Raw genomic sequence first — 70,314 nt, forward strand, 5'->3', positions numbered from 1 at the left:
ACACCAAATATGAGGGATTAAAATAGATTTTATAGTCCGATCTTTTCTTGTGGACGTGGTCTTAACTTGCAGCATAATTCAAGAACAGAACAATGGCGAGAGACAAATATTATTATTCATCCGTTTATCCTAATCTCTCCTTTTTCAGAGAAACAAAGCCAAAGCTTGGTTGTGGCTGTCCGGAAAATCACCTCCAAAAACGTCACCCGGCCTACAGATCTAATATCAGTGTGCTTATACGCAAGACAACACGATGGCACAGACTCCTACGAAAACACAGTTTCCAGTTAAGCTGTATTTTTCTCCTCTCGTCTTACATTCTGGATATTTATAAGGAACATTTACTATCAGTACATTTGAAAGAGCCATCTAAGCGAACTCATCGAACATAGATCCAACTGAGAATTACCAGAAAAAGGTATTTACAATCAAAATGCCAACCACGAGAAAATAAAAGGTACTTCTGCACATCGAAATCTCTACAGATACTTTTTTTCCAAGCTGAAGAACACAGTAGAAAAGCATGACCCTGACAAAATAAAAGCTCATGGTACATTTTATAGATACATCCACATTAAGGTTTAGTTTGACCCTGCCCTGTGCTTATAGTATCCACACCTGAGTCAAACCACTGAAATCCTTCCGACTCGTTGTCCGTGATTAAATTTGTGTATTTGTGCCAAAACAACCAAACCAAAGGATTTCAATTGTCGTCGGACTCAGATCTGGTAGAAACTGGTCTGAGATCAGAAACAGCTTGGCGTCTGGCCTCGATTTCTACAAAACCATGATGAGTAATGATAATTTCACAGCTCTGGACCAAGCAAGTAAAACTTTGGCTAAAAAAAAGCATATGAAGCATTACTGACGCATACGGTAGTTTGCACACACACATGCGCACACACGCACACACACACACACGCGCACACACACACACACACACACACACACACACACACACACACACACACACACACACAGCCTAACAACAGGCCTCATATGCTTTGCAGACCCTGATAGTGGAATATTTATGTGTTTATCCAAAGAACAACAAAAAAAATACTGTCTGGTTCTAATGTTCACAATCTGATGCACATTCCTCTGTCGGGAGGTTGCATCAGGGTCCATCCTGCTGATTCCCATTGTAAAGGTACATTATACTGTTTTTTTAACCTCACCAAACCAATTTAAACTCATCAACAGATAAACTCGATAGAGAAAAATGTCAAATAAGTCAATAGAAATGATACACAGATTATTAATTATTAAAAAAATGTCCAAACATGTAAACAAAAATGTTATATGACTTGTTTGCACATTCTGCTATGTTCATCCTTTTCTTTGCAAACACAGAAAAAGGCAAGAATAAATAAGTGAAGTACAAACAAGCAATACATGAGAACAGTGATGTGGTATTTTTTGTAAAGGTTATCCAAGCCCAGAACCTTTCCATGTGTGACTTTGCATAGCTGTAGATGTCTAGCCATACAATAACACTGGATTTGAATTCCCTACAGAGTGGGCCTGGCTAAGGCTCTGGGTTTTTGGGTGAAGGAAGAAACTTTTCATTTGTAGCACGCAGACTCAACTGTGCTCAATATGATTTTTTCACGGCTTTGAAGGGTCTGAATCAAAAACAAAATGGGTATGAGAGGGTATGATACCTGCAGTTTGAATATGAGGCTACAGCCGAGTCTGAGTGCCACACATGAATATTTCCGTGTGAAGAAGGTACTGTATTTTTGGTTGTGTTAAACCTGATTTGGCTGTGTTAAACCTGATCTCTGATTGGCTGGAGCTCTAGGTGCAAAGGGGTCATGGTTTGGGTCAAAAGGTCAGAGGTCAGTGCTAGGAAAAAAGCTAATAGGACAGCTGCTCTGGAGCGCAACATAAACCTCCCTTTGACAACCCAAAAGCACATACGAAGCTGTGACTCTTCAAACCTTTTAGCCTCTGCAGCAACCACTTATTTTCCTAGGAGCACGTGCGCCCCCCAAAATCTAGAACATTCATGCAAGAAATTCACGAGCACAATCTGTGAAACTAACAGAAAATGTCTAACTGTGTTCTCTAAATGCCACGTAATAGTTTTTTCAGGACAACGTGCTAACACAGTGTGCTGTTTCCCTTTGATTTCTGTGCTCTGACACACTGAACCCATGCTTAATGTACAGTGCATGTCCAGATCAGAGTGTAGCAAAAATTAGCACCACCCTCCTGAAGTTCCTCTTTTTGCACATAACCATGACTCAGGTATCTTAGAAAAAATCCACCTCCACTTCTGTCAAGCGGATAAGGCATTGTAGCTTCGACATGTCACTCAGAAGGTGTTGCTGTTTTTACGTACACTCCTTACATGAGGGAACCCAAACTGACTGAATTACACTATTCAGTCAGTCTGAACGTGAAACACTCAGGTTTTCTAAACATATTTGGCTAAATTCTTCATACCACTGTGATCACAACTATACAAAAACCATCCAGCTTTACTCAATAGCACCATATGAATATTGTTCCCAAATTAATAAGGGGTAAGGGATTATTGGACATTAGTGTGTGAGTGTATGTGTTTATGTGTGTGTTCAAGCGGTGAGGTAGGGATACATCCCATGTTGTTACACTACTTTTCACTGTGTGTACTGAGCACTTCTCCCTGCTGTGAAGGAAAACCCTGTGTGTGTGTGTGTGTGTGTGTGTATGTGTGTTGGTAGCATGTAGACTAAGCACATCTCCCTGCGTCGGAGGCTTGCATAGCTTCTGCAGGACAGGAAGAGCAATTGTCCGTTTGGACGGAGCCTTTGGCACAGCCTTGGCCGATAACTGAAGGCAGTACTCAAGTTGCACCATAGAATTCAAAGAGACAATCTGCCCTTATTGCACCATAAGTACATGTGTGTTTCATATTTGCACCATATGAAGTGGGATTAGCAGCCAATTGACTCTGTAGCTTGAGTGTGATGCACCATATGAACACCAGTGCTGCTGCGTCTATCTACTCGCCAAGTTGCAGCAAATAAACTGATTTGTCGGGTTGTTTTTTTTTAAAATCAGCTAGCACCGCGGAAAAGTAACGTAAGCTCACTCTTCATTCAAACTTAAAGGGATACGTCAACAATTTTGAAGTTAGTCTGCTTTTATCACCTACCACACTTGACTGAAAAATGATAAGGCTGCAACAAATAATTGTTTCCATGATGAACTATTCTGATGATTATTGTTTGGATGAATTGATAAATTATGTAGTGGAGAACAGTGGGTCCCAACCTGAGAGGGGGAACCCACTAAGGGTTGCAATATGAGTCTTAGGGTTTGCAAGTGTAATATTTGCTTTTTTCTCTTGTAAATGACTAAATAATTTTATCTCTTCAGGCCTCTAAACAAATACTATAAGAAGGACACAAAAAAGTCCCAGCCAGTGGACATATGAAGCCAGTGTGTTGGAAGCAGTCTTTGCTTTGTTTTAAAGGGAAACTCAACGTTTGTTTCCAGATCTTAGGGAGCACTTCTGCATATGTAAATATTTGTATTAATGTACTGGCGTTAGAGTGAAGAGAGCTAGCAGCTTGAGGCTACATTAGCTGCTATTAGCATTACACACTTAAGTCTCAGACTGAACTGTTGGCGGTCAAATTGCATTGTGGGGAATGCAGGCGCCAGGTTCTGACAAGTAATAGGATTGTTTGGAATAAAATTGACAATATCTCCGCTATGATTTTGATCAAACTTTTGGTCCAATGCGAGGCCATTATGGCTTGATTGCAGAATTAAATATCACAATTGTTGTCAATTAGCTTTCTTAGTTATTGTCCAAGTTATTATTTGAGTTCTAAAAATTATTTATTATTATCACATTTGGTGGTCAGTAAAACTCGTTGAAACAAGCTTGTTTTCAACCTTACTTTAAATAACCTTCGCTAAAAGACCCTCAAAAATGTTGGAGTACCCCTTTTAGCACAATCACTGTCTTTCTCCTGCTTGATCCTCTTGGTCAGCAGCAATAATAAATAGCATGTGAGTGTTTGTGTTCATCTTTTCTAATTGCACCATCTGAAATGGCTCATGGCTGGGTTTCACCTGCTCTACCACTGACATGGGACTGGAGGAAAGGTGTGGGGCGTTGGACGGCAAAAAAACATTCACCAGCCTCCAAACCTTTGTTTTTACTCGCCGCCACGCGGTGCTTAGTCGGCCCCCTGCTGGCGTTTGATTTCAGGGGCGACGTTCCTGTCGGCGGGATGACTGATATCTCAGCTCATTTGTTGTCGCCTGCCAATGTAACAGCTTGGATTACAGGGATAAACAAACAAAAAAATAAATAATGAGCCACACATCACAGCTCAGCCGTGGGTGGCTTTGGAGGAGTTGATATTGGATGTGTTACAGGAGAAAAGTCGAGAGGGTTGTGGCGATTTAAGTTCAAAACTGTTTTGTATCAGCTTCAGAGGCAGCACCCTGTTAGCGTGGGAGCAACATGATTAAGACATCACACACTGGTAGGTGCTGGTAGACAGAGATCAAAAATAATTAGTCTTACATTTGCTCTCTCTGAAATTTTCATTGTCTAGCAAGTTAAACCGACGCAACCGAGCATTTGCAACAATGGACAGAATGACTTAAACCTCTCACGACCCATCTAAGCGTAACAGGAAATGATGGAGAACGACTGTTAGAACAACACTGTTCCTTCAGAAATAATGGCTATATTTATGATATAACCAGGCATTAGTAATACTGAAAACATCAGCAGGCAGAGTTTAAAGTGTGACAATTTTGGGGAAGTATGTTTTTTGGCCTGATTTTATACCTGAGGATCCAAAAACACATTGTCTATACTGGTCTGGTAAGTTTATATAAATGAGTATTACAGAGTTTTAGGGAGATTGGCACACTGACTAGCAATAAGAACTGCAACATTAAAACCATCCATCTGTCCTCAGTAGATGTTTAGCTCTAGCTCCATGCTAACACCTTAGCATACACGTGTCCAGTGACAGAAAGTGACTACGGCAATGTCTTGCTGATATTCCAGTGATTTAAGCCAGTATAGTTAGTCTTGATTTTGAAAACCACCAATTTCTCCACTACAGCAGCAGCATCATGTTTTTACTATTAAATGTTGCTCGCTCTCACGTAACATAGGGTATGCTTAAGTGTTAGCATTCTTAAAGGAATAGTTTGACATTTTAGTTATTTTCTCTGGCTGAGAGTTACATAGATCAGAAGCTTGATACCATTTCTTTATCATACGCATCAAGAGAAACTGGGGAAAACAGGTAGCCTGGCCCAAAGTTAAAGAATCCACCTACCAGCACCTTTAAATTTGTAGCCATTTACTTCTCTTTTTTTTGGCTGGGGCTCCCTGAAGAAAAACATAGTATTTTTTACATTTCTGTTTATGTATAAATTAAACAAATGAGTTATAACATCTCATCTATGAGCTTTAGATGTGCTTGTAGGGAGATTTCTTTAACTATTAACACAGCCAGGCTAGCTGTTACCCCCAGCTTTCAGTTTTTCAGCTAAGCTAAGCTCATCGACCTCTGGATCTAGCTCTATATTTAGTGTATAGACATGACGGTGATATCGATCATCCTTTCTAACGCTTGGCCAGAAAATGAACAGGGGTGTTTCCCAAAATATCAAATTATTCCTTTAACAGGTGGTAGCGCTAACTTTGAGTGAATTTTTGAATTTGTTTGAGAATGTATTAAATGCCAATACCCTCTCTGTCTCCATCTTTCCCATCACGCTCCCCTTTACTCTTCCCAGTGACCTTGTCAATCGTCTCCAAAACCCGATGTGTCCAATTGCTTTGTCCCCAGTCGACAAAACGTAACGGTACATAAAAAACATCTCTTCTGTACATAGAAAATATATACACTATCTTTTGACTAGACTAACGACAACATGTTCACAAACTCCTTTATTTAAAGTGACGCTTGTTCTCTCTTTGCGTCACATCTTTTTATTCTACTGAAACCCGTGAAACTGTGAGCGACGCAACATAAACGGCATGCGGCGGTCAAAGACTCCAGTGTGAAGCTCTCGCGCTCATTTTTTCAAATTTTTCTTTGTTTTTTTTACTTCACAGCGGAGCGTGGACGTGCGAAATGAAATTAAGGAGAACAGATGAAGAGTGATCAGAGGAATTGGAGAAAGAGAGACAGAAGGATAGAGAGAGAGAAAGAGATGGACTCGCGCTGAAGCAGCTTGGTGAGTCATGGCCATGGGACCTGCAGGTCGTAGGTGCCCGCAAGGAATGTGTGTGTGAGTGAGTGAGTGAGTAAGTGTGCGTTTCTGAGTGTGTATGTGTGCTCATAAAAGTGTGACAGATTGCTTTTATGTCAGTGTGCTTACATCAAGTGCCACGTTGTGTGTGTGTGTGACAATGTTTCTAAATCTTCTCTAATTCTGGACATCCACGTATACATACACGTCTTTTTATGGTGTGCTTATGTGCATTGATGTGAGTGTGTTGGCATGTGTGTTTGTGTGTCAGAGTGAGGACTCATACTGCAACAGTTCATACAGCAGGGGTCCATCACGGTAGCGGATGCCCACAGCGGCTGGCGTTATGTACTGCAGGATGTTTATAGTCCTCCGCAGGCGCCTGTCTACGTAGTGGGCATCCCATGCTGGGTAACGCTTCCTGGGCATGTCAATCTTTATTAGCGGGCCCTCAGGTTTGGTTGTGGGGGGCGCTGACCTCACCTGGAAGACAGGAAGACACGTCTCGGCCACGTCCTCTTCCGTCTGTGACTTGGTCATGTGGGCCGGGGTGGGCGGGGCGGTGGGCGGGGCTGACGGGGGGAGGGGGAGACCCCAGAGCAGCTGGGCGCAGCAGGATGAGGCGGGGCTTGGCTGGAGGTGGGCAGTGGCCGGGTGCAAGAAGCCGTAGTACAGCAGCATGACCAGGACGCCGCCTGCGAATGTCAGGTAGACGCCGCACAATGCTGGGACGGCGTAGGAGTCGGTCAGCACTGGGTCCCTGTAGGCGTACCTGTAGAATGACACCAACACAGGGGGTTAAATGCATGTGAGTGTGTCCACATTGTGTGTGTGTGTGTGTGTGTAGACTAGAGTGCATAACTACATTGTATCATCTTGGCCAATGCCTGCATTGACTGTTTATGATTGTTTATTATCTAATAGCACTCTAGATTTAGCAAATGTTATCCAAACAGGAGTAAACAGTGTATTTGTTGCTGGACTATTTTCAGTGGCGTATTAATCCACATTTGGTGCCCTAGTGATTGTTTGTGGGGGCAGGACAGTGAATGTTTGCTTGGATGTGTTTTTAATAGTTTTTGGACAACATTGGAGCTCCATGGCACAGAGGAATAAGATGTATCATGTGCTTCGTGTGCTGGCCTTCTAGCCCCTGTATGCTGTTTATCTGAGACCTGACACCCTGTAACCTCCTTGTTTTTGAACTTGTGCCTGATTATTGGACTTTGGACTTATCGCCTGCACTCTTTCTGATATGTTTTCTTGTTTTGGAGTCCATCATAACACATACAGACATGACCTCAAACATTTTTCTGACCTTGATAACTGCCCATTGTGTTGCGTGCTTGATTACATGTCACCAACATTTTAGCCCAGTGATGCCAGAATAAACCGCAGGAGCTCCCTACCATTTTAACATTCAAGCATTTTTTTCATACTGAATGAAAAGAGGAAAAAATATGCTGAGGCACATCTTTCTGTCATTTGTGGTCGCTCTGCTTCTGTCCTCTTTTCTCCTTGCTGTGTTGGTGTTTCAGCATGGGCGGCGCTCACGCAACTCCTCCACATTTACACACACAGCGACAGCAAACCAGGTGAAGTGAAGATAACGTGTTACTGGAGACCAAGGTCAGTGGTGGCTGTGGGCAAAACGTGCGTCTTGCCCACCCAATCAAAAATTAAGAGATAAAAAGGGAGCTCTGGAGCATAGCCGTCCACTGGACAGTGTCTCTCATTCCAACATGGCGGTGATGCTGGATGTGGCTTCTACGTCTATTATACTATTAGTATTATTATATGAGCAGCATAAAATGGTCTTAAAATCACAATCTCATAGATCGCAATTATTTCAGAGGCAATATATCGTCCAGCAATAGTTTTTATTGTGACAGGCCTATTCCCAGTGTTAACCCTTGCCTGCCTCATGTACTCCAAAAGCCCAATATACAGTATGTACCTCCACTTTTTGTTATCAAACCATTGAACTGCACCAGCTCTGCCTTGCCTTGTGCATTTGGGCCCTATCCCCAGTATTCCTGTTGTCCTGCCTGCACCAGTTGTGACACTTTAAACCTTGTGTGTAGGAGGCTGTGACAGGCTGAAGGGCAGTGTTTCATTACTCTTTTAAGCAGGAAAATGAGTAACTATTTCAAAAATGAACGCTGTCAAATCAGTCCCTGGGTACTAAGTTCCAAGTCTAATTTTAACCACCGAAAACAAAGAGGCTTGATCTGTGTTGCTATTAGAGTTGTACAGACACATAAAACATTTAGGATCTCAGCATGCAGGCCATTCCAACACCTAAATCAACATCCTCAGGAAATAGAGCTCTTTGATATTGCACCTGCTTTCGTTGGAGTAAACTCTCTCAGCTACCTCAAGTTGGCTCCTTGTGATTTTCAAATCTACACTTGAAACTTCACCTCCTCAAAGAGGTATAACTCTCAGTTACCAACAATCTCTACAGAGTGGAAAAGCTATGGGTTATTGTCTGGCCTGAGACCTGCCTGAGAAGATGTGACAAATAAACCTGACGTCTCCTATGAGGCCATATTGTATGTACATATTGTATTTTTTTAATGATGTTGTATTAGTTGCATCCAGGTTCGACATGCAGAGACGTGGAATTGACAGTAACACTTGGTGTAACTCACCACAGCCCGGTGAGGATAGTGTTCTCGGCCAAAACCACGATGTAGTACGCCACCATTCTGTAGCGCGTCCGTCCCTCCTTCACATTAAACCAGCAGAAGATGTAGACTATGCCAACCACCATGTTGAAAAGCACCTCCTCCCACTTGGACATGCAGAAGTCGGTGCCTCCATGCACCACCCAGAAGGCCATGGCGCACCAGTGGATCACCACAAAGATGCCAAAGTAGATGTGGAAGAGGGAGGCGAAGAGGGCGAGCGAGAGGACGCGGGACGAGATGGTGAAGAGGCGCCAGAAGAGGTGCAGCAGTGCCCCACGGTAGCTCATGCTGCGCTGGTCGTCACGAGAATCTCGGAGCAGTTTGTGGTAGGAGGCCAGAACCCAGGCGAGAGACAGGAGGGAGCCCAGGGAGGAGATGCCTACAGAGAGACAGAGGAGGGTTACAGGTTTTTTTTTGAGGGAATCAATCAGAACAAAGTAGAATCAAGGTTTCAAGGTTCGTGAAACAGAAAGTACATCAGCACAAAATTATTATGAGTCATTGGGGGTGTTTTGTGTAATAATGTGAGCACTCTCTTAAATATGAAGTAGTGTGTGACACGACAGAAACATTTGGTAATGACGCTTAATAGTATGAGTCGGAAACATAAAGTTATTTTTAATGTCCCAGCTGCTGTGTGCATCCACCCTCTAGTACAAGTCACATATTTGCATTAAAGTAGAAGGTGTCCCAAAACTCCAGAGTGATAGGGATGATTAACACCAGTGGGTGGCCGACTAGATGATACATATCCTGGAAGAGGAGGCTGATGGAGTTTGGCTAGCACATCCTCTGAACACTTATGATTATGCTTTCTCTCTGGGACCACCTGAACATAAAACACAATGTGAAAATCCAAAAGCAGCACCATCTGCAGCCTCAAATTACTGAGCATGATGTGTGCAAATTGCTAATTACTGTTTGTGCAGCTGTTGATTTGTATGTGCTTTGTGGGCTATGTGAAAACATGGTGTTATGTTATTTAGCGTGGCAGGTTGTTGGTAGTGTCCATGTCCAGCTTTTCAGACACCCTGTGCAGCAGTCTGAAGAAGTGAAGTCAGTGCACCCGCTGTAGTCTGCGCTCCACCTACACTGCAGCGTCTCGGCTCGGTTCTCCTGGATCATGATGCAGAGCTGCAGGACCAGCTGAGGTGCAGACTCCAGGAAAGTCTCCAGCAGCCGCAGCATGTTTACGTCCGCGTACTCGAACATCATGGCCCAGTACCAGCGCCGCTGGTGCTCCTTCTGCCGACGCGACATGATGCCCAGGTACAATGTCCTGATGTACCTGCAGGGGGTCAGAGGTAGGAGTGCTAATTAATAATCAATCTCTATGCCAGTTTGCAAACTCATTAATTTTCTTTTTCACTAATTCTTTGTTTTACCTGCTTGTAACTTTTGTTTTCAGAAGTTCACTGATACTACTGTTAGCACAGCTACTACTATAAAATAATAATCTGATAATCTGACTTGTCTAACTTCATCTGATAAAAAGCAATGCAAATTAAGAGCTGAAACTATTGGTTGATTAATCAATCAACAGTTGCAGGAAACAGTGCGTTCACCCAGTACAAATATAGTAACTCTAAGTATACATACCAAGAACCACTTCATCTCCTACTGGCCTGTTCTTCTGCTTAATTTGATATATAAAACAAATGTAATTGAAAAAGCCATGCCATAGAGCGCGACTGAACTTGTACTACAAATATTCATTAGATCTATTATCACCTTATTATTTATGAAACTTCTCTGAGAACGAACAGCCATGAAGATTTTGATCCATACATACTGAGTGGATTTCTAGAAGTGGGAACTACAGTACATGTGGGTGGGATGTTGGCAGTGATTCCAATTAAAACAGCCTCAGGGCACTCACAGAGGCTCTGTGCGTGTGAGTGTGTGTGTGTGAACACGTATGTGTATATGTACATGTGTGCATATGTACTGTAATGATATCCTCCTGCTTCCGTGTGTGTGCATTACTATTGCACGTGTGTGGGTGTCATTGCGTGTGTGTGCGCAAGTGCTCCTTCATTATGCATGGATCTGTATGTACTGCTGTTACAGCCATCTGGTTTGAAACGCACAAGCTTAATTCACAAAACATAAATAATGTACCGTCCGTAGGAAAACGCCTACATGTGCACGCACGCCACTCATATATTGTTAGAAAGACTCACATCAGGTCTGGTTAATTAATGATCTAGGGGCACAATGAAGAGAGATGCCTGAAAACTCCAATGTGGACTGCTTTCTCCTTCCCACACTTGCCTTTCATATCTATATTCTGGACTGACTGGACTTCTACATAAACCATTTAAAGATGGATTCATGGATTTTGTAGCTTTAAATTAGATAAAAACACCACAATACTGTTTGTCCTTGACTCAAGAACAATGAAGGATAAATAACCAGCATCATCTGTTTGGCTTTTTTAAAATCTATAAACAGGAAGTCCTTGTGCTAATGTTCAAGTTAAGGATTGAGGCTTTACTGCGCAGCGTGGCAGGCGACCCTGACAGCCACTTAACGCCTTGACATAGAAGGATGTGGTTTCAAACCATATGTACCGAATACAGTAGATCTTCCACCCTACCCCCACCACTCTCACTCTTCCTTTTCCCTCTCGCTCTCTTCCCTCTCCCTTCCCCCCTCCTACTCCCATTGTGCATGTGCAACCTTCTCTCCCTCCTCCTTCTCCTTCCTCACCCCTCCTCTCCACAGCCTCGCCATCTCTAAGCGATCTGTCTCAATCAGGCCGTACCATTTCCTCAACCGCAAACACCCCCCGTCTCCCTCCCCTCCTGCTTCTTCTTCCTTCTTCTCCTGCTCCTCCACTTCCTCCAGGTGGGAGAGTCCATTGTGTAGGTTGAGGGGGTGATTACTGGGTGGGGTGAATGGAGTTAGAGGAGGTGTGTGTGTGTGTGTGTGTGTAAGGTGTGTGTGGGGGTTTATTTAACCCTACAACCACAGAGAGACTGAAGGAGAGGAGCTGAGTAGCACAACAGGATGTAAACACACACACACACTCATCACTCCATTCTCCCTGCTGGCCGCCCGGGGGCAAGTGGACACCATTAAGGAGTCTTCTCGAAGAGAGGGGTGGGGAGGGAATGAGAGTGAACGCTGTCCTCGTATAGAGAGCTAGGAGGCAGGAAATAAGATAGCGCACTACTGCTTCTTCTGCTGTCAAAGCTGCACACACACACACACACACACACACACACACACACATTTACACACACTTACACACACACAGTATTTGAAACAGTATTTGAAACAAGAGGCAAGGGAGCAAAGAATCTACAGTTGCAAAAGAAAGACATAAGTGTAAAAGCAAAAGGGTGCATGTGTGTTTCTGTTTTTTCCCGCCAGTGCTTTTAGCGCTACAATTAGCACCTACCCTTATCCAACTGTGTATATGTGTGTGTGTGTGTGTGTGTGTGTGTGTGTGTGTGTGTGTGTGTGTGTGTGTGTGAGAGAGAGAGAGAGAGAGAGAGAGTGAGCTAGAGAGGGAGATGTGTTGCCAGAAGCGCAGATGCTTTTCCTCTTTGTACTCTCCATGCATGCTGACACTCATGGGAAGAGCCGTGACACCGTTTTTCCACTGGTCACACAAGCTGACACGCATGAACACACACGTACACACACGTGCAAAAATACGCGCACACACACACACACACACACACACACACACAGTCCTGACTCCTCTGCTCTACATGTTCAGTGAGGAACTCTGACTGTGACGCTGTCCATGGTTCTGACTGTGAATTCAGCACCATGGACAGCACCTCAGCTACACCCTAACACACACTGTTGTACCAACTTTAGTTCACATTTAGAGTGTGTGAAGGCTTCCTGTAGTAACAGTACAGTCAGTGACCAGGAAATCTCTTTGCCAAGATTGTACAGTATAAGTTGCAGCATTAACTTCCCATAAGGTGACCCAAAAAAGAAAAGAAAGTCATAGAAGTTCTTCTAGATCACAGAGTTTGTCTCACTGTCCCTCTGAATATCTGTCTGTCATTCCCAGATAGTAAGTGAAGCGTAGGGGAGGTCACAGAGAGCGTTTCTCTGTCCCTCCCGCCTGTCAGAGTAAAGCAGGCTTTGCTTTCTTCCAGCTTCATCGAGCAGACACCCCACTCTGCCCATTAGCGGCATTAAGTGTGTGTGAGGAACAGACAGTGTGAGATGCAGACAGGGAGTGTGGTGACAGGTTAGGATCAGGTGTGTGTGTGTGTGTGTTGTTGTTTGTGCCCCTCCCTCCTACCTCCACACTTGTCCCAGCTGGAGGATGTGTATGATGGCCTGCCACAGCCAGATGGTGGCCAGCTGCAGGCGGTCCCTGCCGGGATACAAGCACCCCAGGGCCACCGCGCCCCGCTTGGTCAGCCCCTCCACCTCCCCGAGCCCCCCGCCGGTGTAGTCCTGCACGAACCAGCGGAAACTCAGAATCTGGACCAGAACCGACGGAACCAGCACGAAGAAGAGAGTGAGGCCGAACCAGAGGTAGTCCTGCCTCTGATAGTAGTCCACCGCCAGGCACAAGTCCGTGCCAACGTCCCAGAAGAAGACGAGGAGGGCGAGGATGATCCAGAGGCAGTCCAGCCACAGCTGCTCCCGGGGTGGGCAGTGAGTCTCCCTAATGCCGACCCCTCCGGCAGGCTGGCCCCCTCCGAGCAGAGAGCCGAGGCAGGCTGAGCGGCAGCCCCAGTAGCAAGCGGAGGAGCGGCAGCACTGACAGATGTGGATGGCGGCGGAGTCCAGCGGCTCCTCGGCATCAACATCGTACAGCTGGGCGAAACCGCCGCCGCCGCACCCGACCCCGGCTTTGCCGCCGTCCGACTGCGCGGCCATGTTCCCCTTCCCGCTCCTGCCCTCCTGCGAAACGCACGACAACCGCACCGTTGTGCTTCCTCGCGGGGCGCGGATACCACGTCACTTCCCAGATACCTGCTGTCCCCTTCCCTCTCGCGCCGCGGCGACTGCTGTGTCTCTTTCCCGCCCGGGGCGCGAGGAGCCATCAGAGCCGGCGGCCGCGCGACGGCGGCTCCCCTTCTTCCTCGTCCGGTCGGGACACCGCCACCGGGCGCTCTGGAGCGGCAGCAGCAGCAGCAGCAGCGGAATCAGCTCCCGTCGTGGTCCAGCAGCCCTGCATCATCCCGTCCTGCGCGCGCGGTCATCTAGGGCGACGGGAGGCTATGACGTAATGCATCTCCCGCTGCTCTTAAGACGTGTGAGTGAGCGCGTGTGTACGTGTGAGTGTGTGGATGCGTGTGTGTGTGTGGGCGCGCGCCGGTCACCGGACTCTCAAACCACGACTCGTGCCAGTGTGAACCTTCCTGCTCAGTCAACCGTAGGACCTCCGACTCCCGCCGCTCATCCCGCCCGCAATCAGGCTGCAGGTACCCGGCATCCGCTGCAGCCCATGTCCGCTCCGCTCCTTTCCGCAGCTCCAGCCCTCTGCAGCTCCGGCTTCCCCACTCCTCACTTTCTCTCTCACACTCACTCCGCCCTCTACCGGAAAGCAACTTCAACCCAGAATTCACATCTGCACACAGGCGCGCGCACGTGCACGCGCACCGGCGTTGAAGGGTCGTGCAATAGCCCCCTGCACTGTAGGGTGATTGTTTTCTGACTGAAGCAGCTTGTTTCCTCTATCAAGAAGAGAGGGGAGAATGAGACATTCATCTTTCCATCAATCATCATATTTCTTTCATCAATCTCTTCCCACCTCTCCCTTTCTCCCTCACACTCTCCATCCACCCCCCTCCCCCCCTCCCCCAGTGGGCTGACTGCCCAGTGGCTCTGCCAGCCTAATCAGCATAACATATGTTTGTGTGTGTGAGAGATCCCTGCTATAGGCAAGCATTTAGGATTTAGGAATTGGAGAAACTGGGATGGACAGTGTGTGTGTGAGAGAGGAGGGGGTGGGAGCTCAGGGAGCTGGAAAGCAGAGAGGCATATAGAGAGAGAGAGAGGGGTGGATTTAGGAATTAGAGGAGGGATGAAAGGAGTGTGTGTGAGAGAGAAAAGATGATTCAGGCTGAAGCTGTTCCAAAGGATAAAAAGATTGACGGGAGGAACCCAACAGAGGATGATTGGAAGACTTAGGAATTGTTGGAGGGAAGAAAAGGGCACGTCAAAACACAGACGAGGGAAAAAGAAGAGACATGTTTGGGGGATAGAGCCATAAAAAAGAGATTGCAGAAAAATAATTGACCTTAGGAGACAGGAAAGTAAGGACAGACAAATGAATAGCATATTGGAAGAAAACAAAAAGAAGGGATGAATTAAGGAGGTCATTAAGGAGCTACATAAGAAATTTAAGAGGAATGTAGAGGAGTGAAAGAGATTTGAAGAAATGTTTTCACATGCGTGCACAGGCTGCATCACAAACACGTGCCTGCACACACACACACAGAAATATGCAAGAATGCACTGCATCTCTTCATCTCACACACACACACACACACACATACACACATACTCCTCGTTCTCAGAAGCACGTTCCTGTACAAGCACTTTCTCTCTCTCTCTCTCTCTTTCTGTCCACTGGAGATTAGCCTCTCTGTTGTCATGGCGACCGTGGCTGTGCGGCTGAAGGACAGGGAGAGCGAGTAGATGGTTGTATTGCTGTATTTGTGTGTCTGTGTATGTGAGCAAGAGACAATGAGAGTGAGTGACAGCTACGCTCCGTGTTATTCGGCTACAGCTCAGACTGTGACCCCCCCACACACACACACACGATATCTGGACTTGATGCTAAAATCTTTCGAAAATTCAGAGAAATATGTCCTGAACACCTGCAGAGGCATGTGTCAGCAGCAACCTGGTAGTTTGCTGCTTTTCATGAATTTGAAAATTAAATCCTCAGAAAAAGTCAAGGTTGCACATTGTGTCACAACTTCCCTCCCAGGATGTTAATCCAAACAACTTTTTTTTTCCTGTTTTGTTGCCAGTATGAGGCTCAATATGCCATGAAAAGCTTTTGCTAAATTCCTGGACGGCAGTTTTGAAAGGAAAAAAACACACATGCAGGGAAAACCAAACCTCTTTGCACAAATCAAAGATAGCAGCTGTAATCCCACCCTCCTCAATACGATGTTTTTCCAAATTAATTTGCAAAAACCGCCGGAGGAGTCGAGATCAAATGCTGCTTGTGTGCTGATGATTCTGTCGTGCTATTCAAGGCAGAAGCAGGCAGCGGCAGCAGCTCCTGGTTCAGCAGTAAACCTCAAAAGGTCCAAACAATTACCTTGCTCTGAGTTGATGGGAATTGGGACGGCACAAAATCTGGCTATGAATGACAGGAAGGACGAGGCGAGATAACAATGCCTCATATTTACAGGAATTTGTTTTGAATCTGCAGCCAAAGCTCTGCGGAAAAACTCTAATTAAATAAGAATAAGAGTAATTAAATAAGAGCCTTACAGTTATGTAGACAGGAGAGTCCTGAGTTTATTAACAGACCCCGCTGCATCCAGGACGAACCTTTCATCAATCAGAGACAAAATTAGAGTGAAAAATTGTTAGGGAAATACAACTAATACACAAGGTTAACTGGAGCTTTATTTGTCTCTCAATAGAGATCGCACAGTGGAACATAATGTGAGCACAGTAGGGAGGACAGCTGAGGAGGACACTGACTACCTCCAGCCGCTAAATAGAGTCTGCCTGTTTGTCCTAAAGCTAAAAATGTAATTTGTTCCACCATAGCAGGTGCAGATTACATTTTTATCATTCTTACTGGTTCAGGAAGTTTGGCGACCTTAAAATCTTCTGTATCCAAGCTCTAACCATATTCAACCTGAGCAGAGCTCTAATTGGCCACAATAACTCCAAACATCTGTGCACTCACTGAGCCTTTAAAGGCCCTGTAATATGTGAAATGCACTTTTTAATGTCTTTCCAGCATGAATATGTGTCCCTGGTGTGCCTACAGACCACCAAACTATGAGAGAAAAATGGAGCATGCACAAAGAGGCTGAAAACAGCTGCAGCAGCCATGTATGAGAAAAATAATGTTTTTTGATGTAAACCATGTCACCATGTAAATCTTTTCGAGTAGGGCCTAAAAATACAAGAAGGAACCTGAAAATAGTGTTATTAAGTATTATACTTCTTTTAAAGTAGAAGTATAAAGTAACATAAAATGAACACACTTATATAAAGTACACGTTCCCCAAAATGCACCTAAGTACTTAAGTAAATGGATCTAGTTCTGTTCCATCCCTTGAGGCTGAAGGTACAACATGTACAGCAGAGACGGAGATACGCCATCATGACTGTTACAAGAAGAGATAGTCTTTAAAAAATGTAGATACAGTATATAACAGGAATGATAATACATGTTGTGCTGCAAAATATATGATTGTATACCAAGATGTCGAGGAAGCTAGCAGACTGATGCTATGAAAAGGTCATTATAAAGGCATGTCATGTTCACAGAGGCAGTTTTATACCTTTTTCAATGGAAATACATGTGCCACCATTTTACTGTTTTGGCAGTGTAAGAAACGTACTTTCATGTCACGTTAAGAGCTTATTTGAATCTGACACAAAAAATAAGACATTTATATAATTACACGTGTCTTGCAGAATGCAGTGAGTTTTCAAGGTCTTTGGGATGTTTGGAGTTCATTTGGAGTTTGTTTTTGGCACACAAATGCAGATTAATCAGCAAAAACCGAAGAATCTGAGCTGTCAGTGACCTTGACCATGTGGCAGTTTTGCGTCAAAGTAATTCCGGCTGTCTCTTCCTGCTGCACCCTGAACGAGCCATTTTGTTATCCAGGGTTTTAGGACTGATTATGGGAAGAACCACTTAAATGCTGATGACTTTCGTGCTCCTTTGGGGGCCGATTTGTCAGGAATTAGGAATAATGCTGAAATTGAAGCAGTACGGGAAGGAGGTCCTGCAGCTGCTTCAGAATCGAAGGGTTTTTATGGTGTGGTGCCAAGGTCAATGTGCAGTGCAGCGCTGCGGCAGGCTTGGCTTGACTCGAGACTATCAGGAACACAGGGGTCAACTCAGGTCAAGCAGAATTTATTGTATATGACGAGCAAAAGGAACAAGCTCACTTAAAATGGGGGGAAAAATCAAGTGTGTGCACTAGCTTAGGTACGAAGAGGACAAGACAGCGCTGGAGCTCCAGTGTTATGTATAAATTGAGGAGCATTGTCGTTGATTGGTCAAAGAGTCTGCTGATGCATCATTCAGTGAGGACGTCGTGTTCAATGTGTGAGAAATGCAGGAGGGCGGCTTTGCTGCTCGGAGTGGTCACAGACACAGTGGCTGAGCAGGGGGCTCATTAAAGGCAGACATTTACATTTTAAATGGCGTGTCAGATTTCTGCAAGAGCCAAAACAAGGAAAAGAAGTCAGAATGTACTAAAAGGCTGAGATGGCAAAAGCCGAAATGCTACATACAAATGCCCATATACAGTCCGCTGTTACAGCTCATTGTGCTGACCACAAGTGCCAAACAATCAGGTAGATTTGCAGATTTAGGCCCGTCCATGCCTAAAAAGAAGACTCTTAAAAAGTTGGTGATGTCGTGTCACGGCAGCCAACACACTACGGGGGCGCCTCATCCTGGCTTTGACTTATCACACGGCCCTACGCACAGCTCTGGTGTTGGATTGACTCAGAGAGGTTAACACCGAACTGTACTTCAGATGTTTGGCATCATTGATAATCAGTGTGAGCCAACAGTGAGTAGCACAAGTGCATCACTCCACAGAGAGTCACAGGAGGAAATTAATTTGTGTAAGAAAAAAAGAACAAATAAGGAAAAACAAATGGGGCGACAAGAGTTATGAAGTGTGAGGAGAAATATTTGTCTTTTCTTAGCTGATGGGACATGATGTGAAGAATGTCCTTGCCGCTGTGCCACTAACAGCAATTAGCCGGCAGTTATGAGAGACAGTAGTGGGAGTTTGGAGGAGTGAGGCACACTGCAGCAAACAGTTTGTTAGAGTCTGCTGAAAGTGATGAGATGTATTAGACTCCACAATCTGCTGGGGTGTAAATATTTTCACACGGCTGAGAATGAGTTGGATCTTTTGTACGCTGTGGGGTTGAAAAGCATGTTTGGAAATCATGGAACAAATTTCACTGTTAGAGGTTTTTATTGATTGCGAGCAGAGATCAAAAATGATTTAAAAAAAGAAAAGATAAATTCTCTCTCATGCTGAGTTTTCACTTTGATCTCCATGTTCCAACTGTGCCATGGTACATTTGGGGATTTAGGAATCAGGGATCTGCAATATTTAACTTCTCTTAAAGTGAGTGCAGTTTATTTCTCTCGCTATTAATCCAACTGTGTTGGTGTGTGACAGAGAAATCTATACTTCCTCTCAATCCTCAGTCTCAAAGGTCCTTAAGTGAACTTTGTCACTACAGATAGAGCCGAGCACTTTGTGGTTTTCATTTCAAGTCCCTGTAACTGACAAAAAGGAAACGGTCTGCACAGGGAAATTTGCTGTGACAGAGTGTTTTTGGCAGAAGAGGACATATTTGTGCACAATGGCAGGATCAGACTGGACTTGTAGTCTCTCTGCTATGCATGAATGGGAGGTAAGTGAAAGGAACAGTTGGCTTTCTTGCTGAGAATCAAATGAGAAGACTGATATAAGATGTGTGCATAACAACTGAAGGAGGTGCTGGTAGCCAGGCTAGCTGTGACTTTCCAGTCTTTGTGCTAAGCTACGCTAACTGGCTGCTGTTTCTAGCTTCATATTTAGTGTACAGACATGAGAGTCGTATCAATCGTCTTTTCTAACTGTTCACAAAAAGATAAATGAGCGTATTTCCCACAATGTCACAGTGTTTCTCTAAATTCAGCTATGTTATTGTAAACTAGCATCAAATCAATTTCTGAGGCAAAAATATAATATGTAGTTTCAAGTTACTGCTTTTAATCATTGGGTTGAAGCTGGGAAGGCAGAGGTGTTTCAATGTAGAAAATATGTGGAATTATTATATTTCATGTTTCTCAGTCCCCAGATTATGAGGCGTCACTTCCTGTTTCAGAGAAGTCCAATCCCCTCACGCGCGACATCGACTGCACTTCAGCCAGTCGTATTGTGAGGATGTTACAGGCCTGTGATACCCAGATGTTTCAAGAAGAGACAGGAGCCACCTACCAGGTACAGGTGTTTTACCTACAGTGAGTTACCCTCAAGGTTCTTTGATAAAACTTTGTTGTGAAATGATTATTTGTGTGTCCTTTTTAGAGGCTTTTGAGTGAACAAGTGATAGAAACACTGATGGAGGTTGCCAAGAGGGTGGAGCTCATTCTCAAGGTACCCTTGCTCTGTTTGTCTGTCAGTACTGCTGTTGGTCAGTCAGGCATGTTCTTAAAGCCTGTCTTGTGTTTCTTTAACAGGATCCTCAGGACAGCCTAGTTGTACTGAGTGGATGTGGGACTTCTGGTCGACTGGCTTTCCTCGTCACGGTAAAAGTTGTCCTGAAATAGTCTCCCACTGCACATTAGGAATAAGTGGTTTCACCCAATATAAAATGGTATCGTAAAGCAAGACAGACAATAATGTAATATTGGGATAGTGATACTGAAATTATCTGATCAAATCTCACTTGTTTTATTGAAAAATGACCTGTTTTTTTGCTTGTGTGTGTGCGTTGTTAGTCAGGTTTCAACAGGATGCTGAGGGAGCTGAACCACAGTTCTGTGTATTCGTATATTATTGCAGGAGGAGACAAGTATGTTGGGATTTTGAACAAGTTTACACTCGTGATTGAAAACATATAACCAGGAATTGTTTACATGTGAAACACATTCTAAAACTAGTTGTTGGCTTAGTAGTGAAACACGTCATCTTTACTCCAGTAGTTTTATAGTTCTAGTATTCTGACTTGATATTAACTTGTGTAAATACTGCTTTTCTGTTTGAGAAAAATGCTTCAAACATACTTCAAGTGAGACTATGTAAAGTTGAATTCCCAAGCAATAAAACTAACTAATGGAAGCTAATTTAAGCACGCAAATCTAAATAGATATCTCTATGTACTGAGTGTGCTTGCTGCTGTATTTTCTTGTGCTACTGCTATGCTGTTATGTTTTAGCACTGGTCACAACCTGGCCTTTCAGTATTTAATTCAAAAAAGTACAAGTAGTAAATAAGATTACCTGACATATGCTAAAATGGAGTATAACTGTAGCACATAAAGCAAAGAAGAGAGCCACTTAAGGCTGTAGCAGAAAAGTGTGTGGGGTGAGCATGGGTGTGTTTTATGGCTGAATTCAATTTTTCATCGGTCGAAGGAAAAAAAGTTTCCTGCTTTAAAAGTTAGTTGGTCGTACTTTAAATATGTTCAAATCAAATCTGTCTTTTTCTATTTTTCCATAGAGCTCTTCTAACCTCCCAGGAGGCTCCTGAAGATGACCCCAAACTGGGCATGCTCAGTCTGAAGAAGGTCGGGGACATTGTGGAGTGTGTGCATGTTTGTGTTAAGATAACAAAACTCCAGCATTTGACCACTGCATGTTTTTGTGCCCTGCAGGTCTGTGAGGGAAAGAAGAAGGTCTTGTTCATCGGTATTTCTTGTGGATTATCTGTAAGTCAGTCTAATTGGTCAGAATCCTTAAATGCTCTGTTGTAATTTATGATTCAGGACCTTGCAGGACTTTAAGATTACATAAGATTGTTTGTGGTTTCATTCCTGTAGGCTCCATTTGTGGCAGGCCAGCTGGACTTTTGCCTGCAGCACCCTGAGGTCTACACTCCTACACTGGTTGGCTTCAATCCTACACATCAGGCCAGGTGAAGGAACATGTACTTCACTGACCTTTTCAATTGATATTATGCCATGAAAAAGTTCATTTTTAATATTTTTATTATTATTATTTTAATAATATTTAATGTGTTAGGGATGAGCCCATGCCAGGCTGCACATTCACTTTTCACAGTGTGGTGCAAAGGATGCAGGAGCTTTCCAAAAGCCAAAAGGCCTTCCTCATCAACCCAGCAGTCGGGGTAAGAACCCCTACATGCACTCATCTTATTCCTGTTCCAGTGTGTCTCTACTTTTGCCAGTGACTCTGTGTGAGTATGTCTGTTTGTGTTCAGCCAGAAGCCATCAGTGGCTCCTCCAGGATGAAGGGAGGCAGTGCCACAAAGGTTCTACTGGAGGTTGTCCTGTGTGCTGCTCATGCTGCCGCCTTCACAAACACACCCATCACACACATGTAAGCATGATGAAACACTGAAAAGCATTATGGGAAATATGCTTTTTCATTTTCCCATTGAGAATTAGATGAGAAGATTGATAGCACGTGTGTATATTACACATGAAGCTACTGCCAGCAGACAATTAGCTTAACTTAGCTACGCATAGAGGAATATTTTTGAAATTTTGAAGGAGCATATTTAATGCACAGGTGTGTGAGAGTTATTTCCCAAAATTCTGATCTTTTCTGTATATAGCCTTTGCAATTAATATTAAAATAAACACAGGATATACTGTACACGGAAATAACTACCTTACACAACACCATCGGTCCTCTGCCATGACCCCACAGCATTGCATCTCTAGTGCCCAACTCTTCACCCAAAGGTGTAACATGCAGCTTCTTAAGTGCTTATCTGTGTTGACAGCCATCAGCCACCTTAAAAAAATGTACAAAGTTTCCTGGACATGCTTTTCACATTACTAGTGGTGCATTTGGGAATGCTGGTACCATACAGTCACATGTGTCAGTATATGTAGTCATGCTTTTGGGTACTTACAGTATATACCATTAGTGATGATGTTAATACAGACAAAAGCACATATAGCTGCATGTAGATTGTGTCATTTTGAACCCACATCCTCTGCAGTTATTTGAATGATCACATACACACACATTGTTTTTTTTCTTCTTAACATTTCTTGCAAATCCGAAACCTTCACATACAGCGGTGGTGTCCAGCCATGTGACTGTGCACTACGGCACAATGCTAGACAACGTAACACTCTTAAAACCCGTGCATTATTCCTTTCTGTCTATTTTTTTGAATCTTTTTTTTAAACCAGGCAACACCAGTAAGTTGAGCATCATCACAAAAGCTTTTATATTACAATAGCAGACTAAAAACAGCATGTTCATTGTGTGTTTCCATCGTGTGTTGCTGACCTCTAGAGGTCATTGAAGAAAAGAGATTCTGTGATTGCACAATTCCTGTTTACTGGATAGTACATGCTCGGGCACTGCTGATGTATGTGTAAGGACGTTAAGTGGAAAAAAAATTGAATATTTCAGAACTATATTGCACCTTTGTACCTGCTTGTGTAGCAGTGATATTTAAAATTGGCTCCTTTGTGTTTATTTCTTTCCAACAGGGGCATCCTACAGCACATGAGAGCATATGAGAAAACTCTAGATACCACTTATGCTCAGAGTGAGGGGATAACTGCTCTGGTAGAGGCAGCTGGACAGAGGTAGAACATCCTGTTTTACACATTTCACTGTAACCTTGAATTTTATGAAATGAGGCAAACGGACTCAGAGCACTGTCTGATTTAGAGCAGCATCATGACTCTTTAGCTGCTGGTGTTTCATCAAATGTTTCACAAAAACACACAAGAAAAAATCTAAATTGTGAACTTTGAAGGTTGAAATGCATCTAAAACCCTCTATTGAAACCCACACTTTTCAAGGTGGATTAGCTGCTCATAAAGCTTTCAGTGGTGAAGAAAACTCTGACCTACAAAACTGTCAGCCAGCAATGCAATGTGCAATATGCGCCATTCCTCTCATTAAACAGACAGTATTGGGTCCATCTAAAATGCGTAAGAAGCTCTTATTTAAAGACTTGACCTATTTGAAGTCTAATCCTATCATATGTGTTTCAGTTTGCAGCGTGGCAGGCGTGTGTGTTACCTGGGCTGGGGCTCCCTGGCTTTCCTGGGCCTCATAGACGCCAGTGAGTGTAATCCCACGTTTGGAGCAGGTGAGAGGAGTGTGATTCAAAACAGTGTTTCCTTCATTTGCACCTGAATGGGCATTTCTTTGTCAATTTTTCCTTTGACAATTACATTGTGCGAAATCACACAGATCCAGATCCAATAAATCTAAAATAATCTGGTGTTGATGACTAGAGATACATTTGATCAGATTTTAAACAGTTATCTAGTAGAGACACGCCTTACATTTTCATGATATATATCCTTTGTGTGTGTGTGTGTGTGTGTGTGTGTGTGTTTGTGTGTGTGTCTGAGAAAGACTACAGAGATGTTCGAGGCTTCATCAGCGGAGGATACAGAGTGCTGAACAACAATGAGGGTCCCCTCACTTCACTGGTATGTGAAGGGAAACAATGAATTAGCATCTGTTTAAACAAAAGGGGACTATTACGATTCATGAGCAAGTAATAATTGCAAATAGAGGACAACGGCTTTAATCGGACAAAGCTCACTGTTGCACGGCGTTTAACAATGAAAACTGTATTGTACACTGTACAGGAGATTTAACTTCTTCTATGTGCTGTCAGTAATAGCTGACTCCAAACATGGAGATTTCTGTTCTGGCTTGTCTGTTAGTATTAAATAAGTCTGAAAAATCCCTACAAGGCCTCCCAAAGTATTAAACTGTCTCAAATCCAGTAAAATCCAATTAAAATGAAATCCAGCTCTTATTTTGCACCATGTAATGACACATCTCTGCTGTATCTGCTGACTTGTAGATTAACCCGGAACAGGATTAGTATGAAATACATCCTACTGTACCTGCATTGTGATGTCTGTTTTTAACTAATCTGCTTTAATCGTTCTATTATACTGCTGGATGGGTTAATTCAGTCTAAGGCTGCTACTTTCAATTTTGAATGGAAACATTTTCCTGAGCTTTTATCCATCACTTGGTTAGGACACAGGCTTTGAGCAGCTTTCATACATACAATAGAGGAAGATTAGATCATTATGTGACACACTAACTAAAGCTAATGTACACATACACCGTGTCTTGCCTTCCAGATTTTGTCCTGTATGTGCTTCTGTCAATCCCTTGTGCATGTATACGCCATTTGAATTCTGCGCGGGAGTGGCGGCAACAAATTTTAAAAAAATTGTTTTATGTGATGAAAATCTTAAGGATTATAACATTAAAATGTCTGAAAACATTTTTTCTTGATAACATTAAATGCTAATGAAACTTTAAAGAGGTTTTTGAGCATATCATGTGCATTCTTTCCTAAAGGGCCCCGACTTTTGCATAGCACATGAGGATTTTTTGCATCTAGTTCTGCCCTCTCTCAATGACCACGACTTCATTCTTCTACTCTACACACACTCCGGTGAGACGTTGATTTTTTTGTTTAGGTTTGGTTTTTGTGCAAATCAAATCAACGTGTGTTTCGATGGCTTCTCTCCACAGATGATGTCAGCGAGGTGGCAAGGTTGGCACGCAGAGTGAGAGAAAAAACGTCCAACCTCCACGCTGTTTATCATCAGGTTGATGGAGACACGGCAGCTGCTGCACAACAAGTAATCTATCCATCTATCTAGCTATCTATCTATGTATCTATCTATCTATTTATCCATCTATCCATCTATCCATCTATCCATCTATCTATCTATCTATCTATCCATCTATGCTTTGTTTTTTTGCAGGATGACATCATGAGTAAGCTGTGTTTATCCTCTGTAAAAATCACTTGGCCATCACTTGCTTCAGGGAGTTTACTGCACATGGTAAAGCACACAAACACACACACACATTGATTCAGTGACTCATTGGAGCATGATAAATAACTCTTTTGCCTCATGTAATCTGTTTTTCTGTGTCTCCCACTCTCCTTCAATAACATTTTGCAGAGGTATGAAGACAGAGGGAGTGTCTGGTTAAATGTTAAAATACTCATTTTTTCTTTATTGATTTTCATTTTTTTATTTCTTGTGCTCTATAGGCCTTGTTTAACTTTTTAAAAAAATGTTTTCATTGTTTGCTCACTGTCTATATTATGTCTATATACTATCGTCTATATTATGTGAAGGCATAGAAAAGAAAATCAATCTGGCCTCTCTCTCAGCAGTGGGAGCTGTCCACTAAGTTGCTGCTGAACGCTGTGAGCACCGGAGCTCACATCTTAAAGGGGAAGATTTACCAGAACCACATGATCGACGTGCAGGTCACCAACAGCAAACTCTACTGCAGAGCCATACGTTTACTCCAGGTATATAAAATTACACCCCCAATGGGACATAACAAGGAATTTAACTTGACGATATATGCACATTTCAGATCCACTGTATGTATTCAATCAGAAGTGGGTCATTTGAAGTTCCTGTTTCTGGATGCCTGGTATTTACCCTGTTTTTAGAACAATGCACACTGTAGATGGCACCTTAATTATATTTAGCAAAAAGACCAAGAAACCAACCTATTCACCTATACTGGAATACTACCTTCACCGAGGTTTTCTGTGGTTCAGTTGGTTTGGGGTAAAGTGATGAAACACCACTTTACATTATGCTCACGTGGTGTATTTTTCCTAAATAAACTGAAATAGTTAAGGGTTTAAATTTTTAAAGATTTTGACTTTGGGTTCCTCCTTAAGGAGTAATGCAGGACTTGTCTCAATTGATACTGTACTTCTTCTCCTTCCAGAAGCTGTCTGGTTGTCCTCAGTCCCAATGTGAGGAAGCTCTTCTGAAGGCCGTCTATCGAGTGGACAAGCTGACAGCGGACATTACGTCCTGTGACATCACCACACACACATGTGCTGCCAGGAAGAGAACCAAGGTGAGGAGGCAGTAAAGTGTATTTAGCACTGCAGGAATGAATGAATGGTGGCTGGCTGTGATATATTTCCTCTCTCTGTGCAGGTGGTCCCTCTGGCTTTGGTCTGTTTGCTGACTGGTTGCTCTTTTGTGGAGGCGGAGTCTCATTTGGAGCAACAGCCAATCATAAGGCAGGCTGTAGAGGCGTGCCTGTCATAATTCCACTACACACCTGCACCTGAAGGCTTTAAATGCAACACCATGTTATAACACTGAGGGGCAGACTTGACACCTCAACACAAGCAGACATTGTCACAATAACCTGCAAATGTACAGTCAGTTTGTACTGTTCTTAAAAAATACAGTGTTTTTAAATAGGTTGTTTCAAATATGCAGGCACAAGAATCAGGAAAATACAGTGATTAAAATTCAATTTTATGCAAATTGTTGTTTTGTCAGTGATTGGCAAGCACAAAAACCATTGTTCTCCGCAGAGACACCTCAAACATGAGTACAATACATGACATTACTGAAGTATGTTTAAAAAAAGATCTAAAACTGATACTGGAGAGATGTTTGATGATTCACTGACAGTTTCACCCTGTGTTTTGTAACAGTTTTCTGGAGGTATACTCTACCATATTGGTCCGCGTGATGTAAGTCAGCCTCAATCCCTCTGGGCTCAACACACACACATACACAGGTACTGGATTAGCGTGACGTGTGCATCTTGAGAGCTGTTGAGCAGCTTTGGAAACAACTTTGGGGCAGAGCCAAACCCAGTAAGGAAGCACAGAGCAAAGGAAGCTAAGGAAGGTAAAGTACACATCAGATCTGGATCAGAGAGCATTAGCACATAATTGTCAGTATTTATATGAACACCTCTGAAGTAATAAAAAGGTACAGCTTGCATCCTAGACACCAGTGTAAGGACTGCCAGTGTAGTGAACCACTTAATAGTCAATGTTAAATACTCTTTTACAACTTTTCTCAGTGACAGTAACACTTAAACTGGTTGTACCTATCCATGCAGACAGTTTTGGTTTTCTTTTGCCCAGGCTTTCAGTTATCAGTCCCTGAGATTTCTGCTACTACCAGCAGATGAATGGAATTTAATTTTTTGGTAATCACAACATTGGAAAATTAAATTATAAATACTCATAAGCAACATCTCTATCAGAATCATTGTCATTGTTTTGGAAACAATTTGGAATAATAGGTTTTCCTCCTGTTCAGCTGTTCAGCGTTTGAAGTGCTAGTAGGTGTATTTTGCCATGAGGTCCACTGTTTCCCACTGCTATGCTAAGATAGCATAATTTCCTGCTGGCTCTAGTTCCATAGTTAATGCAAAGACATGAGACTGCTATCAATCTTATTATTAATCTCTTGGGGAAAAAAGCTAATATGCATATTCCTTTAAATATAAAATACCTAAAGCTATCTCAAAAGTACAGTGACTGCTTTGCTAGATACCACTAAGGGTAAAGGAAGAAGTTTTCACTTGTAGCCCAAATGGTCTTAGATGAAATCCAAAGTTAAACACACCAATAGTACACACACAGCTGAAATAATATGAGAAGCACCATCCTGTGCATTTATTTTATTATGTCAACATTGTTACATTCGTATATTTGTTTGCTCTAGGTACATGATGTTCACTTGGTGATGTCACAGACTGAGAGACAGCCAAACGGACCAATAGCAGCATAGGCACGCACACATACACACACACACGTTTTGCCTCGTTCACACTGTCCTTAACACACACCGACTATTTGCAGAATATCTCTGCTCTAAAAGTAGTTAGGGAGTCAGCCTGGAGTCCAGCTCACTCAGCTTGGTTTGGGTCAAATTAGAGAAAACACTCCATCGGGGCTAAGAAAGTATATTTTTCAGCATTTTAAAGAGCGGCTTTGATCCATTTCAGCCTCTTTCACAAGCTCTCTGGTTCTCCTGGAGAGCCACTTACAGAAACAAAACACAGCCACTTAACTGTGAACACCCCCTCTGTTTCTATCAATCTCCCATCATATAACCATGGATACAGTAAGGCATCAGTAACACACTTCACACTGTTGTGCCACATGGCTGGATATGCAAACCCCACCTGAATCTACAGTGTGTAACGCACACCTAAGAATAGCTCTTGAAATTAAGCAGCAGATAAAGATTTACATCAACCTCCTGGCATTAGATATTGTCAGAAAACACACCATATGCTCAGTGTCAGCATCACATTGTGCATTGTGCAAGTTTTTTGTTTAACTTGATTCCTGGGAAAGAAATGCATGATGATTGCAGTAACTGAATTACATAAATAAAATAAGTACAATTGCTCAAAAAAGTTTACACATAAGCATGTTTAAAGGAAAAAAACAGATTCTAAATGTCAAAGCAAAAGTCAAACATAATACAATAAAGCTACTAAAATATAGTAGTTTATGATTTGGAATAAATATTTTTTTTCTGTCATGTTTTGAGAAAGTAATCTTAAAAACTTAAAAGAATAGTTCAACATTCACTTCAACAACCGGGCTTAGCTGTTTCTCCCAGCTTGCAGCCTTTGTGCTAAGCTAAGCTAGCTGTTTCCTTGCTTTAGCTTCATATTTAGCGTACAGACATGAGAGTGGTATCGATCTTCTCATCTAACCCGGCATGCGTAGTTCCTGAAATGTCAAACTATTCCTTTAAGCTGATCAGGTTACATCACAGAGCTCGAGTAGATTTAAACAGAGGCCTTCTTTAACATACTACAGAGTTAAGCAGAACGTTAAGTAATATCTAGGAGATGAGCTTTTAAAAGCATACTGGCGTTCAAACCCCTGAGAACACAGACGTCATGAGACAAGTCCAAAATTTAGACAAAGAATTGAACTTATACATAAACCAATCATCAATAATCTAGTTCTGCCAAACACTACTGTACAGTAATTAAGATCTAACATAGCTCAGAGGTACTTGATATATTATTGGCTATATGATTCAATAGATTATTAAACCTGTGTTTCCACTGAACACAAAACTGAGTTCACATAACACACCCATGTCTCAATTGTTTTTGTTCCAAAAATATACCTTATTTGTACACATACAGCACAGAAATACACATAACCTTTCATACACACACTTAGAAATATACAAGTAACCATTACAAATATAATTAAACAGGATAAGGTGGTGGTTTCAAGTTTCAAGGTTCTACATCTCCTCCTACAGCGGATCTGGAGTGATAAAGTGCTTCAAGTGTTTCAGTTTCTGGTTTTGGTTACAGTTTTATAACCTATGTAATTCTACCCATGTAGTCGCTGACAGAGCAAGGGTTTATGGGAGTCTTGGACCTTCAGTAGTCTGTGAATTTGCACCATAAGTTTGGTTTGTGTGTCAGTTAAAAGTTATCCAGTTCCACATCACTCTCCTTGGGTTTGCGGCGTTTGACTCTGGCCGGTGAGCGACTCCTCCTCTGGCCCGTACCTCCACCCGTGGACACTTCAACTGCCATTTTGGGCACCGCTATGGAGTTCACAACATTCTGGGGTGAATCTGTGGTAACGTCCTCCAACGAGCCGGGCTGGGACTCCACAGAGGTCCTGGTTATCTGATGGAGGAGCGCACCATCGTCCCTTTTGTTCCTGTTCACCTCTCCCTCCTCCTCTTCCTCCTCCTCCTCCTCCACCTCAGGCTTGAACTCTTCAACAGCATCTTCTGAAACCTCCTCTTCGCCTCCATCTCCTCCGCCCTCTTTCTCCCCTTTGTCTCCTGTGGCTCCAGACCCCTCACGTCCTGATTCGTCCGCACTAGTGTCACTTGGGCGTTTGTTGTCGGTGTCTGAGTCTTCGGCGTCGGCCTCCTCTCCCTCGGTCATAACCTCCTGGCCCTGGGTTAAACAAGATAACAGTAAATTATCTCTGAACCACTGTAATGATTCAGAATGGCTAAATTAGGCTCTCCTAGGGCAGCTTAGTGTCAGTAATTACAGCTACATGCTACATACCAGGAGCAAATCAATGTTTGCAATTAAAAATCAGTCTCACTTTATTGGTGCAGGAAGGCTGAAGTAATTTCTGTTTGATGAGAACTCATTTGTTTAAAGCATGAGAACTCATTAAACAGAAGATTTTGTGAGACTGACAATATCAGCAGACGTCCATCAGTGGAAGCAATGTGTTGCTGCCAAACGAACCAGATTTGTTCTGTCTGTCTAATTGGATAGCAAGATTATCTTTTCCCACAGGCTTAGAATTAGTGGTAAGGCTGCAGTAGGTCAGATTCCTCCTTTAAGGTACAGTACAGACTTTAACCTCATGTTAACAGTCATGTTCAGGCACTCAGGGGTGTTTATAAATAGGTGGTGCTCAAATAGGTGTTCATAACTAGTCTCTTATGTGATCCACCCTACTTTCTTAAAACATGTTCCTTAATAGGCTAAACTACAAAATAAAGTTAGAATAAAACTAAATTATCTGTTCCATAATCATGTAAAATGGTTCATATTTTGACTGGTGTTTGGTTCAGTTTTAGCTATTTCTCTTATCACAGTCTTTTCTTGTCTCAGGATAATTACTTTTGCATTTGGTGCATCCTACCTGTCGTGAGGCTCCTTCCTCCTCTGACGCCTTTCCTTCCTGTTCTTCACTCTCTCCTTCCTTTTCGTCTTCGCGTGACTTCTCCTCCCCGGTGCCGTCGTCCCCGTCGTCTTCATCCTCCGCTTCCGCCGAAGCACTGACGTTTCCCTCCACAAACTCCTCCACCGCCGTGGATTCTTCATTTGCCGTATTTTTGGCCACATTGTCGTCCTCCGTTTCCCCAGATGCCTCTTCTCCTTCACCGCTCTCCCTGCCTGTCGTTTCCTCTTCCTCTTCCTCCTCCTCCTCCTCCTCCTCCTCCTCACGCTCACCATTGTCAGTGGTCTCCCCTTCACCTGCTGTTGCCTCTTTTACTGTCTCCCTGTCACTCTCCTCCTCCCCAGTCCCCGTCTCTCCCTCCCCCGTCACCCCTTCGTTCTCCCCCTCTTCCTTTCCTGCTCTCTCTTCATCATCTGCTGTCTCATCCTCACCTGTATTGTCACTAGTTTCTTCAGCATCCTCTCCCTCTGCTGTTTCCCCCTCTCCCTCGTCTCCCTCCTCTGCTTTGTCACTCTCCTGATTTCTGGCAGACTGGCACTGGCATACTGTGTGCTCCTCTTCCTCCTCTTCTCCATTTTCTGATGTCTCCTCTTCCCCAGCTTCCTCACCACCTGTTTCTCCCTCTTGCTCTTCATCGCCCACAATATCTTCCTCATCTTCCTCTGGTATTGTCTCCTCTAAAACAACAATAGCTTTGATATCATCTTTAGTTTCATTCTCTTCCTCTTCCTCCTGCACTACCTCTAAATTCCTTCCCTCCTCGTCTGCCACCTCACAATCATCTCCCCCCTCCTGAGGTTGTGGCACTACTGCAGGCGACGGGCTTTTCTTCAGCTGCAGTATCTTAAGGAGGTCAAATTCCATCATCACTGGTGCCCCCGCTGCCACAGGATTCGTTTTGAGAGGCCGGGCAGCCATTTTCTTGCGGACACAAGCATCACAGGGACAGTACTCGTCCTCGCTTCGCTGGTCGCTGAAGTCACCTGTCATCTCTCCATCGCTGAGGGAGTCTGTAGTTTTCACCGACTTGTTCTTCATGACCTGAAAAATAAATCAAATATTATCTGTCTGTCTTTGAAGCAGCCATTAGATGTAAAGAGGATCTGTGGTGGAATTACCTTCAATATTCGCCGCCTCTTCTCTGTCATGGTGGACTCCCTAGAGAGGTTCCCTCCGTTCGGCGGCCGGGGTGACCTCCCCCCTCTGCCGGCGCGACCCTGAATCTTCCTCATCTCGCGTTCGATGCTGCTCTGGATGCGTCGGCTTACTTCATCCCTCAGCTCGCAGATCATGGTGTCAAGAATGAGGCTGTCATCCAGGTCCCAGCGAACTTTGAACTCCGCCATGGCATTAATGTAGTGGTTCATGAACTGTTTCTCCAGCTTCTTAAGAAGGTGCAGGACCCACACCGGATCAGGGTCTTGGGATAGTTTTTTTGTCAAGGGTGCTTGCAGGACAGTTGGGGGGGTGCCTGAGCTGGAGCCCTCCAGTATGTCTCGTTCATTATCTGTGGGGGATTTGGAGCTGTCGTTACCAGAACTCTTGTCTGATGATGAGGGATTCTCAGTGGTTTTTGGGCTGTCAAGACTTGGAGGGACGGTACTTTGTTCTTCACTTGGTGCTGGTTCCTCTGTCATGTCAGTCTTAGCATGCTCTGAGGATGTCTCCTCTGGTTCTGCTCCAATTTCCTTGTGTTCTGCCTCTGCATTTCCTTCCTCCTCCTCCTCTACAACCTTCTCTGCTCCCTCATCCTCATGGAAAGATTCTCCCTCTTTTGTTTTATTTTCCTTTGTTTCATCCACAACTTGATTTCCATTTTCCTTCCCAGATCCGCCGGAACCACTGCTCATATCCACCCCAGATGAGGACCTCGGCGGAGTCACCTGCTCTGTACCAACTTCCTTGACCTCCTTGCCGTCAATGTTTCTGGGTTCAGTAAGCCAGAGGGACTGAAGAATGCCCATAATGTCCTCATACTGCTGCTTGCGGTCCTTCTTTTGGTCACAACCAGGGCTCACTGCAGGCTCAATGAGCTGAAGCTGGGCCAAACAGTCCAAGAGCCCCCTGGCTGATGTGCTCAGTCTACGACCATAAACTGGAGACACCTAGAGAAGATGGCAGATATTATAAATACATTACATACATAAATTGGGCTCACATTTATGTAATTAATTCTATATCCTTGTTAATTTGGCATTCTTGTATAGCACTGATTTCTGCTGGTATGGTTGCAAGCTACAACATTATATTAATCTTTCAAAAAGCTACAAAAAATCCTGTTTCTCTAAAATAAGCTTTTTGGAATGAAATTTCTGGATAGTTTTACCTCTTTGGGCTTCTAAAATTATTCAGATACAATCGAGAAAAACAGGTTTGGCTATCTCAAACGTGAAGATTTAAGAGATTAAATATTTTAGGGTTTTGGACAAAAATACATTTTATAGACGAACCAATTAATTGAATAAATATTAATTCCACACTTTTTGGAATTATTCCATAAAATGATCTGCTGCTTAATTTCAAGAGCTTTAAAAGGATCGGTTTTGATACTCAATCACATTGACAAAAATGTATTTACATAAAGTCACTGGCTTACCTCAGGCATGCTCTGACATCGACCCAGAGAAGAGCTCAGAAGAACTTTCATCACTGCAGCTGAAGGATGCCACTTTCTAGGCTGGGGCTCAGTGCTCAAAAACAGAGTTTTGGGGCGAGAAGAAGTCTCCACTGCATTTCCTGGAGCTGGATCTGAACTCTTCTGCTCATCTGCTGCATCACATTCAGCTTCATCCTCTTTCTCTTCTTCATCTTCAGCCTCAACCCTCTCCTCCTCGTCCACTTTCTCATTTTCAGGACTCTCCTCGTTTGACACATCTTCAAGTTTCTCCTCCACCACCACCTGCTCCCCCTCCTCCTCATTCAGCTCATCACCAAGTGCGAGCATGCTGCTGTTGGTAGGAATGCTCCGCAGCCAGTCACTAACCACCTCATTGGGGGAAACATTGGGCAGACAGGCCGGTGTCAGCTCCAGCACCTGCTCCAGACCCGCCTGGTTCTTGCTTCTGTGACATCGCCCACTTTTCTCATTCCTGTGCTTGTCACTGGTTTTGCTGGCCTTCGACTGTTGGCTGTGTGGACGTGCTGCAGCCATAGTTTCCTTCAGCAAGTCAGCAGCGGACAGAGAGTGAGCCAGAATGTTCTCATTACATGTCTCCACTTTGCTGCTTGGCCTGGAGCTGTGTAGGGGACAGGGATTGGAGGATTTGATAGGTGTTTCTTTCTTTTGAGTGTTAGATGTTTTGACATGGTCACTGTTGGTTCCTTCATTGGATTTGACCTTGTGACTACTGACTGGATCCTCTCCTTTACTCTCCTTTGAGGCTTTCATTTTTAGCCCTGAATGAGCTGAAGCTGCAGACTCAGGCCTGAGGCAACAGGGACTCTTAGAGTGGACACTGGCAGCCTTGTTGTCATTATTTGCTGAATCTCCAGCAGTTGTGTTTGCTACATTGGCATTTTTAATGCTGGCACTTGCAGGGGATTTGCTGCGAACTTTAGCACTTGCCGATGACATTGCAGATGAGGTCCTCTTGCCGGGGGCGTCCAGATTGCTAGCTTTTGTTGTTGAAGCAGACTTCACACTTCCTTTTTCAGGGTCATTTTCTGCTTTGGTTGGACTGGCACTGTCATCTTGCTCTTGAGGCTTACTGTCAAGCATTTGAGCAGCTGCTTTGACACTACAGTGACAAGAAGACTTGTGAGACTTGCTGCTTTTGTTTGAAACTTTGCTGGCTGGTCTTTCTGTTTTTAGTTCTTCACTTTCTTCATCTTTATCCTCACTTCCTTCTGTGGTTTCAATAGTAGGGATTTCTACTGCTGGAGGATTATATGGCAAAGTGCTTTTATTACCATTACTGTTGGACTTTTGAGACATGATGGACCCTGTTTCCTCCACATCTTCCTTCAAGGTAGACTGCTCTGTGATTTTGTGAACCTCTGGAGTTGCTGTCTTAATTCGGCCCTTACTTTCAATGTTTATGTGGAAAGAAACACTGGACTTGCCGCTGTCTGATTCAGCTGCTTCTTGGTCTTCAGGCAACCCAAGAGAGACAGATCCTGATGAGTTTCGACTCAGTGGTTGCTCGCTGCCTCCTGATTCTCTCCTTGGTCTTTTGGTTGAGGACGAAAGGACACTGGCGGCACGCTCAGAAGCCTCCTCACTTTTGCAGCCCTCTTTCTCTGTTTCTTTCTTTGCCTTCGCAGCTGGTGAGGCTGCTCCACAGCAACATTTTGATCTGCCAGATTTAGCTGAGGTTGTAGAGTGAACTGACAAGGCACTAGGCCCTCTTGTCTCTGCAACACCGGGGCAAGGCAACAACTGTTGCACAGGATTGCTGGGGGATGCAACTGCAGCTTTGTGTGAGGGGCTCCTTGGGGAATGTGTCCTCCTGGGTGAGAGAGTTTGGCCATGAGAATGTTCCAAAGATTTACTTACTGGTGCATTATCTTCCACAATCTTTTCACCTGCATCTGCTGTTTCAATTACAGTTATATCAGCAGCTTTGTTGTGATTGGACTTGTGCGATAAAGCAGCTGAAACATTAGATCTCCCTGATCTAGCCGATGCTGTGCTTGGTGCTCTTTCTGTAGCTTCATTTCCTTCCTCATCAACCCCTTTTGGTGTTTTAATAGTGGCAACTTTTGGACTTGGTGACACGGATTTGACATCCTTGCTAGAATTTGACTTGTGAGAAGTACGGCACCTCACAGAAGATTTGGACTTTTTTGACATGGCACTATCCACTCGCTCTTGATTTTCATTTTGCTTCTCTTCTCCATTTGTCTCATTAGAAGGATCAGTAGCTTCATTCAAATTTGGAGATACTGCGGTGCAGTTTGACTTCTGGGATTTGGAGGACTTGGCAGAGGCGTGTGATTTTCCTGACATGGCACTAGGGGTTCTGTGCTCTATGCTGTCCACCTCTGTTTTTGCTGGATCTTTGGCTGGTAAAGTCTGCTTTGAATCTGTGTGGCGAGACTTTGCAGAGGAAGCTGATCTACCAGATAAAGCACTGGCAGCTCGGCCTTCAGCTTTTTCACTGTCTCCTGTATCGTCTCCTTTTTCAGAACTTGCTGTTGTGTTCTCATTACAGTTGGATTCATGAGATTTAGAGGACTTTGCACTGGCTGCCCTCTCTTCATTTTCCGATTTAGCAGACAATCCACTTTTAGGCCTCTGTTGTGTTTCCTCATCTACCATCTCATCTTCTTTTTCCTCAGCTACTCTTATGCTTGGAGATGCCACAATTTCATTGTCATCACAGTTAGACTTGCATGTCTTTGAAGACTTAACAGACATGTTAGATTTAACTGATCTGTCTGACATTTGACTCGCTGCTCTTTCTTTATCTCCTCCAGTTTCTGACCTAGGAGAAACTGACCTTTCCGAAGCTTTGGTGGACTTGTGGGATTTATTGGACTTGACAGACAGATTGGACTTGGCTGACAGATTGGACTTGGCTGACATGGCACTCACTGCTCTCTCCTCCACCTCTGGTTCCTCCTCTTCTTGTGCTGTTGCTTCAGTAACAACTGTGTCAGCTGCTTTAGCATCTGGAGATCTTGCACAATGACTGCAAGTAGATCTGTGAGACGTGACAGACTTTTTTGAAAGATATGATTTAGCTGATTTAGCAGACAGGACACTATCAGATCTTTCTTCTTTGCCAGGCTTGTCCAAAGCATTAGACTTAACAGAAAGGGCACTGGGCGTTTTTTCACTTTCACTGTCCTCCTCCTCCACAGCTGTGTTGTCAATTGGAGAGGCACCAGATTTGGCTGACAGTGCTCTCTCTACAGTGTTCTCTCCCTCTGCATCCTCTCTTGTTATGATATCAGGAACCTCAGCTGTACGGCTGCAGTTGGACTTATGAGACTTGCTGGACTTGGCAGACAGTTTTGACTGAGCTGACATGGTGCTGGGGCTTCTCTCATCCTCTTTTTCTATCATAACACCAGTGCTGCCATTACAGCCAGACTTGTGTGATCTATTTGACCTGTGACTTGTGGCTGAGGTGGCACTAGGAGCCCTTTCATCCTCCTTTTCTGCTGCATCACGATTAGATGTTCTGGACATTACACTAGACACTCTGTCCTCTAGGACATTTGATACTGTAGAGCAGCACCCACGGTTAGTGAGGTTGGTCTTGTTGGATTGCGTTGACACAGCTGAAACATCTGAGCCATCATCATCGCTGCCATTACTGGCATTCTCTTGATTAGAGAGAGGTGTGTTGACCCCATGCTTGCAGCCGCCACAATTAGTGCATACACTGGATGTTTCTAATTGTCCCGTGTGGCCTGACAAGCCACTAACTACCCTATTTATCTCTTCATCCTCATCATCTGCAGCTCCCTCTTCCTCTGAATTTGGGATTTTGGCTTTGCTGGACCTGCAAGAGGCTCTGCTCGGCTTAGAGCTGGGAGCTCGATCCACCTCCCCTGCTTCAGCTGTTGAATGTGGGCTGGCTGCTCCACAGTGACAGGATGAGGCTGCAGATAACGCCCTGCTTGCTCTCTCTTCCCTGTCCTCATCCCTGTTGTGTTTGCTAGAGAGAACGGAACCAACAGAGACATTGCTTGTTGCTTTGTCATTCAGGTGAGTCTGGGAGGTCGGGGATGGAGATGTTTCATTTCTGTGACAGCATTGTGAGGCGCTAGGTGGCAGGTCGTCATCCGGGTCCTCTTTCAGTGATTGCAGGATATGTGAGGAGCTGCTGACTGCTGACAGTGGACGTTCCCCCTCTTCCTCCATGATTATCTCATCCTCCACTGACTTCCGGCTAAGCGGTCGTAGGTTAGTTTCCATAGCAACTACGTCACTGCGGCTGCAGCATCGGCTCACCTTGCACACCTCTACATGAGTGTCTCCATCCTGCTCCACCTCTACTCTGCGCTCAACCTCCTCTGTCACACACATCTCCTCCTGGACCAGTCGGCTCTGCTCTAAACCTGAGCCGCCTCCGCACTTTGAGAGTCGAGCTCGACAGCGCACCACCCTCCTGGAATTACATGATGAGGAAGAGCTAGAAGAGTGTGTATGTCTCATGTGGGTGTGGCTGGATGTATGTGGGGGAGGGACAGGAGGCATTCTGTGGCTGTGTGCTGGGTTTTTCCATAAGTCGTACTGTTGTTCCTGCTTTTGGTAGCAGCAGGGGCAGTGGTTCCCCTCCGACGCATGCTGCAGAGATTGGTTGGAATAATCCACACCCTCTGGGTCGAAGGACATAGAATCAGGATCAGAGCAGCTCTCTGATTGGCCCTGCTGAAGGTAATGGGGCTGGGTCTGGCTCAGGGGGCAACATTCATTTGTCAGAGATGGGGATTTTTTAATTTGTGTGGACCAGTGGAGGGTCTCATCATTGTGTAGGCGAAAACGCACCCTCATCTCTACTGACAGGCTGCCATCCTTATTGACCAGGACACGCTTTTCAATGTCCTCATTCATAATTGCTGGTCTGGCCTGGGAGTAGGAGCTGACACCATTGCTGCATGACTTCTCTGAAGACAAGGAGAAACGGGCAGAGCGGTTTGAGGAGTCTGAACGAGGGTGGATGATGCTTTTTTTGGTTTCCAGACCAAAGTTGACTGAAATGAGAAAGAGAAAGAAAAGCAAGTGTTAATGTAACCTGTATTTCACTTTCTCTTACTCCTTTAAATACCTTAGGTCTCATGTTGAAAAATGCATCCAATGTAAATGCCTATGCCTATTTACATTTTCTCAAGTCCAAACAACTTACCATTTTTCTTGCTTTCATGTCCTTCACTGTACTCGCTGGCTCTGGACTGAGCTCCATGAGGTGGGGATCTTGTAGCAGGAGATCGGGCCCCATTTCCAGGAGTCCTGGGGCCAAGACCAGGAGACTTGCTGCCCAGACCAGGCAGTTTTTCCTCTGAGCTCTTCCTGATAAAGTTTACCAGCATTGGGCTGAAGGCTTCCCGGCCGACACATACCAACACACCAGGACAAGTCATCAGGCTTTGCACGCTGTCAATCTGGAAAAAGATTTACACTGTGTCAGGAGTTTCCACTATACAGGGTGTCAGCAGCAATACAAAATGCTTTAAGTCATGATCATAACCAAAATCAAACCACTTCTTACCCTGCGTCCCTCTGCAGTGTAGAGCTTGCGAACATGAAACTGCATCACCTCGGACACCTCATCAAGAAAGGCTTTGAGGCTCCTGGTTGACCTCCTGCTTAGCACCACACTCCTCCTCATCCCCGGCTCGCTGTTCTTCACCAGCAGGATCCGTCGCTGCCTGTAAGGCAAATGGCCTGGCGGAGTTGCGGAGGAGGTTTCGGGCTGCTGGGGCCTCCGGCTGTATTGGTGCCAGATGTTTGGACGTTTGCTGGCCAGCTCCATGTTGATTGGTTTAGCCTGGCGACGGTCAGAGCAGAGATAGCAGCCGCCGTCCTGGAGCTGCTCCAGTTGTTTGATGGCGTGGGTGCCACGGGGGGTGGTCACAGTCCGCACGCCAAATGGCAGGGGCACCTTTATGTGGACACACAAATACACACATACAGTGCATACAGGATATATATATATACATATATATATATATGTATCTGTCTGTCAGTCTATTGCCCGTGTGTCTCCAGATCAAATTTCATGATTGATAACAACATTTCTTAAATTGTAAGCTGAGTAGGACCACAATTCTAACTTCTGAATTTTTGTCACAAAGGAATAACAGGGTTCTCTTTCAGCAGGTAGAAATTTAAGGAAGTGGGGCTATTGCTCTAACCAAGTTGAAAAGATTAAAGTGCACTACAGGTGCATCTACACAGTCAGCTTCAAAAGGAGTCTCTTCTTCCCAGCTCTGCGACCTGCCACACTAACCTTTTGGGAAAGGTCGTCCAGCAGGGTGTCAAAGCATTTGAAGCTGCGCTTGTGGACAGCCATCCTGATGCCCCCAAACTGGCTGTCGCCGCTTTTGTAGAAGGTGATCCGCTTGGCCGGGCTGGCTGTGGTCACATGGGCGTGGCGGGGGGTTTGGGGTGGCAGGGGCAGGGGCGAGGCATGTTTAGATGGGGGCCGGGGGTCCCACATCCCTGCCTGGACCGAATGCATGCTGCGGTTTCACACACACCTGAGGGATACACACAAACAAGCAACAGAATCTAAAGAGGTTGTTGAATACCAAAGCATTTAAAACACTCAAGTGCAGTCTTAATGTGGATGTGTTGGCCTTTTTTATCACTTCACTGCCTTGCCAACTGACTTAAACTGCACAGGTCACAACTTCTAATCAGGGTGTTTGACTGAGGATTCAGGACAGGACATCCTCTAACAGGACTACTTGACATATAAAGGTGTTACATATGTCATTCAGTTAACAGCGAGGGAAGCTTTTTGTTCAAATTTCCACATCAGTAAGATGCCAGATAAATGGTTTGTTACCTGACAAACCTTTAAGTTTTCCTGCATTCCTTCCTGTGCTGAATACCCAACATAGTAAAAAAATCCCCAGATTTCCTTAAGATTCCCTACAATTCTCAATTTCTCAAAATGTTTGCGCAAACATCTTACATTTCTAAGTAATTCATACCAAAAGACATCCATCACAAATGGCTGAAACAGAGGGTCTCTGCTCTGCTTTGCTGTAGTCAATTTTGGAACAAAAGAGCTTTGGACTGACATCAATTTTCAACAGAAAGCATAATGTAAACTGACAATATCAAAAGCAACTACATGCACATCTTTTTAGATGTTTAAGACAGAGCTTCCCACAGTCTGCTATATTTAGTGGAGCAGCCTAGGACACGTCTAGAAATCCTATTTGGAAAGGATGTAAAGTTTCTGCTCTGCGTCTGTACAGCCAACATATACCAGCTTGGATAATATGAAGTGCATTATTCACACTAGTTGACTTTGTCTTATAACCTCACAATTTACAGATTGGCAGAAATACAAACAATGTATATTTTTCTATTTGGTTTAGATAGGTTACACAGGTCTTTGTGCATCTGGGTAATCAAACACAAGCTAACATCCAAGTTGCCTGATATGAGCAGCAATAACTACGACTGAGGGGACAAAAGCGATCAGCAAGATGTCGTTCTGACATCTTGTTTCTAATAACATTAATCATGACTTAACTAGGATGACTTTCAATAACCTATGAAAAAGGTGAATGTTATCAGCAGGCTTAGCAGGCTTTTAAGTCCCATGAGGCTGGACAGCAGGCCAAATCAGTACTCTTAGCTGTGGACTCTCCCAACGTGACACTCTACTTCTTAATCCCTCCTCAGCCCCGTCTCTCTTAACAACTTTACACCTGAAATATCACCCCATCCATTTTACCGGCAGCTAATCGATGGTTTCAGTGGTGACACAGCACAAACAAATAGTCCCAGAATCTCTTCTGACTAGCTTTGAAACTCATGGAGATGATCCATCTCTCCAATAAAACATCTGTAGTGGGTGTTGGAGGAGCTGGTTAAAGAGGACAGATGAAGCTATTTATTTTCAAACCTTAACAAAAGACTAACAAAACAGTGCTGAAAGAGTTTGAAAGAGCAGCACAGATTAAGAGCTCGTCTTTGAGTTATTTGAGGCCAGAAAACATACATGCATTTCATTGCTTTTCAACCAAGTACATTTATCCTGCTCACAGTTCTTAAGGTTTATGTGGACAAAACACCACTGATAGCACATTGAAAACTACAAGACTAGACATTATATCATTAGACACACGCACTAGGCTTTTAACAGCCACTACGACTTCAATAAGGGAACTTTTTCAGATTAAAACATTAAAAAATAATGAATTGGACATAACAATAGTATGACTTATACCACTTTAGTACATTTAAACACCATAGATTATTTTAACACTAAGCCATTGTCACTATATGTATATATACCTGTAATGCCAACTTTTACCATTATTCACCAATTTGAATCCTAAGAACTTAAGAGCAATTTGTGCCACAATTCATATGCAATTCAGTTATTTTTACAAGTTTGTACACTATTACTATACCAGTTTCACTACTCACATATTCAGGAAACATGGTCCAAAAAGGTGTGAAAAAGCTGGACGTGAATCTGTTTCTGTCTGGCCCGGCTGAGTCAGACCAGGAGTTAGCGCTGTGTGTCTGAATGTGTGTGTGTGTGTGTGTGTGTGTGAGATGGCTGTCTCTGCAGCTTGAGTCAAACACTAAGATGTACAGCAGAGCCCCTGGCTCCACGGCTCTCGAGGTAAAATGGCAGTCGGTAATCAGGCACATGGAGGAGGGAGGGGCCGGACGGAGAGAGGAGAAATGAAGAGAGGGGAAAAGACAGGAGGAGGGGGAGGGCTAAGGATAGAACGAAAAGCCTGCTTAAGAACCTGTGTGTGCGGGAGAGGGAGGGGTGTTGCTATGGTGAGACAAGTGATGTTCTTATGCATGTCGCACCTGACCTGGAGAAGAGGCATATGCTAATTTACAATTCTTTTATTATAATTTCTCACCGGGGGGATGGAGGAGTTGTCATAGACAAATCTATGGAAGACAATTTGGTAGACTTGCTTCTATCTGAAATGTTCCTACAGCTTAAATTATGTTAGTGATGGTAAAGTGGAAAGTTGCATTTTGATCAGATATTGCTCCCTCTTTCTTTATCTTCTTCTGTCTCTCTTTCTATGTCTCTCTCTCTCTCTCTCACTCACACACACACACACACACACAGCTAGTCAGAGAGGATTGCAATTACAGACAATCTGTCTGACAGCAGGGTACCTCCTACTAAGAAATCACTGAAAACACCAACTGCTGTTATTGAACTGCGTCACGGCAAACACGTGATTATCATTGATGATGAGCAAAACATGGTTGGTCGGGTATCACAAGCAGGCAAACACCATTATATTTTACATTTTCACTTCATACTTTCATGTTTTTGTCTTGTCCCTATTTTGTTCACCTCTTTTATCAAGTAACATACTTTATACGGTGAAAAGCCACGTTTGGGTTTAAAGTTGGAATTGTAGATGTACAGATGCTGCGTAATGGTGAAGGTGTACATTTGTCCTGCCTTGACAGGAGAGAGCGGGAGATGTTAATCACTCAGAGTCCTGAGAGGAGCTGCAGGAAGTGAAAACACCTGTGTGAGTGGACCAAGACTGTGAGGGGCCTTTAAATAAACGAAGTGGAGTAGAAGTGTAAGGTGAGATGGGACAATACTCGTTGCAGTGGCTTGTTTATAGCAGACACAAAGCAACCGTGGCATTCATTTGAAGTCAGACTTCATGATACCTGGTGAAGTCCAATATTGACTCTCATTTTAGCTCTGTTTTGGTCTCAGCTCATGAGGGAAATGACTCTGTAGTGGCCTTGTCAGGAGTGATGCTTCCTATAGAGTGCTGCTCTTTAAGGGGTTGGGAAGTTAACCACACATGCTGTTGATAAACCAACCACTAAAAACAATGAGGAGGAGAAGATGCAAACACTCAGAAACTTGGTTGAACTCACTTATTTACTCTGGTTAACTTCCCCTTTGCCACACGTTATGTGGAGTTACAATCAGTATTGATAGTAGATTTGATTAATTGAAGAAAGATATACCTCCATGTGTGCTGTATTGACAGAGAAAGAGTTCTCCTGCTACAAGATGTGTTGTACTTCCACCAACGCTGTCATTTGAGCCATTGGTCACAGGCGCTGTTAGAATGGCTAATCGGCCTGATGTGCTGCAAAGATTTCAGTGTAGGCAGTTTTTGTCGACACACTAAAGCCAAGGTCCAAAGAGAGCAGAGCAGAGAGGATTTGGGGGTTGGCAGTCAGATACTTGCACTGACTGGGCCACTCATTAGCCACTAAATGCTAAAACTCTCTGGGAGGAAAACTGCAGATTTGGGTGATAATCAGTACAAGTGACCCCCTAAAACTACTAACTAATAAATAGAGTTAATATATATAAGATTTGTCACAGCAGCTTTAAGTGCAGTACTTGAACTCTGCAATAATGAACACACTTTCATTATTTGATATGGAAAAGTAAAAATAAACAAGTTGAATTGATCTAAAATGAGCACATAGTTCATATGTTGAAAGGTGGGCTATGAAAGAACGTCACGAGAAAAACATTTTGCTGTCAGTTTGGTCAAAATTCTCCAAAACTTAACTCTTGCACAGTTTTGTCTCTGTGAAATAAATCTCTAAGAATAAAACCCAGGTTGGAAAAAAGCAACAAATTCAAAAGACTATGTTAGAAAGTTATTATTGTGAAAGTCCTTCAGACTTTTTAAAGAAATCAGAGCATTATCTCCTTCAGCAACAAAACTCAAGAACACTCAGAGAAATTCTTTCCCAGCTTACAATACACTCTTTGTGCTTTTGAGAGCACCAAGGACAGTTTATGTAACACTGAATTATTTCCATTTCGAGAATCATCCTTGAAATTTAGAGCCCCTTAATTCATCAATCTGTACCTGCTTCATGGCTTTAATGAGAGACGGGTAAAGAGTAGGTGGGCCCCAGAGTATTCTGGGTAGACAGGAAGTCAGGGAAGAGTAGCTCCTGTGCATCAGACAGCTGGTCTCTGGAAAACTACTGGTGCTGATGGGTATTCCTTGTGGGTAACTCACAGACATCATCACCTCTGCATTGTATCTGCTGATATTACACAACAGCATTGTTGCAGAGACACTTCATCCTGCGGTAAATTAAAGAACCAGCACTCTTATGGCTCCTTTCATCGATGTCGCAGAGATGCTGAATGACTTTTCTTCTCCTTAAAACGGAAACAAAACTAATTGCAGTCCTGTCAGTGCTGAGGATAACAGTCAGCAGAGAGAAAGAAGTAAGCAATGGAGAGATTATACAGTGTGATGTGTGGCCTACTTCTGGAGGTCCACTCACTCTTTGTATCTGCTCAATCCCTCCTGCTCTGCCTCTCATCCCATTAACAGGTGTGTGTGTGTGTGACTCACCTCATCCTCACAACTGGATCCCACACAAACAGAAACGCACTTTATGAATATGTTAATTAAATAGAAATCAAATAGAATAGTTCTAAATTAACACCACACTCATAAAAAACACTGAGGCACACTGCAGATATAATAGGGCAGATGTTTCTGTGTTGTTTGTAAAGCGACGGGAGTTTGAGGGACAGAAAGAGGTGGGTCTTACCTTTCTGGGCGCATATCGATGATGGAAGATCAATGGCCGATTATAGATCCACAATAAATGAAACTAGTTTGGAAGGTAGGGTGTCAAAAGAAGTGAGCATGGACCGACGTGTGGTGCACCGCTCCGTCACACACATCAGATTGTAGATATGAGCCGCATGATCAGACGTGCGTGAAGTCAGTTTAGACACCGGAAGTACACTGACGTAGACTTTCAAAATAAAGCAGCTCAGTTTGTAATAAATACAGTAGCCTAATATTAACATCCTGCCAGAAAGATTTAGACAATTGCCACCATCATAGTCATATGGAGCAGCTCTCATTCAAACTGATTATAAACAATTGTAATAATCTTAATTGTTAGACATTTTGGGGTTCATAATTGGACTTCATCAATATTTTAGGATAAGATTAATGATAAAGTGTGGAAAAGTGCACAGTGTCAAAAAACTCTAAGGTTTCTGTTTCAAAGGGAGCAAAAGAGTGCTGTTCATACTGAAATCTGAAACTATTTTGCAACAAAACCCTGAACTCAGAGAAACAAGTCTGCAGTTTTATCTCCAAATATCTCCAGTGTTTTTATGCAGCATGTCCACACTGTTGATCTAAGTTCAAGTGATCAGCACTAAGTGTAAAGGAGGGAAGGGGAAAGCTCCACAGACCTTATTATAATCATTGTTTATATCTGAATAAGAATTCCAAAATTCGCACTGGACCTGTTTTGATAGGAAAATTACCTGAAATTTAGCAGTGAATTTAAGAAAATGTATTTTACATGGGAGTTTTTTTTAAGTATACAAGATATTTAATATTAATTAAATGTACATACATCTATTTAATGTTATTAACACTATATAAAAAAGCACTTTATTCGACTAATAAAACTTTTATTTTTAAGTGCACAACCGGAAATGAAGTATTTTTATGGCGAAATTGACGTAATCCCAGTCTGTTACCTTTACATTTGTAAATCCTCTGGTTTGATTCTTGAAGAACTATAGGAGGAAGAGGAGAGAGGCAGAGGAGGGGGAGGAGGAGATAGAAGGAGGAGGAGGAGGAGGAGTGGGTAGACGAAGAGGAGGAGTGGGATTCATGTTAAAGAGGATTAGACCTGCCTGAGCCATCTGTGGCCCTGGACTGATAAGCCGAGTTACAGGACAGATCACTCTCCAGCTCAGGTGACAACCTGACTGAAACAATGTTCAGTATTCTAATAAGTATAATCAAACTGTCGGCAACAGAGCCGCCATGAAACGTTTAAAACAACAGGTGTCATCTGAAATTAGTCAACTAATACATTGTTTCAGCATATTTATGGATAGTTAATTAATCAAATTCATTATTTTTCCTCTTTATTTAAATCATGACAGAAACCTTTAGAAGAAGCCTCGTGCTGCCATCCAATATCCGAACATTCCATCGGTTGCCGTACGTCGTACGTGACTGTGACGTCACGCGTCAACAGCGCCGCAAGCCCCGCCTACGTGCCCGCGTCCGTCTCCCATAGCAACCAGGCGGACTAGTGGTGTTTATCAAGGATGGATTCCCTGACAGAGAGTGAAATGGCACAGATAGCTACTCAGCAGGTGGGCACGAATTCAGTTTACACCCGGAAGCTTTAAATTCAGCTATAAAGGAGAAAAGTCGTATTATTATGGGGCCTTCAAATGCTACCAGGAATTTTACAGTAACTCGCTTTCTGCAGCCAGAAATACTCTGTTTATCTCTACAAACTATCAGCTCTGAGAGCACATTGTCTACATAATGGCTTTCAGGTACATAATACTATAAGTTTGTAATTATGAGTCCTTAAAATTAAATGATTACAGCATCAGTGAGACCCAGGATGTACATTTACACAAATATTCTACTTGAGTGTTTACATCTAATGCTACTTTATGCAACACATCCGAATTAATATACAAAACAATATAATAGCCTCATGTATGTTATAAACTACACACCTTTATAAGGAAGGAAACTGTACCGATCCCATAATACTTCTATACTTAAGTTAACTTTTGAATGCAGGACTTTTACTTGCAATTGAGTGTTTAATTGTATTCTCATATCTAATTCTGTGTGTTTGTGTATAATAGAGAGAGGCTGGTGTGCAGAGGCTCAGCTGTCACTTCTCCTGGCCTGACTTCTGTGATGAGCGGCGCTGCTTCCATCAGGACTTTGTGTATGATGTCGCCATGTTCGCCGCGGCCCGTGGCTTCCCCTGGCCTGACGTGATCCGGGCAGCTGCGGTCGCCAAGGGCATCTTCCCACAGCTGGACGGTCAGAGCAAACAGCAGTGTAGTGAGCAGGTGACGCAGTGCTTCGCCTGCAGGTCACAATCAAGGACCTCTAACGAGGCCATCAGAGAGAGCGCTGTGTTTCATCTGCCAGTGATGTTAAAAGGTCACATTCAACTCAGTCTGTCAAATATAGGAATATCTATCCTCAACTGTCAGACAACTGCACGGCAGCACAACTGCAGTGAGGTTTAGATTCACTATGACATTGGTAAAGTTGAAATTTGCCTGTGTTTTTAAAAAGCTTGTATTGCACTATATTTTTCTGCTCTAGAAATACACCAAACTTATATGAATGAATGAATGAATGAATGAATGAATGACTACAAATCTGAGTGAATCATTCCCAGCGATTCATTCCTGGCCTGTCTTATTAAAAGATTCTTCATGCAGTATTATTAATGGAGGGCCTCTGCACTTACGGCTGGAGGCTATTTTACTATTGGAGCTGAGTTTCTTTTCAAAGCCACAGAGCGCAAATTTGATCTTATTCTGCTGGGGTTTGGTTTAATAAAGCTCCTCTCAGGCCTCTGGATTTTATTGTCCTCTATCCATCAGGTCTGGATTTACCCAAACTACTGTCCTTACTGAGGGACATGCTGGCTGAGGGTTTGCCAAACCTTACCCCTGTCCACCGACACATGCTCACCCAGTTCCTATTGTGCACATGCATCACCCGGAGGAGGCTTCTCCAGGCGGTGGTGGGTGGGGCTGCTAACATGTCCATTGTTCAGCTACACTTGGAGGTACTGCTGCCACCCACACCCTGTCCTCTATCACAGGTAATGAACAGAACAGAACACAGAAGAGAAAGTTAATATATATTGATTAATCAGTCAGACTTAATGTCAGGCCTTTTGGAAATGATTTGTCTCAGCTGATCAGAGCGCTGTGCTTGTGCTGCAGGGCACAGATAAACATGAATGGGAGCGTCAGCGTCACCAAGACGAGATCATCTCAGTGTTGCGGCAGAAGGAGGAGGAGCTGAAGATGCTCCGAGACGGGTCAAGGGTCACAGTGGGCGAGATCAATGTCCCTGATGATGAGCACCTGGACAAAGAGGTAAGCCGCACAAAGGGATTAAAACTGAAAACCAGTGAAAGCAGTTGGGAATATCTTTCATGTGCTGACAAGCATTCTGTCTGACTTCCTCTGCAGGGGGTTTTGTCGTTGGTTCGTGCAGCAGTGAGGGCCGCTGAAGGCCAGATGGTGGCCAGTCTGAACCAAGAGGCCTCCCTGCTCGGTGACATCCTGCAGCTCAGACTGCAGCAAGCAGCGTTGGCCACCGGGAGGCTCCACAATCTTTCCAGTGCAGGTCACAATGGTTCATATCAAGACGCAACAGCAAAGGCAAAGCTGCACGCAGCAAAAACAAAACCAGGACTGAGGCAGTCTGGAAATGCAGTGTGAGGACGGGATCTTAGCGAGTAAAGCTATAAATCTATAGCTATAAATCTTATTCAATCTAACAATTTCCAACTATTTGCTTCCATTTGTGTTGTGTTTCTTGCCACTTCATCGTCCATTTTGGGCGACTGAAATAGAAATTTAAAAGCATTACTTAACACCATGTTTGTGAGAGGTTACAAAGGAAGAGACATAAGAACTGGTTTCATACAGCATTTATTTAAAAAAAAAAAAAAAAGTTTTTTTTCCCTTTTAATTGACAGAAAAAGCTGCAAAGAATATAAATAACATCATCATAAAAGAAAAAACAATTTGAGCCCTATCGCCCACCTCAAAGATAACTGGGATTTTTTAAACACAGACCCTATTTTTACATGTTTTGGGTTTGAAATGACTGGTAGGTACAAAAGTTTTGGAATTGGTCCTGTAGATCACTAAGAATGAGCAGTAAATGAACTACAGTGGCTGTAATGTAATTATACTTGTTCTTGCCACCGACAAGAACAAGTATATATTAGTATTTAAAGTGTGTGACAACTTTACAGAAAGAAAGAAACATTACATTACAGATATATTGGTCAGTTCAAAACTACCAGACAAAAACAGTAATTTTACACAGGAGTTGCTCGTCTACCACTATCTCCATCAGTTAGTTTATTTTGTCTTACCGTGTTTTATGTTGCATTTACTGCCTGTTCTCGGCTGCTGCTGGAGACGATCTACTGGACAAATTCCAAACGTTTTTGTACCTACCAGTCATTTTGAACCCAAAAACATAGATGTAAAAAAAGGTCTCAGGTTGAAAAATACTGCATTTATCCTTTAAAGCTTTACAGCTCCAAAACTGAAGAGCCGCATTATTCCTCTATAAATATAAAGAACTGCTAATGCATTCTTCAATTCAACATTCATAAAGACTGCAGTTTCTAAACAGACAGCAACAAGACAAAATAATTTAAATAGAAATTAAATATCAAAAATATTAAAAAGCACCTAGTGCAAAGGTCAAGTAGCTTTAGAAGCTCGTTCTTTGACTCAAACTCTTATTTTAAGGCCTACAGCCTTGCTAGGCAACTACGGTTAAAGCACCTGTAAACTACCCCTACAGAACCACACGCTAGGGTTACCAGTTTCTATAGTAACAGTACCCGAGGAAAAGCCTTTCAGTGTTCATGGTTACAGTACATAGTAGTGACCAGTTGAAGTGCAGCTCTTCACAAAAGCCAACTGGTTTTCAGGATGGCACAAGTGCCCCCTAAGGCGAGCATTTAGCTGCTACAGATGACAGATGCATATATATATAGTAGGCTGGCAAAGTCATCTGCATACTTACACATACAACATGACACACAACATACATACATTCAGAGAGAGAAACCGACTCTCTTAAGAGTTCAGTAACTTAGTGATAGTGTCCAGCATGCTCTAGCAGCACATTCAACATGACATTGGTTTAGCACATGAGCCGGATTGACGGATAAGAGCAGAGAGAGAAACTGAGAGATGTGATGGACGGATGAGGAGGGAGAGGTGGTGATGAGAAAATCATAAATCTAACCATAAATATTACACTAAGTGATCTGGAATGTTTTTCTGCCTCTGATATTGAGGTTTATACTTTAGTTCTATGGTGAAGATGGTAGTAATTATTTGAATGATCTCAAACCTACTGTTATAGTGAACGCTATAAAATGCTCTTAATTTCCCAATGTCACTTTCTTTCAAATAAAGCTATGTGGCTGCAAAAATGCTACATAAGGCTCAATAGGCTTGTGCCAGCTGGTTGCCCATAGTGATGTGAGTCAGCATGGTTTGCACCAACTCTGGGAGGTCATACTCGTGCTTCCAGCCCCAGTCCCGCCTCGCTGCGCTGTCCTCTAATGCCATTGGCCAGCCGTCCGCTGAGGTGAGACAGAAGATATTTGGTAATAACATCCAGCCATAACGATTATGCTGTGATAATATGAATATAAAGTGGACATATGATTACGCCACTCATCCTTCCTATCAGTTCTCTCACCTATAGCCTGCCGCACAGGATCCACATTGTAGGTGACCTTGACGTCAGGCAGGACTTTCTGTATCTCCTGGGTGAGGTCATGTGGTGTAAAGCTCATAGCGTTGATATTGTAGGTGCGGCTGATCAGTGTGTCTGCCGGAGCCTCCAGCATCTCTAGAGTAGCCCTGAGACAGTCATCTGGACAGGAGGAGGAGAAGATGGAGTAAAAGGTGAGTAAGACAGGAAGAGGGTAAGAACTACAGTTTGAAAAACCCACTACCACAAAGTGACAAAACCTGGCATTACCAATGTACATCATAGGAAGTCGTGTGTCACTGCGCAGGTTGCACTCAAAACATCCACTCTTCACAGCTGCATGGAAGATCTGGACAGCATAGTCTGGGAAATGGAAAAATGGACCAAATTAAGACCAGCAGCACCAGAACACTTTAAATTTAGTCCGTGTCATCAGTGCAAAGAGCTTGAAAGAGCTTGCAGGAGGATCTATCTCGGTTTCTTCGTGCTTAGTTAATCTATCTGTCTGACTTACCTGTGGTTCCTCCCCCAGGCTGGGAGTCAGCAGATATGATGCCTGGATACCTGAGACAGCGGAAATCCAGCCCATACCTGTGGTGGTAGTACTGAGAAAAGAGAAAAGAGAGAAAAGCTTCAAACCCACAAAAAAAAAACATCAGGCTTTACAGAGATTTGTAGGAAGAAAGATTAGGAATGTATTTTTCAAACTCGTGAGAATCTGTGGGAATGTGTGCTTCTCACCTCGCCCATCAGCTCTGCGTGGACCTTGGAGACACCGTAGATGGTGCGTGGTCTCTGCACACACAGCTCAGGGGTGGGGTCCCTGGGTGAGGATGGACCGAAGGCACCGATAGTGCTGGGGACAAACACACGCAGACCATGTTCGGTTGCTATGTCTAATATGTTATGGAGACCTACAAAGAGAGAGAGGCTGCGCATAAGTGTCTGTGTTAAAGTGGCTCTAAATGCTGTCTTATCCTCGGTAGTTTCACGGTAATAGAAATATCACAGAGGTGTCTATGTGGATGTACCCGTGATGTTGACCTCTTTGGCCAGAGCGACATTGCTCTCCCCAACAGCGGAAAGCACAGCCGAGTAGTGAACCAGCCAGCTGATGTTGTTGTTGACCACAATCTCTCTGAGGTTCTTATAATCCAGGATGTCTGAGAAAATAAATGGACCTGTGGGGGACACGTGAAAGAAAAAGTTACACATGCTCTAGATTTTCTGGAATGAAACCCCTAAAAGGAAACATTTACTGACAAATTCACTTCTCTTTTTTTGTTTGTGCCCACTATGGGCCAGTGGGGGGCACATAAAGGTCAAGGAGGCATCAAAAGGAAACTAGAAATAACAGAGTGCTTATTTATTACCGTCAAATGATGACAAACAGATTCACAGACAGGCGATGAACAAAGAAGGGCCACACAGTGGAGACTAAATCCAACAGACAGAAGCCAAATGCATCCCAGGAATATTTGATTTTTCTGTACATTTCCTGCTCTGTCTACTTCAATTCAAAGCTAACTGAGGATTCAAAGTACCACAGAAACACATAATTCAACTGACACTGAATCAAAAATACACACCATTGTGGTAGACATCGTTGGGAGGTTTCCTAATGTCAGACAGGATCACATTGTTTTTTCCAAATTGTCTCCTGTTGGTGAAACATCAAAATGTCAGTTCTGGGGACTTAAGTCACAGGGATCACTTAACCCTGAAGAGGAGACTTCTCATAGAGGCCTTTAGACACCACTCTGAAACATTTATAAGAATTCTCACAGCCTTTTTGAGCCACTGATCACATCCCAGGTTATACAATATTTGACGAACAGGTACTGGTGGCACCACCATTTCTTCCTATAGCTGTGCTATAACTCTTCACTGAGAGCAATTTGCTAGTTAACACTAACGGGAAACAACCTTTGGAAATAGACAAATGAAAAGGGAGCTTGTGTAAAGTTCTTACCTCAACAACTTGGCAAGACCCACCCCTAGCTGTCCAAGCCCTCCTATAACGACAAAAAAGACAAAGAAAATGAGTTATCACAGAGATCATGTGACATTGTGACTGAGTTATAGGAGGAAACTTTGGACGAGGATGAAATGCAGCGATTCAGGAAAATACAAAGAGTGAACAACAACCTGAAAAACAACAACCAAACAGAGTACAAAAACCAACCAGTGATGAGGACTTTGGGGTGGTCAGAGTCAGTGCAGGATGAAGGGTGAGTTCTCCCAAAAGCAGTTAACTGTTGTGAGGATGAGCTGATGCCACGTACTGCTGAGATCAGTGGCTCAACACAGCGCTGGGGCCTGCTCCCAGCATGCTTCACTGCACCCCTCAGCAACTGCATCACCAGCATCATACACCTCCTATAAAGAAAAGCATGCAGTGACAGCAGCAATGACAGGTGTGCTTATCTGAGGCACTTTAAACTACTGTGAGTGCATCTGGTCCCATGCTGCACTACATTTTAATTACTATTGCAATGCACACGTATGTGTCAAGGGCAACCTGAGCTTAAGGCACGAGGGTGTCATTCCCTGATGTAGAGAACAGCGTGTACTTTTCTAATTTGTGTTAATACATGTTTACATGTTGCCTCGTCTTTGGTTTTAATAAGCCTTACCAAGCTGTCTAGAGGCAAAAGCCACATATTGCATATTTCATAAATCGGAGCAATAGAAAAAAAACCCCACATGAATTAAGTGTTGCCTAACCCCGACACCCATCTCAGATTAGCTTCTTACAGCCTGCTGCTGACTGGGTCTAAATATAGACTACTTTATCTGTATCCCAGACCACTCTTAAGCTTATGGGGGCAATAAGTTCAATGTGTGCAAATCCGAAACGCCAACCTTGACCTGTCCAGCAAAACAAAATAATGCAACCTAGCAGCCCTGCAAAAGATTTGCATACAGTGTAGACGCCGAACTGAAAACAGTGTAGAAACGAGTATTTAAAATGTGTTATGTCCTGGTTTATTTGTTATAATTGCCTGAAAACTATAACCATCTGAAGTGAGTGTTTTTTTTACTTTAAGTTCGGCATGACCTTCTCACCCCTAATAAGCACCAGTGTACAAACAAGACTAACTAGCCCATCGTTATCAGGGTGCTAAGCTGTGGTAACCTGCTGTAGTTAATTGATAAGGTGGCTATCAGTGAGACCAGACCGACCTTACATCTTCATCTCTCCTCCTCCTCCTCCCTCTGCTGCTAAACGTTAGCTTAACGGTAACGTTAGCCTAGCTATCATTTAACCGTCTGACAGTACGTTTAGCTAGCTGAGGCTTCTGTGCGCTAGCTAAACCTTAGCCTAGCAGGCTGTAGACAGCTGTACAACTGGCTATATAACACGTACAATAAAATGACATGTATTTCTTACTTTAATGTGACCCGGGACAATGAAAAGAAGAGCTGACACTCCTTCTCCCAGCCAATGTTTGTGATGAAACATGAAAGTAGTCGCGTGGCTATGGAGGAGGTTTCCTGCACTGTGATTGGCTCACAGCACGAGAGGCTCGGCACTGGAGCCTGCCAAAATAAAGCACAGGCTTCCGGGTGTACCCTTCAAAATAAAATCCGTGTTTACAAATGTGGAGACCAGTTGCACAGGAGGTTCTTCCTTTACCCTTTAATTGGAAGAAATTATGTTCAAACTAACTTCCTGTGCTGCGGTTGCTAGTGCCACTGCCTTTAATGCTCAAAACAGATGATGCACACTAAATTGAATAATTCAATGCACTGCAACAGATACTACCTACTTTACTTAGTGATGTTACTAAATTACATTGAAAGATATTCTAAATATTTTGCTCAGCAAAAACACCTGAAAGTAATGCAATCCTCTAGCACGAGCTGCAGTCTAAAAATACCATACAGTTGAATCTATGCCTCTTAGATATGAAAAAAAAAGGTTCACATATGTGGGTAGAATGTACTGAATTACTATCCAAAATACCGTTTACTGTGACATTAGTGCAAAGATTTAATCATTTTTAAACCAAAAATGAGACCAAATTAAAGCATTAAAGCAAATGTTATTGTTTATTTAAATTGGTAAAACAGCGCCCCCCGGCTGTAAGAGCTGCTAAATGTCACCCAGTGTGTGGTCAAAAGACGGTACTGCACCCTCAGTCTCCCTCAGGAAGGCCAGATGAGGCTAATGAAAGACATGAAACTATGTACAAAATAAACTGTATTAAACAAAACTGTCACACCGCTGTGGAACTATGAATGTACTCTCTGCAGAAACAAACTCTGAAGTGAATAGTTAAGGCAGCCGCACTCTGGCCTTTTTACAAACAATGGACATTTAGCAACATTTCTAGATGAAACAAACAGTTTAGCTTGTTTTAAATTGTAGCTAATGACACCACTTCTGTCAACAAACTAAGTGACCATCACAGCGACAAGTGCAGGGGACATAACATGGCAAGGACACTGGAGGAGCTTCGTCTAAATGAAGGACAGAAGACTGAACTTGGACGTCAAACCGTGAGTCTTTGTGTAGCATTAGCTGCTAGCTTGTTGCTTCCTGATGTTTGTCTCTCTACGCAGCAAATATAAATATATTTGCTCTTGTTTCTGATACAAAGGATGTGTTTTGTTTTGTTCTGAAGCTGTTGTGTTGTTGTTGTTGCGGATAATTTGGGTTTATTAGTTGTTTAGAATTGCGTGTGTGTGTGTGAATGAGCCTGTACAGAAGGTTTGGTGTTTGTTTGGTAGATCTCCCTCCTTGTCTTGCTCTTCAGCTTGGCCACAGTGAGTAAACAGCTTTGATAACTAACTGGAACACTGTTGGCCTGCTGTTTGTTTGCCGAGCATAGAGACAGACGTGTGTAAGTCATGTCCTGGATACATGCAGCATGTCTGGACGTGAACGTGACCTCTTTAACCTTGTTCTTGTCCTGTTTCTGCCAATGAGACACATGGAAGTCTTATGGAAGCCATGTATGACATGTCCATTGGTTCTTATCTGCTGTCTGAAGGTGTTTTAAATGCAGTATTATTGTGGCTTGATGCATTACACCACAACAGACCTTTTTTTTAAGATGACGTATATAAACTGATTTGGCCACTGCACATGCTGCAACATGATGGGAACAGTCAGCTGACCCCTGCTTTTAATTTAAAGCAAACCAATGCATGCTTATTAATGAAATCAGAAGCTCCCATTAGAATGAAGTGAGTGACTGTCCACTTTACTAAAACAATGACAGGTGTGATTAACTTAGTTGAGATGTGTTCATACACACTGCTTAAAATTAATGGAACAAATTCCCCTCATGTAATTAAGATGAAAGTCGGTGTCAGTTGTAACCCTGCCCCTGCTAATTATGCACAAGTGATTTATTCTCTGTTGAGCGCAGGAAGATTAATCTGTGTCCTGCATCGCTAACTGAATGGCGGACAATTGCACATACATACATACATACTCTGAGACAAATGTGAACATTTATGGATGCAGACCATCAAGCTGAATAAGTTCATGTCGCCACAGTCTGCCAGTGGTGCATGGCAGCCTCCACCACCAGAGAAGTTCATTGTAATTTTGCACAGAAACACATTTTAGTTTTGTCTCCAGTATCCTCTAAGTTGCCATCTTTGATTATCAGTTTTTTATTCACCATCAGGATATTTTGCAAAGTAACATGTTGGATTATTTCCTGCATGTGAAATGTTTGGTGCCATACTGTTTATATTTCATGTTATATTTTGTAAATTCAGTTAAAGTTGCCTTTTTTTTTTTTAAAAATGCATTTTTTTTAAATGAGGATTCAGACCCACTGCTCCACACAGTTGGTAAAACCTTGTTGTGTTTAATTTCTAACTGAAATTAAAATGGTCTTTAAATCTTGAATCTCAAATGATGACACAGAAATAGCATTAACTTTTTTTTTTTTTATCATGTCAGTTAAATGATGAAGAGTCACAATCACAGAATATAAAGCATTTGTCTCAGCTGACTGCATGCTCATGTCCGTGCTTACTAAAAGCCACCAGGTGGCGCTAGATGCCAAAAGATCCAGACACTCATCCACTGTTAACCAGCTCTGCTGACCCAGCACACAACAAAAAGGAATTACCAGTTTTATCCTTTCTTTATTTTTTATAGCTGCCTGCTGTACACTTCTTTCATTTATTTTTTCTATGATAACCACAAAAGCCAATTATGAAACGTGACACATAATCCACAGGGTGACATTTACAGCAAATTACGTTATTTGCATTTGTATTTTCTGTGGCAAATTTGGAGTTGCTAGATCCTCTGTTCCTACAGGAAAATGTGACTTAAAAGTGTACCCAGAAAAGCCAAAATACTGGGGTTTTTTTCTGGGAGGGGGAGGAAGGAAATTTGGCGGGATTATCTGTCCCTCCACCTCCACGTTTCAAGCTTTTGGAGTCGAACCAATGTTGTTTGGGCCACAATAGATGATGCATGTCTTATTGTTCATTCGCTTGAATAGCCTCTGGTGTTTTTGCCATTTTGGAGGTCTGCCAAATATCTGAATGTGTACCATACACAAATTCCAGGCTTGTTTTGCTCGCTGTTGCCTTTTGTCCGTGCTTGAAATAATGGGATGCTTTTCTTGCTGTGGCAGACTCGGCTCTCCACATGAAAAAGAAGATATTCTTTGTTTGAAGTGGAAATGCAGAGTGAAAATAATTATTGTTTACACACATGAATGTAATTAGTGGGACCTCCTGGTAGGAAGGGAGGATTTTACACTTACAATAACACAATGAAGTGATGCCCTATAGTATTATTATATACACTGTCAAAACAATGCACTTTACACTGAATTATTAGCGGCCCTACAATGTGTTGTTGTGGAGGACAGGGGTTTGGTAGCTGCGGAGGGGTCTCACCGAGCACTCGGACTGTTTTACACATTTAATTGTCATGCAGTGTGTTCACACTATGAAGCTGCACTGCTGTGTGGACACTTGGCCTAAAGGCAAACAACTGAGCAAATCTACTGTAACTTTTCAGTGAACAGTGTTTGTGTCTCATTTACTACAAACTCTACTGAACGCTACTGATTTAATTGTGGCTGTTTTCTAAAAATCTTCTCCTTCTTTGTTATTGGCAGTGTTGGAAGACGTATTGACATCTTTTTACTTAAATCAGTGCAAAAACACTTGATTACAATTAAAAGTTCTGCACACAAAATCGTCTGATTGTAAAAGTATTTACAGCATCATTTACTTGAAGTATCTGAAGTACTCATTATGCAAAATGGGGCCACTGAGTGTAGATATTATTATTGTTGTATGAACATTTACAGCATTTTAATGTTGTCATTGTGGAGCTAATTTTAATGAAGTCATATAATGTTGAGTATTATAATCTATAAAACACATAATTTGATCAAAGCTACATATAAATATAACTATAGTTGTGAAATAAGTGTAGCTGAGTGCAGTATTTTCCTCTAAAATGTAGTGAAGTAGAAGTGTAAAGAAGCATAACAAGGAAATACAAGTATCCCAGAATTGTACCTCAGCACAGTATTTGAGTGAATGTATTTAGATCCTTCCCACCACTAACAACTGGTCACTTCAAGAATATATGCATATATCCACGTCTTTTCTTCTAAAGGTGTTATGATTTTATTGAAACTCTGAATTCCCACAATAATTTGCACTGTTTGGCTTGAATATAAAAACAGTATCATTGGTTTGAAATGAATTAATTTGGAGGTGTCTTTTCATTTGGCCTCCTCCCTGTTTGGCCACCCTGTGATAGAGGAACACAAAATGGCCACAATCACGTTGTTAACAAATAGATATTTTTTAATAACTGTGCAGCAAAAAGGCCAATTTCCTCTCTGAAAATGAAGGTGCAGAATGTCTTTGTGGGTAACGGCGCTCATATTGTACCTGAGTGAGCTCGGCCTCGGTGCCGTCCCAGCACTTAGTCAGTGCTCTCCTAATACGCCATCATGACTCAGACAACTAATGGGATTGTAGTCAGGCCTATTTATTGCCATTAGGGAATTGAGGCTACATACAGTGGGTGAGGGGTTAATTAGAAACAACTGAAGGGGTCAGAGGTGTGTGTGTGTGTGAGTGTGTTTAGCACATGTGGTCATGAGAGGGCCGGACCTTTTGGTAATAGGGGGTGGATTTAAACAAGGATCCTCGGTAGAAGATTTATCCGCGGTCTGTGACACGGGGACAAATAGTGCTGATAGGCGAAGGCCTCTCGGCGTAGAGTCCAGTCCGGATGACAAATAGCTTGTGTGTGTGTGTGTGTGGAAAATAGGATGCCAGACCATATTCACTTATCACTGAGTCAGGTCCTTCCTTAAATCCACTCTTGACATCCAGCAGGGACCCATTTGCTTCTCTCACTCGGCTCTCTTGTTTTGCCTCTGCCTCTCTCTCTTCTCCTCCTATCTATCTCTCTTCTCTGTAATACCCACTTCCACTCCCCCCATCCCCTCTACCGTTACCTCCGCTCCTCCAGCGCTCTCAGCAGTATCTCCCCAGCCTCTCAGCTTCCCATATTACACTGCCAGATAAGAGCGGAGAAGGCCCCGACTGACAGGAACCCCAAATTAATTTACAAGCAATGATGCCGTTCCTGGGCTGATAGAACAGTCTTTATACAATATGAAGGGATAGGGAGTGACGCCTCGGAGGCTCCACTGGGGAGGGTGTGCGACCATGCTATCTTTGTAATTATAGGGAGAGGCCTTGATCCTTCTCTGTCTCTTTCTGTCTCCGTCGGCCTCTCTCTCTTTTTTTTATTTTTTTCTTTCCTTTTTTTTGATAAATGTTGTAGAAAGAGCCCCAGAGACAAATCCAAGCTTTCCACTATGGATATAGGCAATGAAGAAGTCATCTCTTTTCTCAAGTTTTCTTTCTTTTCATGACTTATTATGCATGATTTGATTGCACATTACATACTGCATTGTAAAAGGCATCGGCTATAGAGGCCGATTGTGCCACAGTTGTTCCCTCCTCCTCAGTCTCCCACTGCTGTTACTTTCAACACCTCTTGCACGATTCGCCACAGCGCTACGGCCTAATAGGCTTACCACACCACAGAATTTAAAGAAATGTAAGTGGATTAAGGAAATCAGTTTTCCAGTTTATATAGCATTCATTAGCCACTGCCAACAGTTGATGTTGGACCAAAGCTTCCACTATGGGAGCTATCACACCCTGAGTTTTTGGCGTCCATGCTTGAAGGTCCCCTGACAATCACTCCAAAATGAGGAACTGATAAAGGAAGTCTGGAACCAAGCCGGCGCTCATGGTTTCCTCTCACACACTCGAGGGCTGCTGCTTGAGTCGGCCGACTCGCTCCGCTCGCTGATCTGCTGGGTAACATTTGTCCTACAGATACACAGGAGCTGTCTAAGGCCCCGAGACCCACAGCTAACTTGCCAATTCTTTTCCTTCATTTTCAGGCCTTTCTAACCAAATAGTCACAAGAGCTAAACCCACATAGTGAATTAGGAACCAAACTTCTTCATCATTGGTGTTCTGTCTTTATGTTGTGGTTTACCATTGTTTTGTGCCAAAGTGATGTTCATATCTGTGGTGGAAAGGAGGCACAGCACCTGTGGATGTGGTCACTGATGCTCCCTTTCCTTCATCTTAGCCTCTTTTTAACCAAAAATGTTTAACTGTGTACTCAAATCACTGTATACTCAAATCATTATTTGGGAGTTTAAAAAATCTCAATTCAATCCAAGATACATACTAAGTGAGACATTTTACAGTGTAAAAATTGACTTCTGAACTTCTAAATGACATCAAACCTAGTTTAGCATTTCTCTGAATACGCTGCTTTGAAAGGATCAAGACATTGCTACAGAGACCCAGCTCTGCTAAAATCTCCTTCAGGACGTTTGTAAGTTTAGCACATGACAAGAAAACAAGGTAATCATTGTGTTTTGTTGTTTGTCAGTTACTGTTGTGAGTATGGGATGTTTGAATCCACACTGGTATGGACTCTTGTGAGAGTCATGCATTGGATGGCAAAATCAAAATTAGCAAGGCTCTATTTTCAAAGTCACTGACTTAGGACTCCTATTGGACGTCAGCCTGTTGACTAGGAGACTTTAAGGTCTTTAAGGTCTTTAAGGTTAAGCCTGTTTTCCTGACAAAGGTTGTCTTTGAATCAATTTGACCAATTTATAATTTCTGAGGATTTTACTGTTTAAATTCAATATAGTGATGATGACTGTAAGTATCCAAAGACAATGTTTAGGACTTGACATAATGTTGATTAATTATTTTAAATGGCAGCCAGCAGAATGTGGTTAAAGAACTGGGTCCATGGCATTAGGACCCCTGATAGAAATATTACAGGCACATGTGAGTGGGTGTCCTTCCAAAAGCCCAGGAATGAATTTGCTCACATAGTTTGGAGGCTAAATGCTTTGTGAGCTGTGAAATGGGTAATTTGTTGAAGCCAGTTTGGGGGGCAGCTGCACGCAGTTACACAGTCCGTCCATGATGGCAGTCCAGCAATCCGACACAGACAAAACCGATTTAGGTCCAGTTAACACTTTAATGTTGGATTCCCAGCATTATCAGCTGTGGCTCTGAGTCACAATGTAATGACGATTAATTCTGGAGAGGGCGATTGTGTCATCCCGCCACGCTGGAGGAGCGATGAGTGTGAAACCTCCTGTTCTTCTTTTGTACTGAGTTTTGAACACATTTTTATTTTATTTTTTTTGTCCAGGACGAAGCTGTGACTCTTCTCAGTTTTTGTTGACAGTCGCTTGCTTGGTTGCTTGTCCATGATAGATATTGATAACAGACGGTGTTTGTTATTCGTGTTTCATTATTCCTGGAAAATCCAGAGAAACAGCTGATTAATCAAGTAGTTGATCGCTAGAAAATTAATCTAGAATTTTTTTTTATAAACTATGAATTTTTTACGCCATTTTAAAGCAAAAATGCCAAAAAAATCACTTGTTTCAGCTTTTCTAATGTGAAATTATTCTGTTTTTCTTGGTCCTCATGACAGTAAATTTGTTTTCATAGTTTGCACATACACCATAAGTGCTGTAATATCTTGGACTGACAGTTGTAAAGCTTGTAAGTTTGTAAATCGAAAGCTTACAGTGGATTAACATGCTCTAATGTTTGGTTTTTATTCAGAGAAATCCAGGTTTAGTCCAATTAGAATCACTAATTGAGCTTTTAAAATGCTTTACTGTGCATTTTTAACACCATTGAAAGCTCCCTTTTATACAAAAATGGATTCAGTGGAAAAAATGTGTAGCTAAAAGTGTGACTCCGCAATTATTACAGCAAAATAATAAAAAAGAAAAAATGTCCAGACTGTAGATATCAAATCTGTTGGCTACAATCTGGAGACCCATAAAACTCTGATGCGGTCCAGACATGGCATGAGGAGGATGGAGCTGAGGTGGCATTGGCAGTGAAGCAAGCATTACTCTGTAACAGTTGCAGGACGAGATCAGGGCGCGAACATAGCCGCCACAGAGACGTGGAGCAGCCAGATTGTGCTTATGTGCGGCTGCCCTCCTCGCAGAGAGGGAGAAGTGTAAATCCAAAGCTGAAAACTCCATTAGGCCGAGTCAGTCATGCATCCGTGTGCTCCAGTGCCAGACAGCTCTGTAAATCAGCTTCCCTTTTTCTAGCTCCACTGAAGAAAACAATATGGGTAGTGTCTGGGTACTGAGCATCGGGCCCTTGGGTTACACACACACACACACACACACACACACACACCCTAGGGGCCTGGCTGCTACAGAGTGAGACCAAATGCTCTGATCCAGGTTGAACTAACCACTGACATGTGCACCTGTCAGACATGGGCTGCTGAAGGTGTGTGTGTGTGTGTGTGTGTGTGATGCTACAGTGTTTTGATGTCAAGACTCGGTGTCAAAAAAGATGAATGAATTGAGCTCCATCAGCCAGTGTGTTTAGATTCATTAGTCTTTTTTTCTTGAGGCATTTGAATTGTTAATTCAATATATCAGTGTTTGCCTTTTCTTCTTTTTTAGTTTTCCTCTTCTTTTTTGTTCAATCATAACAATACTCAAGCAGACTGATTCACTGACCAAATATTTCACAGTTTGTCGCAGAATAACTTCCCTCTGAAAATGGATTTGGATTCTCTCTCTCTCTCTCTCTCTCTCTCACTCTCACACACACACACACACACACATGCAAATACACAGACTGTAAAGTAAACGGATTTGGAGTGTGTCCGCCCGTCCTAATCTGTTGGCCAGTAAAGGCTGACTGAGGCCTAGCAGGTGCTAGACACTTGTCTGTGGAATGTGGAGGACCAGACCTCAGACCTCCCACCAGGACTGAGCTTCCTCTGTGCTGCAAGTGTGTGTTTGTGTGCGTGTGTGTATATGTGTGTTACATGGGGAGGGTGCGTGGGTGGCGGTCACCACCTGCTCTCGACCTAATTTCAGTTTTTTTTCTCAGGGTCAAAACATTGCATTGCACTCTGTAGGGTTTTAATCTAAATTATGATGGATTGAATTGCAAAATTGGAATGAACTGAATTTCCTCAATATCACAAATGTTTTTGTTTAAATGAGGCAAATCATATATCTGTTTAACAATATAGTATATGATATTAAATTGAAATATATTAATATTTCAAGATATATTCACATTTCCAGAATATACTGTTGCCTCAATGCCAGAATAAATATTTCGGACTACTATGATTCAATGCTTAATTAGCATTTCAGCATTTGCTTTGGTAAGCTCACATAAAACAAAAACCTAACGCCGGTCTGCTGAGATATGATACCAGCTGCTATGTTTATTTTTTCAGTTGGCATTATGTACAAGATGCATATTCTTAAATAGATTTATAACAAAATGGAATACCTCAAATTAACAAAGGTATCAAAACTAGACGTTTGCACATGGACAGACAAGAAAGACGGGGAAACAATGCAGAGGCACCCTTCAGGTTGTTATCATCAATTATTATATTTAAAAAAATGAAATAACCACATCCATCCTGGTGTGTTCAGGACCCCTAGGGCTACTGCTGTGTTCTCTGTCATCAACCTTAATCTGAACCCAGCAGGGGATTAATGTTATAGTATAACCTGTATTAAATGATCGTTTGGCCTCCTGGGGACTACACAACAATAATCAGTTCATTACACGTCCAAACACACAACACAATTTAAAGTCGTGTTTCTGGCCTGCTGATGGATGTTGGAGCTAAGAGAAGAGTGAATATTGGACTGTTTTGGTCTGTGAAAAATGTGAGGCTCTTGAGCTGCTGAACGCTCCACCATGTCCAGAAGCTGGCTGTGAACCTTGTCTGCCTGTTGATTGGTGCTGGGCAGGTAGCGCACAGTGGATGTTGACAGCTTATTTATACTACATATACTGTGTTATTTGTGTTGAGTGTGTCTAAATGGTTCCGAGGAAAAAATCGAAATCATCACTCAGCTATGTGGTGAGGAAAAAGTCCAAAAATGCTGAAAATGCTTGCTGCTGTTTCCTCATCCAGATTTGTCTTTTTCATGCAGCGGTAATCATAATATCTCTCTGCGTGTGTGAGGCTCAGACTACAATGAGGTAATTGCAGACCTCCCTCCTGTAGCTCTGCATTAAAAGATACTATTAATTCAAGCTTATCAGCGTAACAACACGCAGCCTTAAATGAGTGTGAATCAGCAGAAAAGCGTTGTGTGCGTGTTGTCTCCTCTGTCCTTAATGTGGATTAATGCTACCTGCCTGCATCTTTGCTGCCTCTGTGGACAGCAATTAAGTGCAATAATCACCTTTTCATGGTCTGCTCTCTTAGTAGGTCATTACCCTCACCTCATACCCCCCCACCCCACCACCGTCTTAGTACTTTAACCAAATACACGCTAATGAGGAAAGTTTGGTGGGTGTTGATGTTATTGTGTGCTCCATTTCTGTGGGCGTTGTTGTTATTCCAACCACTGAAAAGCATGAGTCAGTGTTTTAAACAATATGTAGAAAAGTAAGTTAATTCACCTTGTGTTTTGACCAGCATGTGTGAGGCAATCCACATATAGGAGATTCAACTAGAATTGAATTAATGTAAAGGGGCGAACCGCTGATTTATTTCTCTTCCTCTTCCCCTACCTCTCTTTTCCCCCTTCTTCCTTCCTCTCTCATTTTTCCCCGTGTCACAATGACTGATTGTGGCCAGCAGAACCGGGTGTCCGGTATTATACCTCCGACAAATGGCTGCGGCCTGCTCGGCCAGGCCTTGGACCGGACAGAAATCAATAATTCACCATTTAAAATCTATGAGAAGAGGGTTTTTGAAAGTGCTACAGCTGCCTGCATTCCACCCACCGCCAACCACCTTACCCAACTCCCCCCTCCACCCCGCCACGCCACAAACACTGAATCAGACACTTTGTAGTTACAACCAGTAATCAATAAGCCAGCACCTTCACAGATCTTAACTGCGGTCGCCTCGGGGCAGTGATGGATGGCGAGGAAGGCCGCGATTCATTTTGTCAGGCCATTACGCCGACGAATTCTGTCCACTTCATCCTGCAGACGATCATTTTTCACACTTCATAAGAAGCAGAAATGGGTTGCGATGGAGAAGATGGAAAGGGAGGAGAGGCAGACAAAGAGAAGGCAGACGGAGAAAGAGAGTTAAGCAAATAGAGAAGAAATTAAGAATATGGAAAAAAAATTGAGGGAAATACAGAAATAAAAGGGGGAGGTGAAAACAAGAGTGATGACAGACGGTATGAGAGAGCAAAGAAAAGGAAAGGAGAGAGCAGAGATGTGAGCCAGACTGAGTGGCTCCTGTAGCCATTTTCTGTTATAGAGGTAAAGAGGAGAAGCACACACTACTGTGTGTGCAAAAGATCATTAACACCTCAGTTTTGCTGTCATTTTCATGCTTAACCCTCTATTAAAATATTACATAACCTCTATGGTCTGCGATACCAACCTTTTTGATTCATGAAAACCTGTCTGAACTGTAAAGAAAAAGCCAAGAAAAAAGTGTGTTTGTCAGCGAAAAACAAGACAACAGCGAGCTGGGCTGTGTTTGTGCCTTGTGTAACCAAATCAGTCAGGGGGGAAATTGATTTTTTTTTTTTTTTTTTTTTCTTTTTTTCCCTTTGCTGAAAGCTTTTTATCGCTGTAAAGCACACAAGGGCAAAGTAACCATGAACAAGTCCCACTAGTCAAACGTATTATGTTTACAAAACAGCAAAGTGGTAAATTAGTCGAGCTAAAACTTCCACACAGTGAAATATAGTGCTATTACTTCGCCTCATGTTCAATTATAATAGCCAGGGAGTGCTTTGTGTAAAATACCAGCTTGTATTAGGAAATGTAATGGTAGCAGCAAACAAATGGGCTTAAATTGGAAAGGGAAAATCCTTCCTTCCTTCCTTCCTGTCTGTCATTTACATTAATATATATCTCTCCCTCCCCTCCTCCCTCTCCCACCTTTCCCTTCCTTCCTCTCTTGGCGCGGCTCCCCAAGACCCACGGTGTTCATGTTGGATCGGTCCTGTGTCGAAAAACAAGTGACAGCTGCTCTGTGTGTGTGTGTGTGTGTGCGCATATGATTTTGTGTGTGTGTTGGTGCTGTCCCTTCGTCGTGGTCTCGCCCCATATGTTGGCCCTCACCTGCTGGCGGCCGAGGATTATGAGCTACAAGCCCTTATTAAAACTGGATTTGTTTACCCTCCTGCTTGCACGCGGCGACAACAAAAACAGTATGACCCGACCGTCGCTGGGCTGCCGTCCGGCCGTGAGAAAACCACACTGAACCCAGCCAGCCGGGGTGGAGATTTGGTAAAAATGGACAAAAGATGAAGCTCATGTGTGAGTTCTCAGATTAATCAGTGAGTCAGAGAAAATAATTCTTAGTCCAATCCCTACAGTGAAGTAGGTGGCAGCTTAAATGCAAGTTTCAAACCTGCGGCGTGTCAAATGATTTCAGCACTGTTTTCTGTCTCTGTCCTCTGCTCCTTCTGTTTCTATTTGGGCTCCGGCAAGGACAACAACCTGTCTGTGGCTCATTCTGTCTCTCTTCTTTGGTGTCACCATCTCCAGCTCATTTCTCTGCTCCACTCTTTTCTCCTTTGCTCTTCATCTTGCTCTTTAATATTCTCACCCTGCCCCTCTCTTTTTTTCTCATTTTCCCCCTTTATCTCTTCTCCATCTCCAGCCCACATTTCTTGTCTTCCCCATCCCTCCTATTTTTTCTTCATTCTTTCATCATCCTGCTTCTGTCTGTTCTCCTCTTGCTCCTCCTCCTCTCTCTCTCCCCTTTTCTTCCTTATTTCCCTCTCTCTATTTCCTTCATTCTCTTTTTTTACCTCTTTCTTTTCCTCCCAACCTCTCTGTTTGTCTTTTTCCATCATGATAATATTGCCCCTTTAATAGGAAGCCATCAGTCACAATAAAAGTTTAACCTGTGAGTCTCCTCCTTGCTGCCACCAGTTAAAATCCACATTAACAGTGATAATTCCCATGGACTCTCACTCTCACACACAGCATGCACACCCACCCCGTGCGCCAACACAGAACGACTGCAAAGTCAGCATCTTTTTTTTATGGAAATTAATGGTCAGTGTGACGAGATATGAGGGTCAAGACAAGGCGGAGAATACAGGGAAAGGAAATGAAAGAAATGACAAAATAATAAAAGTGGAGAAGGAGGGCAGGAAAATGGGCAGAGTGAAACACGTAGAGGGACAGACTACGAGATGGAGAAAGTAAGACGGGGATAAGAGGGGAAGAAAAAAATGGGAGAAATAAGGGGAGATGGGAGGGGGGCACAGAAAGTAGAGAGGCAAAGTCAGCATCTGTCATGGAAATTAATGGGGAATGTGACAAGTTATGGAGTCAAGATGGAAAGGGAGGAAGTGAATGAGAGAGGTGGAGGTGTAGCTGGTGAGTCTTGTTGGTTCTCAGAGTACACAGAGGGGGCAGTGGCTGATTTGGTCTGATTATGTTGCTACAGCTTGATGTTTTACCTGACTGTATTGCACTTGGTATTGTGTGAAACAATCCTATTTGTGTATATGCATTTCTGCACATGTTGAGCTTGACAGATTGGTATGAAGCATTAGAATGAATATGGAGTATCATTGCCCATGTACACTGTATAGTGCTGAATATATTTTTGGGGTCTGCTTTGTAAGCCGCTTTGGATGTTATTATCAGTGTCGGACTAAAGTAAATTGTACAACAACAGATGAATGTGTGTGCACTGGTGCTGGTTGGCCTTGTGTGGCTGGCTAACAAGTATTACCACTATATTACAAGCTTGTCTCATTTCTGTCCATCACAACTGTATCAGCTGGTCAGTTTTTGCCAGAACTGCCAGAAGGGGGCACAAAACTCCTGGCTAAAGTCTCTACCGGAGGAGCTTCAGGCCTCCACCTCTGCCCTGCAGGCTGGCTCAACATTTTGATTTTATCTCAAAGTTTGATCTTGTTGCAGTTTTATTGATATGGAGGCTTTATCCTTGTATTTTGTCATTTTCTTCATCATAGTAGCCTAAAAAAAAAAAAAAGTAAAAGTAAAAAAACCTAAGACTATAATAAAAAGACATAGATAGGATTTAAAAAGAGTAGAATGGATGAATTAAAAGGCCACTAAACACAAAATGAATGACGGTGATGATGATAATAATAATAATAATAATAATAATAATAATAATAATAATAATAATAATAATAATGATATGTCGTAAACACTTTACTTGTATATTTTTTATTATTAACTGTGGCTGAGTTTTAAAACAAAAATGCAGATGTATTTAATTGTATTTAAATATTGGGGAAACCTTGGTAATTAATGCTTCAAGGACAGGAATTATATTCTACTTATTGGTGACTCTAAACAAAATCTAAATAAAAAATGCCAAAAACAATTAAAACCAAAAATTAAAAACAAAGCGAAGAATTGAACCATCTTGCAGTATCTATTTTAACTATTTATGTTTGTGTCAGTTTCACAGTGTTTTTCAGGGCAGTTTTAGTTTTAATAAATGAGAAATCAGGCGCAGGTTAAGTAGCTCAGAGGCAGGGACAAAAGCCAATTTCCTTTCTGCTTGTCACCCTTTGTGCCAAAGCACATTGGAGGATTGAACCTGTCAATCAGGACTGAAACCAGCATGTTGCCCCCACAGCAAGACAATGACACAACCCCTTTGAAGGGGCTTTTAATGGCAGTTTAGTGAAACAAAAACTGACACTATCCATGTGAGAAACGGCACACAACATGCCATGTCATACACTGATACGAGTGGAACAGATCACATCACACAAGTGTGTGAACTCTGGAATTGACTTATTATTATATAGTCCTCATTTTTTAGCTGTTGTATTGTTTTTAAATGCAGCGTTTTCCTCCAAAAATCGTTTCATATAAACTGTATAATTTTTGTCTAGGTGTATAGTATTCTTTATTAGTATCCTTTAGTGCATTGTCCAAAAACTTTCAGATTTTTAAGACGCCAATAATAATAAAGTCTTTGATTCATTCATGTAGCTCTTTAGCAGCTGTTTAACTTACATTAAACTTCTCACATTAACCAGAAGAGTGAACTTGGTGCTTCATGTGTGTGGAGTGTTTATGTAATAAAATATTGCTATTTTATTTGAGAAAGTCCACAAATCAATTTAGTATAATATTAAAAATAATATACTGTATGTGTGGAGACTAAAAGTTGTTTTAGCTTATTGCTCTCTCATCAGGGAGGACTGAGACAGGAGGGAGAAACGGGGGCAAGAGTAGGGGAATTGGGTGCTAAAGCATGGATTGAAAAAACTTCCCTCGGCCGGCCAAGCATCACAGACATCAAAGTGAAGACATTGTTTGGGAAGAACAATGGCTGCCGTCACAGTCCAGGAGTTCATGTGTTGTTGCGTGTTTGCGCTCCCAGAATCCCCCTCTGACGGCGAAATCACTGGATTATCAAACCAGCAGATGCAAACCGCAGAGAACAATATCATGCGCAGCCCTCAGAGGGGAATCCTCAGAGGCCCGTCTGGAAGAGACGCACAGATAACATCAAACAAAGAAAGTAGGTACTTCTGCTCAAACCCAGGAAACTCCATGCTTATTCACTTTGCTATTTATTTTAAATGCACCATTAAATAATC

The 70,314-nt window shown here is 42.9% G+C and overlaps 5 protein-coding genes across 5 annotated transcripts; 2 read left to right on the forward strand and 3 right to left on the reverse strand.

The window, feature by feature from the left end:
* Positions 1-6,495: 6,495 nt before the first annotated feature.
* On the reverse strand, positions 6,496-13,781 carry xkr6a (XK, Kell blood group complex subunit-related family, member 6a). The gene is made up of 4 exons (XM_070855724.1): positions 13,195-13,781; positions 10,013-10,209; positions 8,883-9,300; positions 6,496-7,000 (listed from the first exon to the last, which is right to left on the reverse strand). The coding sequence occupies exons 1-4, from the start codon at positions 13,779-13,781 to the stop codon at positions 6,496-6,498; spliced, it is 1,707 nt and encodes a 568-aa protein (XP_070711825.1).
* A 4,696-nt stretch (positions 13,782-18,477) lies between these two features.
* Positions 18,478-26,974, forward strand: gckr (glucokinase (hexokinase 4) regulator). Its single transcript, XM_070855831.1, has 19 exons — positions 18,478-19,505; positions 19,928-20,077; positions 20,165-20,233; positions 20,317-20,385; positions 20,578-20,651; positions 21,299-21,365; positions 21,453-21,506; positions 21,618-21,712; positions 21,820-21,925; positions 22,019-22,137; positions 23,271-23,369; positions 23,784-23,881; positions 24,154-24,230; positions 25,126-25,222; positions 25,303-25,412; positions 25,539-25,619; positions 25,961-26,101; positions 26,536-26,670; positions 26,754-26,974. Exons 1-19 carry the CDS (start codon positions 19,455-19,457, stop codon positions 26,865-26,867), a joined length of 1,806 nt encoding a protein of 601 aa, XP_070711932.1. The 5' UTR covers positions 18,478-19,454; the 3' UTR covers positions 26,868-26,974.
* A 3,059-nt stretch (positions 26,975-30,033) lies between these two features.
* rp1l1a (rp1 like 1a) lies at positions 30,034-40,404 on the reverse strand. The gene is made up of 10 exons (XM_070855320.1): positions 40,174-40,404; positions 39,433-39,825; positions 39,070-39,325; positions 37,052-38,917; positions 36,712-36,883; positions 35,310-35,718; positions 33,867-35,186; positions 32,389-33,375; positions 31,232-32,311; positions 30,034-30,522 (listed from the first exon to the last, which is right to left on the reverse strand). Exons 1-10 carry the CDS (start codon positions 40,402-40,404, stop codon positions 30,034-30,036), a joined length of 7,203 nt encoding a protein of 2,400 aa, XP_070711421.1.
* A 6,585-nt stretch (positions 40,405-46,989) lies between these two features.
* On the forward strand, positions 46,990-49,161 carry c24h8orf74 (chromosome 24 C8orf74 homolog). Its single transcript, XM_070855321.1, has 5 exons — positions 46,990-47,037; positions 47,551-47,734; positions 48,310-48,533; positions 48,658-48,813; positions 48,910-49,161. Exons 1-5 carry the CDS (start codon positions 46,990-46,992, stop codon positions 49,159-49,161), a joined length of 864 nt encoding a protein of 287 aa, XP_070711422.1.
* Positions 49,162-49,375: 214 nt separating this feature from the next.
* On the reverse strand, positions 49,376-54,658 carry LOC139223601 (L-threonine 3-dehydrogenase, mitochondrial-like). Its single transcript, XM_070855571.1, has 10 exons — positions 54,588-54,658; positions 53,379-53,572; positions 53,166-53,208; positions 52,783-52,853; positions 52,225-52,374; positions 51,935-52,107; positions 51,708-51,798; positions 51,464-51,556; positions 51,179-51,355; positions 49,376-51,059 (listed from the first exon to the last, which is right to left on the reverse strand). The coding sequence occupies exons 2-10, from the start codon at positions 53,563-53,565 to the stop codon at positions 50,920-50,922; spliced, it is 1,125 nt and encodes a 374-aa protein (XP_070711672.1). The 5' UTR covers positions 53,566-53,572; positions 54,588-54,658; the 3' UTR covers positions 49,376-50,919.
* Between the last annotated feature and the right edge of the window lie 15,656 nt (positions 54,659-70,314).

This window comes from Pempheris klunzingeri, chromosome 24 (assembly GCF_042242105.1).
Source record: "Pempheris klunzingeri isolate RE-2024b chromosome 24, fPemKlu1.hap1, whole genome shotgun sequence".
NCBI classification, from domain to species: Eukaryota; Metazoa; Chordata; class Actinopteri; order Acropomatiformes; family Pempheridae; genus Pempheris; species Pempheris klunzingeri.

What these genes read in the sequence shown, in the direction of transcription:
- xkr6a (XM_070855724.1), bottom strand. Translation starts at nt 13,781, where the DNA reads ATGGCCGCGCAGTCGGACGGCGGCAAAGCCGGGGTCGGGTGCGGCGGC. An exon ending in CAGCTGGGACAAGTGTGGAG is followed by an intron (nt 10,210 to 13,194) that starts GTAGGAGGGAGG and finishes GACCCCCTGCAG; the next exon opens with GTACATCAGGACATTGTACC. An exon ending in CCGAGCCGAGACGCTGCAGT is followed by an intron (nt 9,301 to 10,012) that starts GTAGGTGGAGCG and finishes GTCTCTCTGTAG; the next exon opens with GCATCTCCTCCCTGGGCTCC.
- gckr (XM_070855831.1), top strand. Translation starts at nt 19,455, where the DNA reads ATGGCAGGATCAGACTGGACTTGTAGTCTCTCTGCTATGCATGAATGG. An exon ending in AATCCTACACATCAGGCCAG is followed by an intron (nt 21,713 to 21,819) that starts GTGAAGGAACAT and finishes TTAATGTGTTAG; the next exon opens with GGATGAGCCCATGCCAGGCT. An exon ending in GTAGAGGCAGCTGGACAGAG is followed by an intron (nt 23,370 to 23,783) that starts GTAGAACATCCT and finishes TATGTGTTTCAG; the next exon opens with TTTGCAGCGTGGCAGGCGTG.
- rp1l1a (XM_070855320.1), bottom strand. Translation starts at nt 40,404, where the DNA reads ATGCATTCGGTCCAGGCAGGGATGTGGGACCCCCGGCCCCCATCTAAA. An exon ending in TCCACCAAAGCTTCGGAAAG is followed by an intron (nt 35,719 to 36,711) that starts GTCAGTTTCTCC and finishes TCTCTCACCCAG; the next exon opens with GAGGACACATTCCCCAAGGA. An exon ending in GATGTCAGAGCATGCCTGAG is followed by an intron (nt 33,376 to 33,866) that starts GTAAGCCAGTGA and finishes CATCTTCTCTAG; the next exon opens with GTGTCTCCAGTTTATGGTCG.
- c24h8orf74 (XM_070855321.1), top strand. Translation starts at nt 46,990, where the DNA reads ATGGATTCCCTGACAGAGAGTGAAATGGCACAGATAGCTACTCAGCAG. An exon ending in CACAGATAGCTACTCAGCAG is followed by an intron (nt 47,038 to 47,550) that starts GTGGGCACGAAT and finishes TGTGTATAATAG; the next exon opens with AGAGAGGCTGGTGTGCAGAG. An exon ending in CATCTTCCCACAGCTGGACG is followed by an intron (nt 47,735 to 48,309) that starts GTCAGAGCAAAC and finishes TCTATCCATCAG; the next exon opens with GTCTGGATTTACCCAAACTA.
- LOC139223601 (XM_070855571.1), bottom strand. Translation starts at nt 53,565, where the DNA reads ATGATGCTGGTGATGCAGTTGCTGAGGGGTGCAGTGAAGCATGCTGGG. An exon ending in ACGCAGAGCTGATGGGCGAG is followed by an intron (nt 51,799 to 51,934) that starts GTGAGAAGCACA and finishes CTCTTTTCTCAG; the next exon opens with TACTACCACCACAGGTATGG. An exon ending in TCCTGTGCGGCAGGCTATAG is followed by an intron (nt 51,060 to 51,178) that starts GTGAGAGAACTG and finishes GTCTCACCTCAG; the next exon opens with CGGACGGCTGGCCAATGGCA.